The sequence below is a fragment of the Lygodium microphyllum genome, chromosome 14 (assembly GCF_053477565.2).
Source record: "Lygodium microphyllum isolate KBCC chromosome 14, Lygodium_microphyllum_v1.1.10, whole genome shotgun sequence".
In the NCBI taxonomy this organism is placed as follows: Eukaryota; Viridiplantae; Streptophyta; class Polypodiopsida; order Schizaeales; family Lygodiaceae; genus Lygodium; species Lygodium microphyllum.
Window position 1 is genome coordinate 115,767,903 of NC_141148.1, and position 72,089 is coordinate 115,839,991.

The 72,089-nt window shown below is 40.5% G+C and overlaps 1 protein-coding gene and 1 long non-coding RNA gene across 2 annotated transcripts; both read right to left on the reverse strand.

Moving 5' to 3' along the window:
* Positions 1–43,679: 43,679 nt before the first annotated feature.
* LOC148026019 (uncharacterized) lies at positions 43,680–44,639 on the reverse strand. Its single transcript, XR_015693176.1, has 3 exons — positions 44,449–44,639; positions 44,143–44,205; positions 43,680–44,046 (listed from the first exon to the last, which is right to left on the reverse strand). It is a non-coding gene; the product is annotated as an uncharacterized LOC148026019 (long non-coding RNA).
* Positions 44,640–49,440: 4,801 nt separating this feature from the next.
* On the reverse strand, positions 49,441–51,575 carry LOC148026020 (Auxin-responsive family protein). Its single transcript, XM_087693255.1, has 3 exons — positions 50,772–51,575; positions 50,412–50,660; positions 49,441–50,303 (listed from the first exon to the last, which is right to left on the reverse strand). The coding sequence occupies exons 1-3, from the start codon at positions 51,417–51,419 to the stop codon at positions 49,959–49,961; spliced, it is 1,242 nt and encodes a 413-aa protein (XP_087549381.1). The 5' UTR covers positions 51,420–51,575; the 3' UTR covers positions 49,441–49,958.
* Positions 51,576–72,089: the final 20,514 nt, after the last annotated feature.

Here is a 72,089-nt window from a genome sequence, read left to right on the forward strand (position 1 = left end):
GGTGTTAAATATGCTTCATGCCCCACCCTCATAAGGTGCCACTAATGATCCATGGTTCTCTAAGTTATAAGACCCCCATTATGAGGAGAAGCCATGTGTGAGCATGAATATTAGGTGGGTCCTATGACTTGTATGTCAGATGAGGTCTATGTGATGGGATGACAATCAAGTTGTTGCAGGTGTGAGAGTTATTAGGGGCCCCTATTTTGGGGTCCAGGGACTATAGAAGCGACCCTTGGTTGGGGGGTCTCAAGGGGGCCAGTAGCCCCCCTTGATAGGGGTCTGGGGCGGCAGCACCTTCTCCCTGATGGTAAATGGAATATTCCTTGGTCAACTAGGGAAGATTCATAATATTGTTGGACATGATGATTAGACTACTTTCCCATGCTATAAAAGGAAAACCCCTCTAAAGCCGTCCGCAATCTATCTTTCACCTAGTCAAAGTTCTTCTAGCTATCCTAAGCTCTTCGCCTATCATATGTCTAGATTGCCATCTAAGCTTCATAGTGGAAGTGTAGTGGAAGTGCACAGGTGGACAAAGCTATCTTTACATCAACTCATTTGAAATTAAAGTTGTCTCTATTCTTCTCATATTTGATGCGTATTCTTTACTCCTTGCTCAGATTATGTCCACTGTGTCACATAATTTCTACATTTCCAAGTCCACTTAGGATCTCAATGCACTCTTAAGTCAAGGGTTATATAATCCTACCTCTTGCCTATATCATCAAGAAAAAGGCAACTCATTAGAAAACATTTTGGATTAATGTTTGCAAGCAGATGTGGAAGCTCATTTTCTAATGATTGGAGCTCCTAAACTTCTTTTTCTTCTACTTTCTCTTATTCGTCCTCTTCTTGTTTGCTTGTTCTTTTATAGCCTTTTCTACTTTCTCTGTTGCTTTGCTGTCTCTTTCATGTGCAATCTCCTCAATTTTAATGTCTTGTGGCTTCTTATATGGTGGCACATTAAGAATATTGTGTGTTTATGAGTGTGTCAAATGGATTGGCTCAAGACAATCCTTAAAAATCTACATCTCATCATTCTCAAAATGATCATATCCTTATTTGTGTTGAGATCTATGCAATCACACTCCTAACATAGCCTCTTTGTACAGAGCAATAGAACAAGGGACATGCAACAACTTAGGATAAGTTGCCTTTATCCCATAGGCACAATGAGGAAAGTGGTATGATCTTGCAACTATAAAATAGTATACTTGACAATCATTTGAATGCAATGCTATTGTATTTTGTACTTACAATCTTGTCTCTCTCTACTCAAGATTGTGTTTATGGTCCAAGTTAATCTATCTTAGAACCTAATTCACTTGAGTAACAATTAGTGTGTCTAGTCTCAATAATCATGCTCCTTATCATTGACTTCCATCCTCCATAGCTAGACCTTGCTCAAGGATCTGTGTTTCTTAACATGGTATTAGAGACACTATGAGCTTGTTGGTTTAGCTTAGCTCAATGTTCCTCCATCTCCCCACAACCTTTTGGTAAACTCAGCTTCAATAGATGACTTCATCTCTCACTCCAATTATACTTTACCTTCTTTGTCTACCATAGCCAACAGTACCTACTTGTGTTGGAGCTCCTGGATCTCTCCGTACAAGCCATATCTCATTGAGCTTTATTCTAGGGTACTCTCTATTGATCCAAGTACAACTCCTTGTCACATAAATGACATTAAGCCTTTGGTAGCCCAACAAGGCACCTACCTTAGCTCACTATCCAAAATGTGTCGTCTGTTGATCGTACAACTCTTGCCATCTATACACAATGCTATTCACCCAAGTACCTTAGAGATTTTCAAGATAATGATATGGGCTCTCTCTTGATAAATTTTGAGCTCAAATAGTCCATGTGGGAGCTGCTACATAAAAAAAATGTAACGTCTTGCTGTGGACGTAGGACCCCCCCCCCCCCCCCCCCCCCCCGCCCAATTTTTTTGAGTTGAAAATTTTTTAAACTTTTCCCCCCATGTTGTCGCTAACGACAGGTGGCAAGGGGGGGGGAAGGGAAGGGACGGCGCCGACAGCAGCTGCAGTCGACGTGGAGAAGACGGAGATGATGATGATTAAGGGAGAGGTGATGTGGACGACAGAATTGTAGAAGAGGGCCATGTGGCCTACATTCCTTCCCCCCGACTCATGCTGAGTCCTCTATGCATGCAGGCAAGTGGTGGATGGGAGGAAGATGCCACCACCACCACCAGTTCACTCCGCCGCCACCCCGCCAAACCACCCCCCCCCCCCGCCCCCCCCCTTAAGCGACTAGAGGGAGGCCACCTTATTCTTCCCCCCTTGGGAGAAAGGAGGGCCTTACCACCCCTTGCCCTTGGCTACCGTGGCAGAGAGGGAGAGAGAGAGGAGAAGAAGAAGAGAAGAATAAGAAGAAGAGGGAGAGAGAGAGAGAGGAGAAGAAGAGGAGAAGGAGAAGAAGAGAAGAAGAAGAAGAGGGAGAGAGAGAGAGGAGAGGAAGAGAAGAAGAAGAAGAAGAAGAGAAGAATAAGAAGAAGAGGGAGAGAGAGAGAGGAGAAGAAGAGGAAGAGGAGAAGAAGAGAAGAAGAAGAAGAGGGAGAGAGAGAGGAGAGGAAGAGAAGAAGAAGAAGAAGAGAATAAGAGAGGGAGAGAGAGATGAGAAGAAGAAGAGAAGAATAAGAAGAAGAAGGAGAAGGAGCCTTTCCCCTCCGTAGAGGTGTCCACACACAGACCTTCTCTCCTATTGGCCGTGGACCGATACCCTGTTTCCGCATGATTATCCCTCGACTGCAACCTCATCTCGCTCCCCAATTGGCCCTTGCTAATTGAATACAAGACGCGGAAGTCGTGTGTAAAGCACATCTAAAGGAGAAGAGATCAAGGATGACACCCAAGCAAAAGCTGTCGCACCCAGATGGCAATCTCGCAATGAAAGCCGTGAGTGAGGACTTCACCGCCCATCCAACCGTGGTACAAGTCGTAAGTAGCATATTTCCAGTTTAATAAATGTTGCTTTGAGTCCTGTATGAGATGCATTAGATCCGTACGAGGATAGGACATTAAGAAGGATAAATTGCATCACAAGTACTCAACAGACTGAATTCCCCAAAATGAGCGTATCAAGAGAAGACCATTGTATTTAAATGCTATACAATGAATTCATAAATATATAAGACTCAAGCATTGTCAGTTTCCTGTCCTTGCAATAGTAGGTGCAATTTTTTGTCATTTCAAAGGTATATGTCGCAACTCGCATGTTTGATAGATTGTATGGCAAGCAACTTATTCTGGAAGAGAATCGTTTTGAAGCTTTAGACTTTGACCAAACTCTCGCTAGTAGCTCATGCCGTTCGATTGGGAATCTTGACGTTATACTTAACCAGTACAAACAATGATCATAAGGATTAGAGGCTAAGTTGCCTTGGGATCCACCCAATAACACTATATTTATTAATCCAAATTTGGGAATTGGGCTAGATACAAATAACTCCGGGCCTCAAAGGCAAGTAGAGAGCTCAAGGGGTTAGGGAAACTCGAGACAAAGGATAGGCTAATGCTTTTGAATTCACTGAGAAGAGGGTTAGGTTATTGATCAATATAAGTGCTCAATAGAATTTACATTCTCAATTAGTTGTATAAGACCTTGGCATGTGTCTTAGCCAAAGTGTTAAGTAGATTTGGCATGAAATCGCTTAGACCCCAAGGGGGAGAGTGAGTATGCGATGGAAGGTTATCACAACTGTTCTTGCAATGTTGGAAAAGGTTATCATTATTTTTATTGAATTGATCTAACATCGTCTTAAAAATGCTTTTGCATTAAATTGATTGTGGGATGTGAATTGGATGATTATTCCAAGTGCTTGTGTTTGATGGTAAATGCATGGTAGGGGTCTGTAATAACAAGTTTCCATGGGAATAAATGAATGTCCTTCTTGGAAGATGATATTAGGCTGATTGCCTTGATTGTGCTTGGTTCTTAACTAGATTAATTAAAGAAGGACACTTTGCGCGGGTGGATCATCTCTAAGGTCACATCGTGTCTCAACCAGAGAGGGCACTGCTCGATTCACAGGCCGAAGGTTGAGTGGTAAAAAGGCCAACCACGGAAAGTGTGTCTCACTCCTAGGTCGCTTGGGGTCAGTGGAGTTCTGGACACCCCTTGTCGAGTCCGGAAAAGAGCTATAGACTGCTGTGAGCCCAACATCTGGAGGCATTGGAAGATCCTATTCTAGATACTGGATAGAAATTTTGGTGCCATGTGATTTGGACCGGGTACTTCTGTTGGACATAAGGGATACATAATTCTCCTGTATGGGCAAGAGACAAAGATTAACTTGAGATAACTTAAGGAACTTGTTTAAACTTGTTCGTCAAGGGACTGCTTGTTTTGTTTTCATGTCTGTGCTGTAAATTACGCAAACAAAACCCTGTTCCCTAAAAGGATTAATTAATGAAACTAATTTTAAATGTCACACATAAATGTGGTATGACCTAATTAGAAAACTAAGGCTATCAAGGGAAGCGGGTGGGCAAAATCCCTAACGATGGGTCCATCCTACGGTAGGGTGGTCCTAGAGAATTGGGAGGCTTCTACAAATATTTATCGCCGTTTGACTTTAGGTATTGTTAAGTCAGAACCTTATTCATGCCATTTTAGGGGACCGGAATGGGACTATGCCCTACGGGCAAAGAGGTTGAGCGGTGCATCCCTCTTGTTTTCCATTCTCTTTGAACCAAGTGCGGTATGGATCTGCTTCGGATTGGGTATCTCTGCATAAAGTAGGATGTCCAAAACCCGACGCTAGAATGTTGTTAGGAGACCTTGGCCCTAGGAATCCAGATTTCAGGTCGATCCTAGCAGGTTCGATCGTGAACATTCCGTTGCGAGAGGCGAACTTGGGAAACCCTAGGTGACCAACCCCGGGACATTCCTTGGGAGTGCTAGGCGGAAACACTTATATTCGTTTCTTGATGGACTGCTAAAACGTGCTCAGGCATGTTACAAAAAAACCAATCAGGCCCAAAAAACCCTAAAGGGCAGCTATAGCCATTTTTATCCAAGCTCATGTTTCACTCCATTTTCTCACTCCTCTTAGCTCACTCAAGTGTCTGCCACTTTGATCCACTATACCATTGAAGTTCTAGAAATATTTCCATATCAAATCAGTAAGGACGGGAAGATTCAACAAATCAATAAGGATGAGAAGATTCAACAATTAAAGTTCAACATTAAGCTCAACAAGCATAGTATCTTTTGATACTCATTAGTGCTTCTTAGCACTTGTATCTCTTGACACATCCAAGAAACTCATTTGTTGTTCTAATATGAGATTTTTAATATTGATTTACTACTGCTTCTATCATCCAGTGTGGGGAAAGATTCACCGTCATGCTGCTTCAAAGGAACGGGCTTCCACACTTGGCAGACAAGGTTCAGGTTGATCTTGATGAAGAAGGGCCTTTGGTCAATAACAAGTGGCCAAGAGAAGAGACCTAGAGATGCTGCTTTTGCAGTAATATGACAAAAGAGTGATGACAAAGCCCAAGAAATCATCAAGCTTAAGCTTGATGATAGTTATATCCACCATGTAGACACATGTGATACATCTCATGCCACTTGGGAACAATTGGACACACTATTTGGTGCCCAATCTAAATCCTCAAAATATGGATTCTTGATTGAGTTTTTCAGGTTGAATAAAGGCTAATACATCCCTTGCAACTCACCTTAATTATATGAAAAGTTTGCTAACTCAACTTATAGGGATTAACTTAAAAATGAAAGAAGACATATGCATTGGAGTCTTGTTCAAGAGTCTTACTCTAGAATTTGGTAATGTCTCCACTACACTAATTAATATGCCAAATCCCAATTGGTAGACATCAAAGCATCCCTCCTAGAAGAAGACAAAAAGCTCAAAGGTAAAGAAGAAGCAAGCACTTCAAAGGAAGAAAAGACTCTCAAGAAAGACATTGTCTATGACTTTTGCAAAAGAATGGGACACATTGAAAATTTTTGTCATACCAAGAGAAGATCATAAAAGGCATACCTAGCAACTACCAAAGAAGAAGAAGACCACATGAAGAATAAGAATGAGAGCAAATTTTATGACTCGAGGAAATTCCAAAAAAGTGCAAAATGACATTAATTTAAGGTGAAAATTAAAGTTCGAAGGAAGTGGCGAATGTGGATATGACAATTTTAAGTAGCTATGGAAGATGGAAATTCAAATCACTTCTGATGTGACCGACTTTGCAGTGGTTATGAAATTTTTAATAAAATTTTAAGGTGCTAGATCGAAGCAAAATGAGGTTCAGGCAGTTCGAGACTTCAGGACAGACACACAGAATTTTTTAGAATCAGAATTGGTCATTGGGGGGGACACGAGAGAAGCTGGAGACTAGAGGGATCAAATTGACTTAGAAGATTAGAAAGGGCATGACCCTTGGGCTTCCTTAGGGCCCCCAAAAATTGATGAGTAGGAGGGGGGGGGGGGGGGGGGGTTAGTTTTTAAACGAGCACAAGTAGACACAGAGGCGCCATGACAATTTTCTGATGTGGGGGGTTTATGGGGTTGTGATCACACCAGTCTCTTTGTCAAAAATTTCCCCCACAATCGCTCATCTCTGATCAAGAAATGGTGGATTGTAGAGAGAGAATCAAAATTATTCTTTTTCTCTCCTCCCTCTCTGTCCTCTTGAAGGTGGTTCATGTGATAATTCTTGGAAGAGATTGGAATGAAGATCAGTTTTCTGGCTTAAATCATCGAATCGATATCAAATCATGCTGATGCTAAGAAATGATGACCAACGTGGTTTGAATATCAATGGCGGGTCTAATGGTTTCCTGAAAATTCAAATCTTAATTCCCAAAACCCGAGAAATGGCGGCAAACCTCTTTTTAATGGAAAATATAATCTTTTTTGACAATTTGTAATGTAAATATTGTTCGTTTGCGATTAAAATTTGTTTGATGCTTGGTTGCAATATGTTTGAGGGCTGTGTATCATAAAATTTAGAATTTGTGTCCATAATCATGAGTTATTAATTTTTGAAAACCCAAAAAGCATATTTTAAAAGGAAAAATATTGTTCGTTTGCGATGAAAATTTATTTGATGCTTGGTTGCAATATGTTTGAGGGCTGTGTATCATAAAATTTAGAATTTGTGTATATAATCATGAGCTATTAATTTTTGAAAACCCAAAAGCATATTTTTAAAGGAAAAATGATGGTTTTCATTATTTTGGGTAATCGAATCTTTATTCATGTGGGATAAAATTAAATGTCAAGATGGATTAGAGTGTGAGTTAATTTTTTGACTAAAGAAAAACAAGAAAAATAGAAAAAAAAGTTTTATGTATGAAAAAATTACATAAAATTATGAATATGTTCATGAATGTATGGTGGGGCTAGGGCATGAGGTTTGAATTTATCCCCATTCTTTATGTCATAGTACATACTTATCACTTTTCATATACAAAAAACACATTAAAAATACTATTTACACCAACCAATGAATGCAAAATCATAAACGGTAGGGAAAATGGTAGTGGAAAGATGAATATCATGTGGAATGTTGATTCTATGCATTTCTTGACATATAGGATTCATCCATTTTAAGTCGAAGAAAGGCAGTAGCATGAATTACTTCGGTGTTGCCTAAGCAATGACGCACCGTGTTAGGGTGAAATCATGAAAAGATTAATTTGTGCACATCCATATTGTTTGATCTAGAAGTTTACTTGTTTGTGCACTTAAATGCATTCACTTTGCATTTGCATTTCTATACGCAGTATCATAAGAATTATCTCCTTGATACATATAGCACCTATTTTTGAGTGATTGATCTACGTTGCGTGTGAGGTTCCCTAAGCCATAGGTTTAGATAATCATTTCCCTTGGGACCTGATTTGGTAAGCATTAAATTATCTCCTGGAACAAACATTAAAAGAGAGGACTATGTTTCGTATGTGCTTTATGTTGAAATGACATATCATGGCGCTAATCCATGGGGTGTAGGATAGCCATAGTGGGGCCATAGCAATAAGTTGGGGGGGAGGGGGGGGGTGCTCCCTTCGTTTGTGCTACGAGGTGCTAGACATCATTATGTTTGGGTACTCCAATTGCTTGGAGTTGGGAAGGGAAACATGTTGGATTGCGATCTAGAAATTATATCTACAAATGTATTCTTTGGTATGATCAGTTTGTAGCATCTATACACTCCTAGCCGCGAGGCCATGGGGTTGTTTAGGTGAGTTTAGGAGGCACTAGTAGAGCCTAAGAGCTAGTATTGGGTCCATTTTTTGTCTCAATAGTTACTGGGAGCCGCTAAAGTGGTAATTTTTCAGTCTTGATTGACTAGGGGACTAGTTAGTCAATTTATGCCAAAGAGCATCGAGATTGACCCATTATTTCCCCGTAAACACCATCAAACTAAGATCTAAAAACTAGAAATAGTTGAACGGGCTAGATTGTGGTGGGCTGAAATCTTTAGGAGGTATTCCCCTCAATCTATCAGCCTAATATCCCTACGAGGGAGCGATCTTAGTGACCCTAGTAGCACAAACATTCCATTAGGAGGAGGAGGAGGAGGAGGAGGAAGGTCTAGTGCTCCTTCTCCCAGTAAGGTAGTCCACTTCAAGTGGAGTTGTGGTCGTACCATTACAAAATCCTTTAAAAAATCCTATCATCATTATGGTGTACCCTATTGCAATTCCTATAGAAACGCCCGATTCGCTAGCTTTAGGTTACCCTCTACCCATCTTTATGTTGAAAAACTCAGATCTAGAGTTTTGCTAGCTATGGCGGACGCAAGTTATAAACATAAAACATGATTGAGGTAAATAATTGTAACTCAAGTGAATTAGGTTCGAAGATAGATTAACTTGGACTCATAAACACAATCTTGAGTGACAGAAAATGATAGTACTATATATATTGAAATGAGTGTCAAGTACATGCTTATATAGCTTTTTGGATAGTACCACTATACCTCACTGTGCTTATGGGATTGTGTCATCTCTTCCTAGAGCATACATCATATGTCTATCTTCCAACCTCTTTAGGGCATACATCCAACCTCTATGGGCAAGCATCATTTGCTATTCTCAACACCCCCCCCTCAAATGATGAGTCTCTACCATTGCGGGATTTTGCCCCCCCTACATGGTGACATGGCTCGGGAGACTAGCTCTTTGGTAGCCTAGTCATGTAAAGGCTTGAAACTTTACATCTTTGGTAAGGGCTTTTATATCCACTATGTGAAACAAGATCCACTACGAGAAATAAAGATCCACAATGGGAAAACATGATCCACTTATGGGAATTTTTTTGTTGTCAGCAACAGAAATTTCTTTATTTGCTTATTTGGCATCCTTTGGTAATGTCCTCGATCTTCTTGGTATTTTCTTCATGCTCTTCATCTTTGACTTGTTCTTCATTATCTTGTGCTCTAGTCTTCTTTGTAAGGTTCTTTTTCTCAGTGATTTTGAGATGGATACAAATAGGTACATTGCTATGACTTGAAATGACTTGTTGAATCATTGCATAAATCTTGAGATGCATATATTTGGGGATTCCATGTGGTTTTGAAAGATAGATACATTTCTCTTTGGATAGCTTTGGGACTTGCTAGAATACATGGATTGGTATCACATTAGCATTGCATTTTCTATCCAGGTTGGACACTTCTGCATAAAAAATCTCCCTTTTAAAGGCATGAGAAGGTCTCACCATTGAGAAAATGCTTAAGGCAGTCTCTAGTCCCTTATAATGAGATTGAGGCTTACAAGGGGTTTGATAAAGAACTGGTTTGTAGTGTGTGAAAAGAGCTTGATTGAGTTAGAGATTTTTTTCAAACTAAATTTTAGACTTTAGAAAAAAAAACAAAGCAAGGATAATGTCGAGTTGCATAGGTGGTGAATATATTTGAGATGGGCTCTGGGAATTTGGGCCATTGATGAGAAGAGGGAGCACGAGCTCAATGAAAGGTTGCAATCTTTGAGGACATTGACTATAATACCCAGGCCCTACTACAGTTCAGAGGGGAGATGACTTCTGCAGCAAGGATCTGGAAGAAAAGTCAAAGCTGGGTGGTGTTTGCGATGTCAACACAGCCCCTATACTGCTAAGCCCGCAGGGAGCCGCCATAGCCACCTTCACAAGGCACTCCATCGGAGCTTCTCCCATCACTCAAAAAACCACTAGACATAGAGAAGCATATGAGACGTTTGGATCCATTATATTTTGGTGTGGGTATGAGATTCAGGTGTTACAATGCTCAATTGGGACGACGATGAGTGTTAAGGACTAAGAGATAAGATGACACTTACGAAGGGTAGACAGGCATACCACGATGGCGATACCATTAACATCACTATCAAGCAACAATCAACTCAAACTTCTTCTTCTTCTTAAGACAATCAGGCCTCAAGGGAATTGATGCCTAATGCATTAGGATGGATCAATCAATTGGAGAACTTTCAATGCAAATATTGGTTTAGTGGAATGTGCAAATCTTGCATGGAAGCAGTGTTGGAAGGAGGCCCACAAGGAGAAGAGACGAGGCTGCTTGTCTACCCTATTTCTCTCTCCTTTCAAATGATAGATTAAGAAAAATGGACCTAAGGTGGATTTTAAGTGAAGAGAAGGATATGAGATGAAGAATAAGCCTAAGGTATGGATATGGAAGAGGGCCTTAAGGTAGGTTCAACTCTTACTATCCATTCATAATAAAAATGCACTAAAGAAGGACTCTACTCTAATGAAGCTAGTTATAGCTCACCATGGATCTAATACCATGTTGAGAAACATGGATCTAGATCTATGCTAGCTATGGTGGATGGAGATTATAAACATAAAACATGATTGAGGTAAAGAATTGTAACTCAAGTGAATTAGGTTCCAAGATAGATTAACTTGCACTCATAAACACAATCTTGAGTGACACAGAATGATAGTACTATATATATTGAAATGAGTGTCAAGTACATGCTTATATAGCTTTTTGGATAGTACCATTTTACCTCACCATGCTTATGGGATTCTGTCATCTCTTCCTAAGCATACATCATATGTTTATCTTCCAGCCTCTTCAAGGCATACATCTAGCCTCTATGGGCAATCATCATTTGTTATTCTCAACACTTTAATGGGTTATCGGTGGAGGATGGAGAGCTACACATTGGTGAGTTCCAAAAACTCATGTTCAATTTGTCAAATTCAAGATGAGGACATATTATGATGCTTTTTAACATGACCCTAAAAGGGAGGACTGCAATGTGGTATCATGGCTTAGAAGTGGGTATCATAACCATGATCGATCTATTCTTTGCAGTCTTTTGAAGATAATTTGCCTTGAAAGAGGTGGTCAGTTTTTGCTATATGTGCTAAATGTGACATGCCAAGAGCCCCATGAAAATGTCAGAGTATATGCCAAGAAGATGAACGAGGTCTTTTGCAAATTGCAAGCCTCTATTCCTATCCCACTTGCTTCCTAATTGTAATATTTCTTGCATGGATTGGACGCAGTTGAGTAGTGTCCCTCTAGCAAATATAGATATTGCCATAACCTAAGAAGAGGAAGTAGAATCCCACTTACAAGCAGCCTATGCATTGAGAGAATTTAAATTTGAGCCTCAATCTTGGAAATAATTTGGGATTAGTTAGTGGAGATCAAGCAGCCTATGCATTGAGAGAATTTAAATTTGAGCCTCAGTCTTGGAAATAATTTGGGATTAGTTAGTGGAGATCAAGGTGCGATCAGTACCTCTGTGACGAACTCGAATGGTAGAGGAAGCATGATGCAAAATATGCATTTGTTACTACATTAAACATATATGATCACTAAGAAATACCACCAGATTGTTGGTGGATGTTTATTTCTTAAAGCGTCAACAAAATTTGATGGGTACTAGAAAGCCCAATGATGGGGGCCCATCACGATTCAGTTGTAAGTGGTGTGGTGGGCAATATTTCCCTTGGAATTGTCCTAATGTCAAATACGATATATGTGAGAAGTCTGGTACCTATTGGAGTATGGATCTAACTCATGATTATTTGATTTAAATTTGAAGGCATTCATCACAAAAAATAAGAGGAGTAGCAGCCATTACATGGGCCCTAAGGGGCCTTCTTCTTGTGAAGCTCAAGGGCTGCTTATCCATCAAACTAAGGGCCTGATTGTTGCTAGATAAGCAAGGGGTTTAGTTTGCACAAATAGAGAAGAAGAAAGAAAGGAAGTTTGTTAGTTAGAGCTTGAAGCTCTGAGGAGTGGTTTCCTGATAGTTATGGACATGCTACCTACAATCAATGCCATTAAGGCACGTTTGAGGCCTAGCATATTTCATGTTATCCAAGGATGGCGTATGATCCACAATTTCCTTCTCTCTTAATCTTCTTAAAGGTTTATTTAAAACCTTAGCTCTAAATTAACCACTTTCACACCCTCTTAGGGATAGCTTACTACACATAAGCAAGGGGTTTAGTTTGCACAGATAGAGAAGAAGAAGGACAGGAAGTTTGTTAGCTGGAGCTTGAAGCTCTGAGTGGCTGCCTAATAATTGAGGACGTGCTGCCCACAATCAACATCATCAATGAATGTTTGAGGAATGGCATATTTCACGTCATCCAAAAGTGGCTTGTGATCCACAATTTCCTTCTCTCCTTAGCTCTAAATTGACCACTTTCACGCCCTCTTTTCTATAAAATTTTTATCACTAAGTCTTGTTCACACTACTAGGGAAACTACTTTCTTTTGTAAGGCTGTGTTCACACTACCAAATTCAAATATGGTTCATCTTAAATCATTTCATATTGTTACATTAAATAGGCTAAAGGGTTAGTTGTATGAAAATTTCCATTGCTCAAAAACCTGATTATAATCTCATCTAGACTAGAAATGGGAACTCCAACAGTCACAATGTGTGACCGGGCCTTCCTTTATTCAAACTGTCACTAAAAGAATAAAGAATAAAGTGACGGTGATGGGCGCCCGCCACCTATAGTGTGTAGTAGCGGTGACTGTCAGTATAGTAATACACGGACGGCTAGGCAGAGGCACCTTTACCCCCAACAACCTTCCACTTAAAGGCGAATCTACCCCAGCGACGAGTGAAAAGAAAAAGAAAAAAGACAATACAACATGTACACATGTACAACAGGATGAGGAAAGACATCATCTCATCCCACACCCATCAACCTCCTGAGGAAGGCAAAGCGCTCTATAGAGAGGCTTTTCGTGAGCACATCTGCAAGATTCTGGTTAGTCGAGATCTTGACAAGATCAACAGACTTGTCCTCAACAACCCCACGTATGAAGTGATACCTCACCTCAATGTGTTTCATCTTTGCATGGAAGACCGGATTCTTGGCTAACTAAATAGCACTCATAGAATCCAAATGCAATGTAGGGATAGCATCAATACCAAGGTCAACAACTAAACGACCCAACCAAATGGCCTCCTTGCAAGCCTCAGTGGCTGCAACATACTCAGCCTCTGTAGTAGAAAGGGCCGTACATTTTTGTACCTTGGACTTCGAAGAAACAACACCTCCAGCATAAGTGAATACATAGCTGAAAGTGGATTTCCTACTATCTGCATGTCCTGCATAATCAGAGTCAGTGTACCCCACAACTCCTATATCTTGGTTACCATAGCATATGCACATAACTGCAGTGCCCTTTAGGTACCTCATGATACCCTTCACGGCATCCCAATGCTTCTTGTTAGGTGTAGCCATATAGCGTGCCAAAACACCAACTACAAAGGCAATATTTGGAGAGTGGCTATCATGGTATACATAAGACTGCCCTCTGCAGATGCATAGGGAATCTTGGCCATCTCGGCCCTCTGCTCATCTATCTATGGACAATCAGCCTGTGATACCTTCACATAAGAAGGCAATGGACAGCCAATAGGCTTTATGTCCTGCATGCGAAAGCGCTCAAGGACTTTATGAATGTACTCCCTCTGTGATAAGTAGAGGAATCCCTGATGACTGTCGCGTCTAACTCGCATACCAAGTATGCAAGCGGCCTGTCCCAGATCTTTCATCTCAAAGCTCTTCTTGAGCTGAGCCTTAAGAGCATCTAGCTCATCATGAGCTTTCCTTGCTATCAGCATATCATCCACATAGAGTACCAAAATCAATAAAGAACCATCATGGGCTTTCTTTGTGTAAAGACACGGATCCATAGCACTCTGGCTGTAGCCCTGTGACTGCATAAAGGCATCAAACTCATGATACCACTCCCTAGGTGCCTGTTTCAAGCCATAAAGACTTTTCTTCAATTTGCACACTAGGTGCTCCTTGCAAGGTTCTGCAAAGCCCTTAGGCTGCTCCATATAAATCTCATCATGCAATTCCCCATGTAAGAAAGCTGTCTTGACATCCATCTGGTATAAATCCAAGTCAAGCTGAGCAACCAAAGCCAAGACTAAGCACATGGTGGTCATCTTAACCACAGGAGAAAAGATCTCGTCAAAGTCCACACCATGCTCCTGCTTAAAACCCTTTGCTACCAATCTAGCCTTGTATGCCGGCTTGGGGTGTCCAAGGGTACATTTTAGCTTGTACACCCACTTGCATGGCAAAGCCTTCTTGCCTATAGGCAAGGAAACCAAATCCCAAGTGTCATTCTTATGCAGGGAGTCTATCTCAAACTGCATAGCCCTCTCCCAGGAGTGATTGTCACCCTGTGCATAGCCTCATCATAAGTGAAAGGCTCTCCTACATCTGTAACCAAGACATAATGCATCGAGGGCTGAAATCTATCTGGTGGACGTCTGTCTCTAGTAGACCGTCTCACGGTAGGCTTTGCTGCCTGCCCAGCTGCTTGTCCAACGCCCTGACCATGAGCATCTGCAGTAGCTATAGGTTGTCCAACTGGCTGTGTGGGAGCTCTCGGCTCCTCCTAAAATATGACCTTGCGGATCTCAACAACTCTCTCAGGCTGTCTATGCATCTTGTCTTCATGGAAGACTACATCATGACTACGGATGACTTTCCGCGCCTGCGGATCCCAGAGACGATAACCCATCTTGCCTGCATCCCCATAACCAAGGAAAATGCATTTGACACTCTTGGGATCCAGCTTACTCCTCTTATCCCTGGGCACATGGCAAAATGCCTCACATCCAAAGACACGGAGATGAGCATAAGAGGGAGGTTTTCTAGTCCATACCTCCTCTGCAACCTGGAAATCCAAACCACTAGAGGGTGATCTGTTTATGACATGCACAGCTGTACTAACTGCCTCAACCCAAAAGCTCTGGGGTAGGCCTGCATGGCTAAGCATACTGCGTACACACTCCTGGATGGTTCTATTCATCCGCTCAGCCAAACCATTCTGGGGTGGGTGTAGGGGGTGGTCAACTGACGCTTAATACCCCTCTCATCACATAACTGCTCAAAGGCACGTGAGACATACTCACCCCCATTATCTATCCTTAGGGATTTTAGCCTATACCTAGACTGGTTCTCAACCAATGCAAGCCATCTCTGAAATATAGCCAAGTCATCGGATTTCAGCTTAATTGCATAAGCCCAAACTTTTTGTGAAAAGTCATCTATGAACGTAATAAAATACTTTGCACCACCCATAGACTGACAAGGCATGGGCCCACAGACATCTGAATGTACCAATGCCAAGGGCTCACTCATGCCTGGCCTACCAGACTTCTTATGCGTAGACCTAGTCTATCTGCCATAAAGATAATGCTCACATGAATCAAAACATGCATAATCAAGGGGCGGTAAGTACTGCAAACTAGAGAGCATTTTCATTCCCTTCAAAGACATATGGCCCAAACAGGCATGCCAAAGAGATACATGTGGGATAGAACCCACAGACAAAACACGATCAAGGGAAGAAGCTGATACAATCAAGGGGTAGAGATTGCTAGCCTTGGCACCTCTCGCAATCACAAGTCTGCCACGAGTGATCTTTCATGCAGAGTCTCCAAAACATACATGATATCCTGCATCATCAAGCTGTCCAGCTGACATGAGACTACGTGTCAAAGCAGGTACATGACGTACATCTTGCATAACGAAACTGTTGCCAGAAGGAAACTGCAGCCTAACATCACCAATGCCCACAATATCAAGAGAGCTATCATCACCCAAGCGCACAGAACCTGAAATAGTACGGTATGAATGAAACCACTCTCGGCAAGGTGTCACATGAAAGGACGCACCTGAGTCCAAGAGCCAACACTCTGCGTACATAGAGTGTATCTCTGTCATCTGCGAGGCACTAGAAGAAGCTGCTAGGATATAATCATCATCATCAACATCCTCAGGCTGCATAACATTGATCTCTTCAATTTTAACACTGGACTTTCCAGGTACTAAGCTGCGATCAGAAGACTTATCCTACACTTTGTCTTTCCCCTTATCTTTGCGCCTTTCATTGCGCAATTCATGGCATTGTGGCCTAATATGGCCCTTTTTTCCACAATGGTGACAAGTAACATTTTCATTCTTGCCACGGGATTTGCTACGTGACTTTCCACAAGACTTGGACCGAGATTTCTGACAATCCCATCCATGGCCACTACCACTATCATGCTTTTCATATCCATCATTCCTGCCTCTAACTGTCATAACATGAGACACATGAGAGGCATCCAAATTCTTACGGTTAACCTCTACAGAAGAGCACTCTCAACATCAGATAATTTCAAGGTAGCAGTAGAGGCACATAATGCAGTGCGGAATACATCCCATGACTCGTTAAGAGTACCAAGCAAGAAAAGAGGAGTGACATCCTTTGCAAAAGTGATGCCATGCGAAGTCAAGTTCTTGAGTATAGCATGGAACTGGCTCAAGTGAGAAGACATAGTCACATTCTCCTTCATGCGCAGATCTATAAGCTGCTTCAACCAGTACATCTGACTTGCTGGAATTTTCTTGTCATAGAGATTTTTGATCTTTTCCCACAACTGCAATGCACTCTATTCTTTCTCAAAGACATTATAGTGAACCTGTTTTGTGAGAGACAATACAATAGTGGACTTGTGTAACTCATCAAGCTCAAGCCATTCCTCATCTGGCATAGTTGCAGGTGGATGCCCGCTTAACCTCAAAGGTTTGATCTGCGATTTCTGCACCAACACCTGCCAAATATGGCTTTTCCAATAAGAGTAATTCATACCATCAAGCTTAGTGATGTTGAAAATAGCATGATCAGTGGACGAACTCGCCATAATGCAGGCTGGAAGACTGTAGACAGTTCAAAACTGCTTGTTGTTTACAGCAGAAAATGATAAAAAAATCACCAAAATCGAGGAAAAATGGCAAAGAAAGTGGAATCAAAGCTGCTGCCCACCAAGTACTAGTGAAAATACATAATTTTAGAGTGTTTCAACATGAAAAATCCATGTCAGTCCATACATATATGTTTGCTGTAATAAATTTTAAATTTCAGTAAAAGAGAGCTAACAGTGCCAAAATTGGATCCCAAGGCAATCAGATACTACCAAGACCAAAGCTGGCATCATGCGGGCATAGCATAAGCATATGACAATCGATAAGCATGAATCCAACACCCAAGTATGTCATACAAACATCTGCCAGTGAGTAGGTACACCCCCCAGGCAACGGGGCAAAGTGTTCCTGCTACTACCAAAACTTGATACAAGTAGGTGTCAGTTCACAAAGATATGGATCCAAAACTGAGACTTAGCTCATAAGCATACAGTGAACCAAGACATATGATGTATCATCCTAAAAGGTAAGAAGTCCCAAAGTCTCAAGTGTCTGTAACTGCTCAATAGCATGTAACGGCTCAATGCATAAAAGTACCACCTGTTCAATGTTTGATAAGCATTCAAGAATGCTCCCACTGCCACAAAAGCCATATGGATGAGCTCAAGAGCTCAAGCCAAGGCAAGACATAGTGCCAATGACATAAGTCCAAGACAATACATCAATAGTACATCCCGAACATGTAGGCGGTAGAGCATCCGTATGTAGCATCCATAAGCATGTAAGACATCAAGTACATCCCAAGATACAACTATGGCAAGCCAATAAACAGTTCAAGTAGGCTCCAAGAATCCAAGGTCAAGCCAAGACCAAGCTCCAGTAGCAATAGGCTCTAAACAATGTAACTAGCATGTAGTAATGGCATAGACTAAGCATGTCAAGACCGGTCAGACATAAGCAATATACATGCCATAAGTACATCCAAGATGGAGCATCCAAATACTTTGCAAAGTGAGCTCAAGCTCAACCAATGATCCCGAATCAAAACCAAGCTCTATGTCGAGCCCCAAGTGTCAATACATTACCATATATGCCCGAAACATAGCCCGAAAAGCATAGGCATAAGCATACATGAGTAAAATGATTTCAGCCCAACTGTGTACATCAGTGACTTACTATTCAAATTGAGAATTTCAGTATCAAAATCCGCTCCAAATGGTTGCCAAACAATAGGCATACATTCCCCTAACATCCAAGCATCAAACGAGACCAACTGGGCATCAAATGACAATGCCAAACAAGCTATAGCATCAAATGTCAGTGTAACACTGTCATAAAGTGCCTGTGGACTATTATGACAGTCCCAAATCAATGTTAAATTAGTCCAAATGCTATGCCAACACATCAACCATCAAAACCAAGCATCAAAGCATGTTCATATGCCCAAAATGGAGCCTTTCCAAGTGCCAATGGAGGGGAAGAGCTGTTGTTGTGACTGTCAATGCTGAAGACACATATGGGAGGGTTGCATGATTCCGCCAACTGTAAACACATATGGGAGGGCTGCGTGATTCTGCCAACTGTAAATGTTGGTCTTGGGGCTGCAAAAAATGGTGGCCAAGCTTCGGAGGCGGTTAAAGCCAAGGAAGGCCTCAAACAAGCTCCAGCAAGTCTTGTTCAAAGGCAAGTGAGATATGAAGCAAGGGAGCTTCAATGGTGGCTACCCCAATCTTGTTTACAGCCTATGAGACCTGAGAACTGAAGTAAACCCTGAAGAAAATGATCAAATACCTTTGATGTAATGCCCTAAAAGTGCCCAACAATGCCGGGAAGGTGCTCGGGAAGCCGGGGAGTGACGGGAGCTCGAAGGAGTCGGATATGACTGCCGGGAAGGAGACCCAATGCAAGTAGGGAGTTGATGGGATGTTGAGAATGCCACGAACCAAGCTCAAGAGTCAGAAAGCAAAGCTCTGATACCAGTTGAAAGGGAGCGATGGATCGAAGGTTGGACTTGAGAGCTATGGCGGGAGAGCAAGAGCAAGAAAGGGAGAGACTAGAAATGGGAATTTCAACAGTCACAATGTGTGACCGGGCCTTCCTTTATTCAAACTATCACTAAAAGAATAGAGAATAAAGTGACGGTGATGGGCACCCGCCACCTGTAGTGTGCAGTGGCGGTGACTATTAGTGTAGTAATATACGGGCAGCTAGGCAAAGACGCCTTTACCCCCAACAGTTAGACACTACCATGTGAGTCACCAATAAGACCTCTTCACTTCAAAAATATCAAAAATAGAAGAGATGGAAAAATTTAATAGCAACAGTTTGCACGCTTGGAAAATGAAAACCATTTATCATCTAATGAGAAAAAACCTTTGGGAGATTCTCAAAGATCGTAAAGATCCTAATGATCCAACGTGAAAGAGTAAAAATAATAAAGCCCTTGTGATAATAGCTAGGGGTCCATCATATGATGCCCTACATCACATTTTAGGGATTAAAAATGCAAAAGAGGTGTGGGACGAGCTAGATAAGATATTCATCTCTCTAGCAAAAAGCTCTAAAATTAATTTGTTAATGGAAATTTTCAAGCTTGGTCTAAACCAATATGATTACCTAACATCATTGATAAATAAATTTAAAAGCTTAAAAGTACAACTACCTTCAATAGAGAAAGATTTTGAAGAAGATAAAGTCATTGCTGTGATACTAAATAGTGTGGATAAATCTACCAAAGGTTATGAGCAAGTGGTAGTAACACTAAGAAATATACCCTATAGAAAACTCAAAGTAGTTGAAGCTACCTTATATGAGCAAGAAGGCATACTTTGTTGGGGATAAAGGCACCTCTGCCTAGCCGCCCATGTATTACTACACTTTACTACACTGACAGTACTCGCCACTATACACGGAAGGTGGCAGGTGCTTGTTACAATCACTTATTCTTTATTCTTTTAGTGACAGTTTGAATAAAGGAAGACCCGACCACGCATTGTGGTTGTTGGAGTTCCCACTTTGAGTTTCTCTCTCTCTTGCTCTTGCTCTCCATCTGCCATAGCTCTCACTGCCAAGCGTCTTCCTCCTGGGTTCTACTTCCCTTTCAACTAGTATCAGAGAAAAGGCATTGGAGCTTTCTCGGCATTCTCTTCAACCCAAATTTGAAGAGCTTCAACTCAAGCTTCAATGGCAGCCATGGCACCTTCATTTGCAGGTATGTTTTGATCTCCCTCCTCCTCCTTGATCTTCCTGGCCTTCATTTGGTACCTTACATGGCTGTATTGGAGCCCCCTAATCATTGCCAAGTGCTCAATAACATTGTTCAAGACTCCCCAGCCCCCAGAAGCAGCCAATGCAAAATGTGGCGCATTTTTAGGGGTCTAGGCTAATCCACTTCTGGCATTTCCAGCTCCTTCCCCGGCTTCTCGACATTGTTTACAAGCTTTCTGATCATCTTTGGATTCCCCAACATTGGTTCTTGGCTCTAGCAATCGATACGAATGCTTCCATCTTTAGCCATTGTTGTATACATAGTCCCAAGATTGTCAAAAACAGGGCAGCACTTGACATTTGATGTTTGATGCTTCTTGGCATTGCCCGTTTGATGCCTATTGATGCCCGATGATGCTCGGATGTTATGGGATGCTATGTCTATGCTTTGGGACTGATTTAGAGTAGATTTGGGCACTGATTGAGCTTCATTTGACACTGAATATGCTATTGTAGTACAGTGGTATGAAGCTCATTTGCTTGGTGTATGCATTGGTTCTTGGATATGGGGTGCTTACCAGCAATTTGAATGATCATACCGATGTATTTGGAGATTGTCAAATGTTTTTTTTTTTGGTTCCAGAATGCTTTTGAGCTTGGATTAGGCTCCGCCTTGGTCATCATTCACTGGCATTTGGATTGAGTTGGTATGCTTTGGACTAGTTTATGACTATTGTCACTGCTTGACATTTAGGCCTGTTCCATTTATGCTTTGGTCAGATATGGCTGCCACTTGGTTTGCCCATGCATGACAGCCACTTGGAGCTTTGTCTTTGGATATATCTGAGCATTTTGGACCTACTGGGCATTACATTTGGTTTGTCAGTTACATGCTGTTTGAATGCTTTCAGGCTTATGCTTTACGGGTCTAAGATAGCTTGGGATTAATGCTCCGGATGTACCCTACTGGGATTTGGAATGTCTGATGCTATGTACTCGATGTATTTGAGTGTTGCTTGCACTATTTTCATCTGACTTTACTTACAGTGGGAGCCTCTTGGCATATTTGGATGTACACAGAGTTTTACTTACACTTGAGCTTGAGCTTGTGGGACAGTTACATGCATTTGCTCTCTTGAGAGCTTTATGTTTGCAATTAGTCTGTAGTGGGTTGATTTGATATGCCTATTGGGGCAAGCACCTATCTCTATAACAGGTTTGTCAGTTTTGTATGCATCTTGGATGGTTATGCATTGAGCTTCTTGCTCTATCAGTTGTGCTTGTGCTTGGTCTCTTCTCTTACCCCGAGACCAATTACATGCATGACTTCTAGACCTATGAGATGTATCTTTCCTGACAGGTTATTGGTTTGACAGTTCTTGGTACCTTCTTGCCCCTTAACACTCACTGTTGGATGTATCTTGCTACCTGGCAGTTGCAATGACATATGTATCAGTGGTTGCTTCACTTTGGGATAGTTTTACATACTGGCATAATTTATTCCAGCAAGCTAAAATCTACAGATTTTGAGCACTTGTATGAGGGTAATGCTTATTGTTTGATGTTATCTTGGTCATATTTGGTGGACAGGTGGTTCTCTTGGTGATATCCACTCTTTCAACCAATTTTAGCAGTGGTTTTAGTGCATTTTTTGCTAATTACAGCAACATGCAATTTTGCATTTTTGCTTTGATTTGGGACAGTATGGCTGGTTATCTAAAAGACACGGCTCTTTTTAACATTGCCAAGTTGGATCGTACGAACTATGGGTATTGAAAGTCCCAAATATGGCAGATTTTGGTGCAGAAGCTTCTGATTAAACCATTGCGTTTCAAGGGTGCTAAACCCGACGATATGGATGCTAATGTTTGGATGGAAGTTGATGAGCTATGCAAGTCTAGCATTAGAAGATGACAATCAAAGTGCATGGGACTTATGGGAGAAGATTCAGGAGCTTTATGCATAGCAGAGTCATGTGTCACAGATGTATTGGCTGAAGCAGTTAATGGACCTTCTCATGAAGGAGGGGACATCCCTATCATCTCATTTCAGCCACTTTCATGCTATCATGAAGAATTTGTTGTCACAGGGTATTGAGTTTAAAGACAACTTGCACCCGTTGTTTTTGCTTGGCACCTTGCCTGAATCATGGGATGTCTTCTGTACTGCCATATGTACAAACAAGCTTGATGGGCTGAAAATCAAAGATGTTGAGAGTGCCTTATGACTAAGGAAATCAACAGGAAAAACAATGATGCTTCCCACTCTTCACATGCATTGACCGTTAGAGGTTGCAGACATGGCAAGCATGATAATGATCATAAGGGCAAGGACTCTCAGAAGTCTAGGTCAAAGTCACGTGGCCGCAGTAAGTCCCGTGGACGGAATTCTGATCTTACCTGTCATTATTGTGGGAAAGCAGGACATATTAGGCCACAATGCCATAAGATGCGTGATGATAAGCGCAAGAAAAGGGAAAAGAGAAAGTGCAAGAAAAGTCTTATGAGCTTAGTATTGTATCTGCAAAGTCCAGTGTGAAGATAGAAGAGGTTAATGTCATGTAGGCCACTAATTTAGATGAGGATTACATACTTGCAGCTTCTTCATGCGATGCCTTACAGGCTTCTGAGACACATTCTATGTATGTGTAGCTGCTGGCTTTTGGATTCGGGTGTGTCATTTCATGTGACACCCTGTAGAGATTGGTTTCATACATATCGTACCATCTTTGGTTTTGTGCGTCTTGGTGATGACAGGTCTCTTGACATTATGGGCATTGGAGATGTTAGGCAGCAGTTTCCTTCTGGCAGTTCTTTTGTTTTGCATGATGTATGCCATGTACCTGCATTGACTCACAGCCTTATGTCAGTTGGACATCTTGATAATGCATGGTATTTTGTGTCTTTTGGAGACTCTGCATGGAAGATTACTCGTGGTAGGCTTGTGCTTGCAAGAGGTGCCAAGTCTGGTAGCCTCTATCCCTTACTTATATCTAGAGCTACCTTGAATCATGTTTTGTCTATGGGTTCTATCCCCCATGTATCCCTTTGGCATGCTCGTTTGGGGTATATGTCCCTTAAAGGAATGAAAATGCTCTGTGCTTTGCAGTATCTTCCACCTTTTGACTCTTTACATTTTGATTCTTGTGATCATTGTTTGTATCGCAGGCAGACTAGGAATACGCATAAAAAGTCTGGTAAGAAACGTATGGGTGAGCCCTTGGCTCTTATGCACTTAGATGTATGTGGGCCTCAGTTCACTAGGTGGGGCAAAGTATTTTGTTACTTTCATACATGATTACTCATGTAAGGTTTGAGCTTATCCCATAAAGAGAAAATCCAATGTCTTAGACACATTTCAGCGTTGGCTTGCATTAGCAGAGAACCAGTCTGTGAATAGACTGAAATGCCTAAGGTCAGATAAGGGGGGTGAGTATGTATCATGTGCTTTTGAGCAGTTTTATGATGAGCGGGATATTAAGCATCAGTTGACCGCCCCTTATACCCCTCCCTAGAATGGTATGGTTGAACGCATGAATAGGACCATTCAGGAAAGGGTTCGTAGCATGCTTAGCCAGGCTGGCTTACCACAACACCTTTGGGCTGAGGCAATTACTATTGCAGTGCATCTCATTAACAAGTCACCTAGTAGTGGCATTGACTTTCAGGTTGCAAAGGAGGTATGGGTAGGCAAGCCCCCCCTCTTATGATCATTTGTGTGCCTTTGGATGTGAGACATTCTACCATGTGCCCAAGGATAAACGCAATAAGCTAGATCCTAAAAGTGTCAAATGCATTTTCATTGGCTATGGAGATGCAGGAGAGATGGGTTACCGTCTATGGGATCCGCAAGCGCGGAAAATGATCCGCAGCCATGATGTCATGTTTCATGAGGACAAAATGCATATGCAGCCTGAGAAAGTGGTTGAGGTATGCAGAGTTATCTTTCAGGAGGAGCCACCTGCTCCCATACAACCCGCTCCACGACCAACTAGACAGTGTGCAACATTACCTAATGCTCATGGCCCAGATGTTAGACATACTGATATTAGACAAGATGTTGGTCAGGCAGCAGTAGAGCCTGGTTTGAGGCATTCTACTAGAGATAGATGACCTCCTAATCATTTTGCGCCCTCTATGGATTATGTACTCATTACAGATGCAGGAGAGCCTCTCACTTATGATGAGGCTATGCACAGGGGTGATTATCACTCTTGGGAGAGGGCTATGCAGTCTAAGCTTGACTCATTGCATAAGAATCGGACTTGGGATTTGGTTTCCTTGCCTCAGGTAAGAAGGCTTTGCCATGCAAGTGGGTGTACAAGCTGAAAAGTACCCCTGGACATCCCAAGTTGGCATACAAGGCTTGATTGGTTGCTAAGGGCTTTAAGCAAAAGCATGGTGTTGACTTTGATGAAGTCTTTTCTCCTGTGATCAAGATGACCACCCTACGATTAGTCTTGGCTTTGGTTGCATAGCTTGAACTGGACTTGTACTAGATGGATGTCAAGACGGCTTTTTTACATGGGGACTTGCATGATGAGATTTACATGGAGCAGCCTAAGGGCTTTGCAGAACCTGGCAAGGAACACCTAGTGTGCAAGCTAAAGAAGAGTCTATATGGCTTGAAGCAGGCACCTAGGAAATGGTACCATAAGTTTGATGCATTCATGTAGTCACAGGGCTATAGCCGCAGTGCTATGGATTCGTGCGTGTACACGAAGAAAGCCCATGATGGTTCTTTACTGATTTTGGTACTCTATGTGGATGACACGCTTTTAGCAGGGACAATTCAGGAGGAGCTAGATGCTCTCAAGGCTCAGCTCAAGAAGAGCTTTGAGATGAAAGATCTGGGACAAGCCTCTCATATACTTGGTATGCACATTATGCGCGCGATAAATTTCAGGGACTACTCTATCTGTCACAGAGAGAGTATATTCATAAAGTCCTTGAGCGCTTCCATATGCAGGATGTTAAGCCTATTGGCTGTCCATTACCTTCTCATGTGAAGGTTTCACGGGCCGATTGTCCACAGACAGATGAGCAGAGGGCCGAGATGGCCAAGATTTTCTATGCATCAGTCATGGGCAATCTTATGCATGCCATGATAGCCACTCGTCTAGATATTGCTTTTATAGTTGGGGTTGTGGCACAATATATGGCTACACATAGAAAGAAACATTGGGATGCCGTGAAGGGTATCATGAGGTACTTAAAGGGCACAACAGATATGTGCCTTTGCTATGGCACCCAGGATACAGGAGTTGTGGGGTACACTGACTCTGATTATGTAGGACATGTAGATAGTAGGAAGTTCACTTCTCGCTATGTGTTCACTTATGCTGGAGGGGCTATCTCTTGGATGTCTAGGGCGTAGAAGTGTACGACTCTTTGTACTACAGAGGCCAAGTATATTGCAACCACAGAGGCTTGCAAGGAGGCTATTTGGTTAGGTCGTTTGATTGTAGACCTTTGTATGACAGATGCTATGCCTACACTGCATTCGGATTCTATGAGTGCCATTCAATTGGCCAAGAATTTGGTCTTCCATGCGAAGACGAAATATATTGAGGTGAGATATCACTTCATTCGCGAGGTCATTGAGGATAGGTCTGTTAACCTTGTCAAGATTCCGACTGAGTAGAATCCTACATACTTGCTCACGAAGAGCCTCACTACAGAGCGCTTTGACTTCCTTAAGAAATTGATGGGTGTTGGATGAGATGACGTATTTTTCCTCATCTTGTTGTACATGTGTACATGTTATACTGTCTTTTCTTTTCTTTTCTCTCTCACTAGGGCAGATTCACCTTTAAGTGGGAGGTTGTTGGGGGTAAAGGTGCCTCCGCCTAGCCGCCCGTGTATTACTACACTTAACTACACTAACAGTACCCGCCATTGCACATTGCAGGTGGCAGGTGCCCGTCACAGTCACTTATTCTTTATTCTTTTAGTGACAGTTTGAATAAAGGAAGGCTCAACCACACATTGTGGTTGTTGGAGTTCCCACTTTGAGTTTCTCTCTCTCTCTCTTGCTCTTGCTCTCCATCCGCCATAGCTCTCACTGCCAAGCTCCTTCCTCTTGGGTTCTACTTCCCTTTCAAACTTAAGGAGAAAGCTCAAAACTCTACATCAAGTCTTGTAGTGATTGCACTTTACGGAAAAGGATCTTCTTCAAGAATTGTTTGTAGGATTTGTGGGAGAAATGGACACAAAGAGCAAGACTATTGGAACAAAGGAAAACCAAGGCGAAAAGCTACAACCAGTTTGGGCACATTGAGAAAGAATGTTGGGGTCATAAGGCAAATTTTGTAAAGGAAGCAAACTTTGAAGAATCTACTAAAACTCTATTCTAAAGTTCGTACACTTTGTTTGAGTTAGAGACCTTCTTGCACGATTTTTTTTTTTTTTTGGGAGGGGGGGAGAGCAACCTACATCATTAGGTGCAGTTATCTAGAGGGTAGCTTAGCACCAAGTGGGGATGTTAAAATATATGTGTGGTCTAGAGGCACATGTGATTGAGTCCCATAAGCAAAGAGTGAGGTGTATGTCCCAAGGTAGAAAGTTATAAAACAATGTACTTGCAACCATAAAATCAATCAAGTCTCTTTCATGTTATGATGGTCTCATTCCTATTCTTCTTCTTTCCTCCATAACCTCTTCTTCTCTATTTGCTCAACCATGTTTTGTAACAAATAGCACATAGAATATGGTTAGTATACTTTCAGTCTCAATGATCATGAGAATCTTACGCCTAGGAGGGAATACGTACCTCCTCCATAAGGAAGAATTGGTGTATTTGTAAGCATAAGCTTAAGTTATCCAATATCATTCCATGTGTCACAAGCTAGAACATTGTATTTTGCTTCTTCACGTCATTAATGAGGGCATCAATGACATGCTCTCCTTTTGAAATCCTTTTGCAACAAGTTTGACTTTGAGATATGCATATCTATAAGCTCTTTGTCATGAGATCAATATTGGTGGCCTCAACTTTTCAACTTGAAATGTTGTGGCCTACAATTCAACCTAATCGTGGTTGCTTGGTGTTAAAATTAGTCCTAGTGAATAGGTTTTTTTATTAGAGTGCCTACAATCAACATTAGTGGGATGGGTCTTGAGAATTGAAGGCTAACAGCTTCCAAAAGGGTCAATGGTAGTACTAAGTGTTACATGTCTATGCAATTTGGTAATTAAAGCCTCCATTATGGGTCATTTGATACCTTTACAATCATTCTATAGTGTATCCTTTTGAGGAATCCTCCTTAAGGTTTGTGATACTTGGTAATTCCATAGACTCTAATCCAAAATTTTGCCACTCTCATATGTGGTAAACCTTGCACCTAAATCTATAGCAATAGCAATCTCACAATTTGTTATCACCTCTTCTAGTGCTTTTCTTACCTCAAATTTTGAAGCTTCTATCTATGTCAGGGACATAAAAAGATTCTTATGATAGTCAAACTATATCTAATTTAGCTTAGACCACTACCAATAAGGACTATCTAGCACTCTTCAAAGATGAAAAGATTAGCTAGCTCAGCTTTGTCCTCAAATCATGGATGCCATTGTGCAAGTATTCCTTGAAACTCGAGCTTACCCCATAGGGAGTTTAAAATCCCCGTGATTTAAGTTGTCCCAATAAGTAAAAAGAAAGTTCACTTTCTTTTTGTATGCTAGGGACTTGGTCAAAAGCCACTGCTTGAGATGTTGTTAGCTTGGACTTGTAGGGTTGTCAACCTACCTAGCATGATTTCATTTATCACATGACTACCATCAAATTTAGCGGCATCTCTTACATCTTGGATATCCCCTCAAAATCCTCCTATGGTCAGCATGTCCAATAGTCCTTGGTTTATTTCTTGTGTGGTTAGCTCTATTATTTTATTTACGAGCTTAAGAATTTGAAACTCTAATTGAAGGCTTAGGTATTGGGGTGACTAGTGTGTGTAAGCTTTGAAATTTTTGGCCTACCATTAGAGAAAATTCAGGGTCACATTTGGGCCTTTTAAGCAATTCCACCATAGCATAGAGAGAGGTAATTCAAAAAGATAAAAATGTCATAACACTTAATTTTTCAAAATTTTATCCTTTTTCTTGATATAGATAAATTAGCTCAGAGCTTGTAAGCTTTCGGTTAGCCCTAATTAAGAGTCTAAAGGTCAGCACACCTGGAATAAGGTGCCCAATGCTCGAAATTTGATGATTCATATGTACATCGACTAGGATTAATGACATATTCTCTTTTAATCAAAGGATGGGCCAAAAGCTATGTGAAGGCTCAAGTTTTTCTTGTTACAATACATTTTGAAACATTTTCATTTGATGTATTCCCATTTTTTGGAAGCAACTTTACAAACATTACACATAGAGATGAATAGGGCCAAAGTGAGCACGAGTTGTTATCCAAGAAAAACAAGCCTCATCTCATGTCTTCGACATCCAAAGAAATATATAGATCACAAGGAAGTAAGAATATAGATCTATGGAGCATTAGGAAATTCTATTCAAAACATCCTTTGTATAACTCTATGCCTCCATTCAGAAATATGACATCCTTAGTTAGCTTTGTAGGAGATGGTTATAATGGCCCATCAAAATATACACAACATTTGGATGCAACTATCAATAGAAACTGATTTTCTAGAGAGGAGAATATTGAGGCGTTTTGAAAGGGAACCAATACAATCGATGATATGGATGCAACATATTGAGGCGTTTTTGAAAGGGAACCAATACAATCGATGATATGCATGCCATATTGGATGAGATAGGTATATCCAACAAAGGATATGCATTTATCTCTTCAATCAAAGAAAGAGGACTCTAGGCTTCACAAATCTATATTTCCAAATCCATCATCGCTCATCAAAATAATATGAAAGCAAGTGAACGAAAAAGTTCTACAAGCCCTAGGAGTTCCATTTCATATTGAAGATACCTATTATGGAGCAATAAGAGAGGTGGTCTATAATAAATACAATAACATATTTTACAACTTGGAGGCCTCGTAATCATGCTCTATTCAATTATTTAAAGTGATTCTAGATGAATGTCTCAAAATTTTGCTCAAGCTTCATGAGTGCCAACTGATGAAAATTATAAAGGATAAAAAGATGGAACGGGTTATAACATCACCTTAATGAGCAAGGCACTTGATCTAACAATTTCAAAGAAAAATCCAAAATGGTTTGGTGTCCATATATTTTCTCTAGGATCCTTTGAGGTCACCAATATCTTTATATTGGAAGTTTACTCGTGCTTATAGTTTGGTTGTATCAAATAAGAGTGTTACATGCTCATAATATGTGTGCATGCCATGTTATATCTCAGAAATTTGAAACCTTGCATTGGATTTTTCGTAAACCAAATTAGTAGTGAGTAAAGAAACATGAGAATTTAGAAGTGGAAAGATTTAGACATTACAAAGTAGAGTGGCATCTGGCAAGTGATCTCAAGATCCTAAAATGCATGTGTAGTGTTTGAGAGAGGGCCAATTCAAAGAGCCCATGTATGTATTACATTTTTAGTAGAAAGGAACTTAACAATAAGAATTGGAAAAATGTGCCCAGTAGCCATATAAAATATCCAAAGTTTAGATCAATTTTAGATGTTCCATTGTTAAGAATCCATATGTATATAATGCATGGTATGTGTAGAATTATTGAGAAACTACTTTTCTTGTATGTATATTTCACCTATACAATATAACCTAGATTTACCTAGGTCAAGACAATTATAGCACTTGAGAAACCCATCAATAACAAAACTATGGATAAAGTTGAGGTGCAACTTAAAGCTAAAGCACAATTCAAGAAAGGTATAGTAGCCCCACAACCCAAAGTAGTAGTGTGGGGTCCTGCGTCAATTTGAGGTTGTGGTAATATCACATCACAATGGTTAAGTTAACAATGATAATGAAATTGGGATAAATTAAGATTATTATTTTTTAAATGTTATTTTTAAATCCTTGAATTAATGAATTTGGTCTACACACATTGAAGGGGCATAAAAGAGAAACTTGAAAGTCTTTAAAAAGCATGCTAAAAATAGGATTTTATCAATATCGATATAGAGAATAAATCAAGATGAAAACCAAGAGACCTTGAAACCAACTCTAGAGTCACTCTAATTTTGATGAATGAAAAATGAGGATAAAAGGTAAGAATAGATTCATGCATAGTATATTGTCATCGTCTTCTGTGAAATCTAGCATTTCTTCATGGTCTTCATCTTCAGTCGCTCCCAAGTAGTTGATGTGAACAGTTGGATTTTTGGATTGAAAATTCATCGCTAGATGTCCAGGTTGATGGCACTTATAGCAGACTATGGATTTAGCTTTGGAAACATTATTGGTAATAGTGGAAAGTTTAGGAATGTTGGGATTTGGCTGGAAAGATGGCTTAGGATTTGTGTTTGTAGGTAAAGCAGGGGGTCGTGTCCAAGATTTACAGAATGAAGATGGAATAAAGCGGTTTTGACTGAATCTTCAAAAGTTAGAATTGAATTGTTTTGTGACGAAGTTATTGTTATTTGGGAATTGTTGTGGTCACTTCTCTCGTCCTTGAATTTTGTCTTCAGCATCATGGGCCAAGGAAATCTCATCCTTGAGAGTCGTTGGCTTGAACATGTTCACTTCTACATAGAAGTGATCAAGCAAACCAAACATAAATTTGCGCTTATGGGTCGCCTCAGGTACATCTTCGAGCATTCGAAGTTGCAATAAGGCATTCCAGAAACACTCGGTATATTGTGAAATAGGCTCATGATCTCTTTGTTGCAGAAGATCCCTCTGTTAGATTACTTTTTCGTGGAATTGAGGTGGAAGAAAATTCTGCAAAAATCTCCCAGGTAGTAGAACAATCAATGCTTTTGCGGACAACAGTCCACCATAGTGATGCTCTATCTACTAAATGATTAGTGACACACTTGAGTTTGTTTTTTTCGACATACTGTTCTTCATGAAAATAATCATCAGACTAATTGATAAAAGCAAGAACAGTCTTTCCATAGTGTAACCCATTAAAAGTAAGGAATTTGAAATTTCTTTTACTTATCTTGGCTTCTTTCAACATAGATTGTGCTTCAAGTGTCGCATCGATCGTGCATCGTATAACATCTTCAAGTTGCGATCCATCTTGATCAGCAGTAGATTGTTGAAGAGTGGCCAATTGAGCTTCCAAAGTTTGATGTGCTCTTTGTTCCTCTTGAAGCTGTATCATAATTAGGTCCAATTTTTGCTCCATCGTTGGTTCCGGTAAATCACCTTCGGTCATAAAATCTTCCATATTTTGATCAGTCATCCTACAAAATTTCAAACAACCTCACACACTCGAATTCTTGTTAGTGAGATGAGCGTAGCTCAAAGCCGGGTTTACAAGGCTTGCTCTCTTTTTTTCTAAAATGGCTTTTAGCGATCTTTCTTCTTTGTGGATACAAAAGTTGTTGAAATCCTTCTTCAACGAATACTTTGCCTGTGAAGACTGCGTATAGCAATCTACTCACTGGAAATTATCTCTGTCAATCCACGGGTGTGAACAGAGGCTTGCAGGAAGGTTAAAAACGAGTTCAGGTTTGATTTGTTGAGGAACTCCTTGTGAATAACCGCTAGAGAGAAAATTTGACTTTAAGATTTAGAAAGCTTAAAGTTTTAAGCTTTATTAAAAATCTTGATAATTGGAATGTATAGGATCAGGATGATATGAAGGCATCCACGGATTTGACGCCGTCAAGAAGATGTTGACGCTGCCATTGAATTCTTTTAAAAAATAAGCTTTGTTATAAAGCTTGTTAAGCTTTTAAGCTTGAATTTACTTATCTTTCTTCTCTGCTTTGAGAATAAAAATGTGTTGATAAAGAAGTTTCTTCGGTGGTCCTCTGCCAACAGCAAACACTAGTCCTTCGCGATCCAATAGTGCAACAGGGGATTCTTCACTGCCAGGATCACACTAATATTAATGGATTGTCACGAGACTGACTATAGAGCCTATTTGCTCCAGGAGCTTCGCCTTCATGCGAGATGGTAAGCGATTGGAATCCCTTGATCTTAGCTTCGCTTTGATACCACTAGTCCGCAAATCGGATGCTATGTGCATACGTAGCGAGCGTTAGAAGGTCCCCAAGAACAAAGAAGTCTACTTTAAGCTTAAAAATCAAGAGAATAGACTTGCACAACATGAGACAAAAAGACCAATTGGGTACAATCTCCCCCCATGCCTTGTTTGACTGCTCCACAAAGCATGTATTTATTAATTTATTCATCTCAAAGCTCAAAAATAGCCCAATTTTACAATTAGCATGCTTTAGCTTTTGTGTTTGCTTTTGTCCAAATAAAGAATAAAGTGGTTGGGCAGCCCAAAAGTTGAGCAGTGCCCAAATACAATGTCCAATAATGAATATTTAAAGTGTGCACCCATGCACATACAAAATAATAGATATATATCAAGCACTTCAATAAATAAGCGCGCCTAAATAAATATTAGTGCCACATCTTTAATGATAAGATGTGTGTCCATAAAAAATGATAATTTCTTCTAAATAAGTTGAATACATGCTATCGCCCAGTGCTTCCCAACGCCACCGCCACTTGCTCTACACATACTGAAGCATTCATAATTGTTAGAAAATAATAAAATTAAGCCGAAAAAAGTGAATACCTAGTAGTCTTCAGCTACAAAATAAATAAATAGGTTGGAACTCTGTCCTAACCTTAATTTAATGCGAGTGTGCACTCTAAACTCATAAACGTCCATTAATTTAAATACATATTTTGTAGAATCACCCGCTATGGAATCACCCACTTGCACATTAAATTAACATGATGTCCATAAAGGACAGGCATCCCCATCAACTTTTTGCACAAAGAATCCACCTTGTATACAAGCTCCGGCAATAAATATAGTTTTACGGAATCCACCGCAAAACCTCACGGAATCCACCTTGGTCTCACGAAATCCACCATGGAATATGCCTCATAGCATCAGTAAAACAGAGCCATGTGGCTTCCAAAATACTAGTCAATTAACTCCTATTTTGACATTGCACCATAGGAACCTAAAACCACACTCAAGGAGGTTGCCCCAAAGCCGTGTTCAAAAGCCAAAGAAGTAAAAGTCTACACTTCCCAAATATGTATCTACCAAACTAAAAACTAAGCCAAAGAAATAGAAAATGAAGAGCTTGCAAAAACTAAAGATTAATACACATCCCCAAGCAAGTTCCATTTCCAAACTAACAACTAAGGCAAAGAAACAAAAAAGGGAGAGCTTGCCAAAACTAAAGATGAATGTATATCCCCAAGCAAGCTCCATCCCAACCAAAAGGGAAGCTAGGCTTGTAGCTTTTGAAGAGACAAGAAGAAAGGAAAGAAAGGTGCAATGAGTCAAGGAACAGCCAACCAAGGGCAACATATACTTCCAATGATGGAGAACTTAAATGAAATAGCAAAAAAAGATTTTGACCAACGAGGGAAGAGTTTGAAGCTTCTCAAGAAATACATAATATCCAAGTACTTTTTGACTTTAGCATTCTGTGATGCCTTCAATGAGTATTTTCACTCTAAATTGTAAACCTTCTCAAGTCAAGACTGGGCTTAATAGAAAATTACAGAAACTAGATTGAGTAAGAAGCCTACCTCTAGTTTTGCAAAGATAATAGAGCTTGGCATGCCAAGCTATTTCAAAAATCATGGCAATGCTATGTCAACCAACCTCACTATAGGCAACTAGGCCATCCCCTACTATCATGCCTATGAATCTAGGCAAGCCAATCCTATCTATTACCCCATACCCTCAAAGAATCAAACCTATCTTTGATCCCCTCTAACAAAACGAGTATAATTTTCAGTAGATCCCTAACATGTATTCTCTCCATCTTGCCCTCACATTTCATACTCTAATTTACAAATTGCCCCAATCCTACCTTTATTACCACTATTAACTATCTCTCTCTTCTCAACTTGCTTTTCATATGAAGAATACATATCCACCTTATATCCATTCCCTTCTTTGGCATCAACATGGAGATTGACATGTATATTTCGATCCAAATATCTTATTTCCTAGTTTGCCATTTCATACTCTAATTTACAAATTGCCCCAATCCTACCTTTATTACCACTATTAACTATCTCTCTCTTCTCAACTTGCTTTTCATATGAAGAATACATATCCACCTTATATCCATTCCCTTCTTTGGCATCAACATGGAGATTGTATTTGTAGCAATGGTGAGACTCCATCTCCATGTAGTTCTAATCCAACTTACTAACAAAAACTATTTTGTTTGTAACTTTTGGGTTGCTATCACCTCCTCACCACCCTTTAGTCTCTTCTATCTGAACCCATTTTGATCACCCAAACCCTACCACCACCTCCATCTTTACCACATGACTCTCCTTCTTAACACTCTCCATCTCATGAAACACCCCCTAAGTCTCAAAATCATCTAGATTAGGCATGCATAGTACTACACCTAGGGATTCTCAAAATTAGACATGCACAATAATACACCTAGGGATTCTCAATTTAGAAGCATTGGATGGCTTCAATTGATCAACTCCATCTTAACCCCCTAAACCCTTTTCCTTCAGACACCATCTAGGGCACCATCAAGAGAAGGATACCCTAAGCTTACATATAGAAGACTTGACCCTATTGAACCATTGAACCACAAACTCTCTTACCACAAAGTGGGTCCTCAAGTGTGGAATACACATAGGAAATCTTGAATCACTTAGGTTAGAGATCCATCTCCCAATCACACCTTTACCCATCACTAGCACTATAGGCACACCCCCATAGGCAGTTATATCTTGCAAGGTTGAAGCAAGAACCATCGATAACATCAATCTTCCCAAAAGGTCCCTCACACACCACCACGAGTTCCACTAGATCATCACAAGTTAATGAGGGGGACTAATGTTAAGGGTTAGTACAATCTAAAGTCAAAGTCAAAGGTTCGAGGAAAAATCAAATGTGCACATATGAAAGCTAAAAAGCAAACCATGTGTCACCTAGGAGTTAAACATGTCCAATTGTTAGGAATACCAACTAGCTAAAAGTAGCACTATGGAGATTAAAATTTTCTTTAGAAAACAATTGGTGTCAAAGGGCTAAATATAGCCCCATCACATTAAAGCTCAAGCTTTAAAAAATACCAAAATGAATTTTCGAGTTATTTTAGGCTTCAGTGTTGCTAAATCATGTTGATGTAAAATCCTATACTCTATAAGACTTAGAGATATCTTTGAATATGCCATATTATACAAAGATATTAGATTGTATAATGCAAGCATGGATCTCATTGTTGTGCAAATCATAAAAATCAATGAGTAAACACTATCATCTAGCATATTACTTTCATTTTTGAAAACTTTTCTCAAAGATCATGGATAAATGTTTGAAGCCTAACACCATGGTGCAACATGAATAAAAATCCCATAGGCTACCCATGAAGCCATATAATCATTCTAATTATGTAGCCTCCTTTAGATAAAGTGGGCACATGCACTTGCTAGAGAAAGCCTAGTGAAGCTCACTCTTGTGTATGCAAACTTAGAGCTCTTTTCTCTCATATCTTCTTTACTCCATCGTCCATTGCCATGTGTGTGTGCGTGTGCATGTGCGTGTGCGTGTGCGTCCATTGCCATGCCCTCTTCTTCATTATGGAGAATAGAAAAAGAAGCTATGGATCAATTGGAGCTTTGGGAGTAAGTAGAAGGATTGTTGGATTGATGAGGTGTTTCACACATTAATCAAACCCATCCTAGACTACGCACTCCGCACCTAGGATGTGCATGTCAAGATTGTGGGAGAGAAGGAAAGAGTCTCACTTGTAGCTTTCTTGCTTGCACAATGGGGGAATACACACACAGGTGGAGGTTGAAAACACTTTTCCTCTTCTTAGTTGTGTAAGCCAAAAAGAACTCTAGTACATAGAAATAGAAGAACCCTATATATGGGTCTCAAACCAAACTCAACTAACTAAGGTGGCATACTAACTGAGCCACGAACTAGAGTAGATAAGGATAGCTATCATCTAGCTATTATTCATGGGCGGTATACCAACCGCATCTATAGCTAACAAGTCGGTGACATAAATGTACAACGGTCACCCTGGTATATCACGAGTGGAGCTCAATATCTCAACACTCCCCCTCGAGCTCAATCCCAATTCTTGCACACCAAGCAGGTCTCTGAACTTGCACAGCTTCTCTGTGCCTAATGCCTTCGTGAATATGTCAGCTACGTGATCCTCTGTGCTGACATAAACTAGATCAATAAGACCTAGTAAAACCCTCTCCCGCACATAGTGATAATGCACATCAATGTGCTTTGTTCTAGCATGATAGACTGGGTTATTTTGCCAAGTGTATACTGCTCATGTTGTCACAATAAATGACAACTGGCCCATTTGTAGGCTGATGCATATCATAAAGTAGCTTATGCAACCAAGCTACCTCACGTGCAGCCATTATTGCACCCCTGTACTTAGCCTCTATGCTCGACAAGGCAAGTGTAGGCTGTTTCTTGCTGCTCCAAGTGACTACAGCACTCCCAAAAGAGAACACATATCCACTGGTAGATCGTCTATCAGAAATACTACCAGCCCAATCAGCATCAGTATATCCATGCAACTGTATCTGAACCCCAGTCTCATAAAATAGTCCATACTGCAATGTGGACTTCACATACCTGAGTATGCATCTAGCCACATCCAAATGTAGTTTCCTTGGAGCCTGCATAAACTGACTTACCAATCCAACATCATAGCTCAAATCTGGCCTGGTAATAGTCATATAAATCAAACTTCCTACTATGCATCTGTACATAGTAGGGTCTTCAAGAAGCTCACCTGCATCTGCACTCAGCTTCACATTCTGCTCCAAAGGAACTGAAATAGGCTTACAGCCTGTCATCCCATGTTTGGATAGCATGTCCAATCCATACTGCCTCTGCAAGAGCCGTATCCCACTTAATGATCTAATCACCTCAATGCCCAAGAAATAACGCAGCTCTCCCAAATCCTTCATCTCAAACTTCTGCTTCAATAGCATTTTCACATGAAGGATATCTTCATCACTATCACCTGTCATAATCAAATCATCAACATAAATGACAAGTAGCATAATACCTTTCTCTGTTTTTCTCACATAAAGTGAGAAATCTGCCTTGGAAATCTGAAAGCCAATAGTGACAAGATACTGTCCTATCTTGTCAGACCATGCTCTAGGTGCTTGCTTCAAGCCATACAAGGCTTTCTTCAACCTGCAAACAAACTCAAGATGAACAGCATGCACATAACCTGGTGGATGCTCCATATATACCTCTTCTTGCAAATCACCACGCAAGAAGGCATTCTTTACATCCATCTGATGTAAAGACCATTCCTTTGATGCAGCCATAGCAATGACTGCTCTTACGGTTGCCATCCTTGCAACCGGACTAAATGTTTCTTCATAATCAATGCCATATGTTTGTGCATACCCCTTGACTACTAATCTTGCCTTGTATATGTTCACATAACCATTTGCATTGTGCTTCACCTTATAAACCCACTTACAACCAATTGCATTCTTATCTTTAGGCAAAGGTACCAATTCCCATGTAGCATTTGCTTCCAAGGCATCCATTTCTTCATCCATTGCTTTCTCCCATTTTTCTTTTCCCATGGCTTGCTCAAAAGAAGTGGGTTCTGGTTCCTGTATCACTTTGACCATATAGACATAGTGAATGGCTGTAAATCCATCATATTTCAGCCTATCCACAAGATACCTAGATCTGGTAAACCTGCGCAAAGTAGGTTCACTCCCAGGTGCTCTCAAAATATCCTTGGTCTTCCTTACTCCAAGTGTAATAATAGAAGGAATACCCAACTCATCATCAATGCTCTGTTTTAAGCCGCTGGATTCACCATCCACATAAGAATGACCTGCATTCACATCAAACATGGGCTGATCTACCTTCTCTTTTCCTTTTCGTGATACCTACATACCACTATCTGCATTGCTTTGAGAAGATTCTCCTGATCTCAATCTGCCTGTCCATGGCGAAGAATGTGAACCACTGCTAGAGGACGCTCCAGGTTCACTAATATCTTGTGACTGCTACTGTGAATTCTGTGCAGCATTACCATTTTGTGCATCTACATTATCAATCACATTTACTGGTTTATACCAGCTACTCATCTCATCAAAAACAACATCTTTGCTCACTGTAAACTTACTAGTAGAAGGGTTACATCATCTATACCATTTTTGCTCTGCAGAGAGTAACCAATAAAGATGCGCTTCTCAGCTTTTGGATCCAACTTTGATCTCAACTTATCTGGCACATGAACATAGGCAATGCAACCAAAAATTTTCAAATGAGAAATATTTGATTTCCTACTAGTATACCTCTCCTCTGGAGTCATGCCATGTATTGCTGCAATGGGAGTCCTGTTTATTATGTAGACTGCTGTAGCAACTGCCTCAACCCAGTAAAAATCTGGCAGGTCCTTTTCATTGAGCATGGCACGAGATACCTCTTCAATATACCTGTTTTTTCTTTCTGCAATTCCATTTTTCTTTGGGATATGACTACATGAATATTGCTGCTTTATGCCATGCTCCTGCAAGAACCTTGCAAACTCATTTGAAAGGTACTCTCCCCCTCCATCTGACCTAAAGAATTTTATTTGTAGGCCTGTTTCTTTTTCAATCATAGCTTTAAGAGTTTTGAAATGCCCAAAAACTTCACTTTTCTTTTTCATAAAATACACCCAAACTTTTCTGCTATAGTCATCAATAAATGTGACAAAATAATGACAGCCTCCAAGAGATGCAGCTTTAGTAGTCCACACATTAGAGTGGATTAATTCCAATGGCTTCTTACTCTCTTGAACATGTTTAGAAAATGGTTTCCTTGCCTGTTTTCCAAACTAACAGGCTTCACATACCTTATGCATCTCTGCAACCTTGAATTTAGGCAATCTTGTAACAATATTTTGGGCTTGCATTGATTTAAGTCGCTGTACATTAACATGACCAATGCGTTTATGCCAGATATCAATATCTGCAACCACACCGGTCCCATGTGCAAACATTGCTGCACTCAATTCAGGCGTGTCTGCATCCAACGTAAACATTCTGCCCTTCTTCTTTCCTTTTGCTATCAAGCGATCTTTATTTTTCATATCCTCAACAAACCATCCATGAGAATTAAATCTGACTTGCAAGCCCTGCTCAACCATTTGACCAACAGAAACCAGGTTCTTGGTGATATTCGGGACATGAAATACATCCGACAGGTATTTCTTTTTCCCATCCTGCATAGACAAAGGAATTTTTCCATTCTGCACAATAGGATGTGCAGTATCATCACCAGTCTCCACAAATCCTGGTTTTTTCATTTTTCTTACATCCTGTATCCATTCTGCATGACCTGTCATGTGGTTGGATGCACTTGAGTCAACATACCATACATCGTTGCTTTCTTCTGCACTTGTCACAGAATTGGTCATGTGCTGCACCATAAACAAATGCTCATTTCTGTCATCACCTTGTCTACTAGAAGATGCATAATTTCCTTGTTGCAATTTTCCATTCATGATGTCATTCTGTTTTTTATAGCAATCTTTAGCCATATGACCCATTTTATCACAGTAGTAGCATTCAACATTGTTGTTTGCATTTTGGCCTCTTTGCCATCCACCACGACCTCTTTGGCTCCCCCTGCCTCTATAATTACCACGTCCTTCTCCATAGGACTGGTTTTCTTGAGTTTGTTGCATATTCTAATTTCTACCACGGCCTCTAGATCGGCCTCCTCTACCTCTGTCTCTACCTCTTCTAGCATTTGAGTAGAAGACAGCTTCTTTTGAAGTTCCTCCTGAAGAAGATGCACCACCATTTCTCTGCTCCTCAGAAATTAGAAGAGCATCCTCAAAATCAGGAAATCTTTCACGGACGGAAATCGATGTTCGGAACTGTGCATAATCCTTTCCTAGACCATTTAAGGTCACAGAAACTAAATCATCATCTTCCACTGGCGACCCAATGGAAGCAAGTGCATCTGCAATCTTCTTCACCTTCATGTGGTAGTCATTGATGCTCATACTTTCTCTTTGCACATTGTGTAACTCTTGCTTGAGCTGCATTTTCCTGGCTTGCGTATTTGTGCTATACATTTTTGACAAAGTATCCCATGCCTCCTTTGGCGTACTTGCATCTTGAATATGCACAATCATAGAGTCTGAAATACTGATAAACAGCCAGTACATAACTTTTCTGGCTCTCTCATGCCATCCTTTAAATGCCTGCATTTGCTGTTGATTGGGAACATCAGGAAGAACTGGTTCTTCTTCATTTCGTGCAACGAATTCCCAATATCCTTTTCCCATAAGGAAATTCGTCATTCTAAACTTCCATGCTTGGAAGTTGTTCTTGTCAAGCTTTTTAGTGACAATCTGTGAAAGAGAATCAGACACCATTACAGAACATTGCAAAAAATTCTGTCACTACAAAAAACACAGCTTCAGCTTCACAAGGGCAAATTTGCAAAATTGACGAAAGTGGTATTTGACCACACAGTCACTTCCTAGTGACGATTTTGCATCAACAGGCAACAAGGATGATTCTGTAACTCCCAATGTCTCTGCGCATAGGCATACGATGCAATTTCTACAGTAACTTTTCACCGACCTATAGAACAGTGGTCGCACAGCATAAAACAGGGCCTTTTCCTGAGTGCGTGCGGAAAACTTTCGCCTCTAAAACAGGCCCCGAAATGGCCTCAAATAAAAAAAACAGAGCAACCAAGGGCTAAAGCCCAGTCCCGCAGCATATACTGCCCTCTTGCTATACCGCGAAGGGCATCTCAATCTGAGACAATGCACTCTTGCACTTTCCGGCTGTGCTACCTGTGCAGAGACTTGCTCCCAAAATAGAAAAATGAAAGCAACACTGGTCCTCTTACCAGAACACCGCGAACTTGATTTGCTTTCTTGAGCTCCTTACCACGAACAAGGCTTTGATACCATGTCAAGATTGTGGGAGAGAAGGAAGGAGTCTCACTTGTAGCTTTTTTGCTTGCACAATGGGGGAATACACACACAGATGGAGGTTGAAAACAGTTTTCCTCTTCTTAGTTGTGTAAGCCAAAAAGAACTCTAGTACATAGAAATAGAAGAACCCTATATATGGGTCTCAAACCAAACTCAACTAACTAAGGTGGCATACTAACTGAGCCACGAACTAGAGTAGATAAGGATAGCTGTCATCTAGCTATTATTCATGGGCGGTGTACCAACCGCATCTACAGCTAACAAGTCGGTGACATAAATGCACAATGGTCACCCTGGCATATCACGAGTGGAGCTCGATATCTCAACAGTGCAAAGTGTAGCTTTACAATGATGGGGTGTGCTTTGTGACCTAAGTTGCACTTAGCATGGCAAGAGTGTTGTTGGCTAGATATACTCCACACATAGTCATCATATTTTGTTGTTGTGACCCACACACTAAAAGACACTTTTTACACTAGAAGTTACACTTTGTGGAGAACTCCTATGCATGTGCCTTAATGTTTTAGGATAAATTTACAGTTAAGATATAACGTATGTGTATTACATGAATGATACATATATTTATAATGTTCAGGTATGGGGGTACCAAGTGGCATGCACTCACACCCAAACCCCCCCCCCCCCCCCCCCCAAAAAAAAAAAGAGGAAACTTTTTTGGTTCTTTTTTGTTGTTTCTCGTATTAATGTTAATATTAATATGTATTAATGTTTATTATTATTAATATCTTAAGAAATTATTTATTTACTTATTTATTAAATCGATTATATTAATATATTGTTATAATAATTTACATTAATAAAATGTATTATTGATATAGTTAATATAATTTAAGAGACTCCTAAACATGGCGATACTTTTGATGGATGTTATTCTGGCGATTTGAGAGAGAGAGAGAGAGAGAGAGAGAGAGAGAGAGAGAGAGAGAGAGAGAGAGAGAGAGAGAGAGAGAGAGAGAGAGAGAGAGAGAGAGAGAGAGAGAGAGAGAGAGAGAGAGATGTCATATTTGCATTTGTGATTTTCTCAATTATCCCTTATCATGGGTGAGTCCATGTGCCTCATCCTCTCACCTTTGTATATGGTTTTCAAACTACTTAAGTGCATATTTAGTGTTCTCCATCTAGAGACTCGGAGCATTCATCCCTATCAACTTGAAAGAATACAAACCTATCATATTCTATACATATTTTATATATTGATCTTGCCCATAAATAATGTGTAACTTGGCTAACCAAGTAGATTAATCAAATGATATGGCAAAGAATGTCACATTCTAAACATATTTAATATATTGATCTTGCAAATAGAAGATGTGCAATTCTCCTAAATTTCTTAATGGAGAACTCTAATTTGCATGTGCACCATAAACTTAAACTAATCATATAAATATTGCCTCAATATGTCATCATATAGCCAAAACTTGCTATCAACTTGGGTTTTGATTTTCATGGCACTACTACAAAACATGACCATCCAAGCTGTCGTGCTAGCAATAGTTGTTGCTATTGCATAGTATTGTCGAACCTTTTTCCTCTTCTTTCAAGATCACAAAGGAAAACTCGACCTACAATATCAAGTCACTTAAAAATATAAATATTTTTCATTATTGGCATTCCAAGAACAAATATAGCAATCCTTTTGAGCGGTAGACAGAACATTGCCAACTTGATGTTCCAAAATATGACACGAACGACATGTGTTTCAAATATACCATTTATGTCCATATGAACGATCGACGATAAAAGATGTCATGACTGGGATCCCTGAATAGCCTTAGCAATAGCAAAGGTAATTTGGTGGTGCTACTGCAACCAGCTGTATTTTATGTTCTCTCTTATGTTATGTTTTCTCTTTTGAGTTATAGGTGGTGTGTATATTGTTACTTCTCTATGACACATGTATCTCACTTCTTTTTCTTAAATCAAGGCAAGCTTAAACTTCTATGAAGATTGAATAAATCAATAGTCACCCCAACGTCGACTACATGTGATCAATAACAAAAATGAGCTACTTTTGTTTTAAGAAAATGAGATAAACTAAAATCACAAGGGTAGCAAAGTTCAGCAAAGCAACTCTTCTTCAGGAGAATAGCATAACAATATCATTAACTATACCATCAACAAACATAAGTCACCATAGTTTAAGAAAATTATGTATCAACAATCATGCGGGTTGCAAATCTCAGAAACATTCACAGAAGGGACGCAAATTAGTCGAGAAAGGGATTTGAAGATACGTATGGTTATGAATATAGAAGAGCCACACCGAGGATCGATGAGACCATGCTTTACAAACAGCAGCAATTGGCCATGCCAAATGTGCTTCGATGGTCTGATCATTCATGAACGCAAGGCGCGCTCTTCTTCTACATGGACTTCATATTTATTGTGTGTGTACATGATCGTCTTAGCCAATAAGACAGCAGACGGGGGTGATCCATGGGCATCCATGGGCAGCCAGCCTTCGATGGAAGGCTTCAGGATGAGATCCACAGGTCGGTACATTAACACCCGCGCCGCTTGCAGCCAGCAGTCTCGAACTGGCCTGTGACGAAGACGAAGGGTTCACTGGTAAAGCTGGGGGCAGAAACAAAAGCCAGAGATATTATAAGCTGAGTCCAAGCTAAATTTACGCAAAGATGAGAGAGAGAGAGAGAGAGAGGGATTGCTTACCCAGTCATCGTCGCCACAGATGAGCCGCTTTGGCCCAGGACGAGGCTCTCCGATCGCTTGCAGCTGCAAATCATAATTAATTCATCTCATCAATCATTGATTACAGCACGGGCTCATCCGTCAAAGCAGGATTAACATCGACGTCTTTAATCAGAAATCATGGTTAAGCTGAAGGCTCTGCAACAGTTCAAATCAGACGCCAAACAAACCATGGCTGATTCCAAGTTACACAAACACGATCTTAATCAGAATCGTAATTAAGCACACGAAATCGATAACCCCTGCTTGATCTATGTAATGACTTACCCGGTGCACTTGCAGTCATCGCCACAAGAGCAGTTGGCGCCGCAGCTGCACTTGCCGCCGCAACAAGACATGATTGCTCAGGCACGAGCTGAGAGAGAGAGAGAGAGAGAGAGAGAGAGACTGTGTGTGTGTGTGTATGGCGCTATGAAAACGAAGAACACGACGAGAGAGAGAGAGAGAGAGAGAGAGAGAGAGAGAGAGAGAAAGAGAGACGTGCGCACTGGAACTTCCAATGCCGGAGATGATTACTCACAGTAAGAGTGCGTCATCCCTAAATCATTTGCCATCGCCTCCTCTCCTCACTGCGACCCGCTGTCCGCGCGCGTAAGAGCCCAATGCCAGGTCCTTCTCCGTGGTGGACTCCTCTTCTCAACACATGCCACTTCTCATGCATGCAGGAGCTCAATATTAGCAAGAGGAGGAGGAGGAGGAGGAGGGAAGAGCCACTGTTACAGCTAAATTCTTTCGCCTCATACATATCCAGCAACGTCTACCTATACCGTTTGTCTTATTTATATAGCCTATGGCTCCTCGAGTCCACCAGGTAGGCTAGTGTACCTCTACTTGTAGCTCTACCTCACACAGATCTTGAAGAAGTCGTCAGTGGTAGCTTGGCAAGTTCCCAAATTATGACTCACTTGTAGACTTACACAACACAACATATAGAGTCTCACCAAGGAATATAAAGTACACATCATATTAGAGAATAATAAAAAATTCTATAAATTTGCTCTATCCACCCATGCGCTTCCATTGCAAAGCTTAGATTGTAATGTAGATAGAATCTATGTGAAGAGTTCAAGGTTAGCTAAAATAACTTTGGTTGGGCAAAAGGTAAATGATTGTAGTCCATAAGGGGATCTCCTTTTTATAACATGTTAAGGCAATCAGCTAACCAACATGCCACATTCTTCACCTTCACTAGTTAGTCAAGGAATATTCCCTTATCATTAGATTAGGGGCGTTACCCCTCAACCCCCATCGAGGGGGGCATTGACCCCTTAGGACCCAAAATATGGGTCTTAAAACTTGTTGTAGTGTGCGTCAAGTTCTACCAAGCTAACTACTTTATCTAACCCAAATGTTAGACCAACAAATGTTACCTTTTTGGCATCCCATCACATAAACCTCATCTAATATACAATTTAGAATATAACCAATATCTAGGCTCACACATGGCTTCTCCTTATAATGGGTACCCTATAACTTTGAGCACCATAGATCATTGGCAATACCTTATAAGGGTGGGCTATTGAGCATACCTAGCACCCGTGAGCCTACGACTATAACAAGCATCCCCATTCCTAGTTACATTAGGGCACTGGAATTAATGGAAGGATACTAGTGTGAATTTAGGTGGGTTGATTCCCCTAGACAATTTGATTCCTCAATGTAATCCACTTTTGCATGTGCATGAGCTCAAAAGTTAAGTCCTTTTTCACTAGTAGCCTCCGCTCCTTTACATGTCCCATTTCCACAATGCCCTTGCAAAGAGAGAGAGAGAGACGCACACACACATAGAGAAAGACTCTTGTCCTTCTCCATGGGTGGCCACCTTGCCAATGCAAACACTTTCGCATGACTCCCACATTGAGAGAGTGTGTGCGTGTGTGTGCAAGATTACCATTTGTACAAGAGTACTAATATCTTTTATCAAAATTTATATTTTGCCAATATAGCCACTCTTGTAAATGTTACATTTAAAAAAATGAAAGCTTCTCAAGTTCAGAAAAGCTTTTGGTGCTTCAAGAAAAGAGCTTTGGCAAACACTTTCAATAATATATAGAATTACTTGGCAAAATCGATGGAAAGAACTAGTATTTTTTTATGAATGTATATAGTATGGAAACCTACATGAGTGCCACCACCTGTACCACAATGGATGTTGTCGCCATTAGTGTTGGCTTCCTAGACTCTCTTCTACCTACAAGCTAACCTAAATGTCAATTACAATGATTAACTAATTGTTGAGCCTTGCTAGCTTGGAGGCCACCTTTTCTTTATGATGGTGGTGACAAAGTCCACATATTTCTTCTTAAATAAAATTGGCTTGCCCTATGATGAGCAATATACTTTTTTGGGCAATCAAGCTTTTTGTTTTCACCACCTATATAATCAGCAAGCTATTAGTCAAGACAATTTGAATGTTTCCATTATTATAATATAAGATTGCATACTCAAGAAAATTTATCTTCCTAGAGTTACCAACTATAGTTTTGGGTTTGATAAACCGTGTTAGAATCGTTACCAACTACAGTTTTGGGTTTGATGAACTGTATACTATTGAAATCAGACTATAAGCCAAAATTTGATAACTCAATTGCACAACAATTAAAATTGCATAAAGAGAAGAATAGAAAGAAACGCAAAAAAATAATGTAAGATACCAATTGGGTGCAATCTCCCCCATGCTTAGAGAGGACTCTCCTCAATGCATGTATGGGTTGATATTATTGATCTTATGCCCAAATTAAGATATTATATCCATTTTTTATACTTTGCTCATCATGAACGGCTCCTCTTTTTCTAAAATCTATATAATATATAAAATTCTAATCATTAACTTTGGGCTCAAATAAATAATCATACTCAACCTTATGACTAAAAGTATACAAGCATATAAAAATGTATTGAGCATTAAGCACTCAAATAATAGATCCCAAAGAATGTAAAAATACTTGTTTTTGCCCTCCATGTACCAATTTCTTAACGTGTGATTTCCTTCAACTCTCCAATCTAATCATCTACTCACCAAAATCACAAAACGGATTAATTCTCTAATCGTCCATGTGGCACAGTGCGTCTGGTGCTACACATTCACACATGCAACAAGTCACAATTGTGTGGCAATGAATCATAAATATAAATCCACATAAAACATAATAATCAAAGTACTAGTTTACTGAATTATATCAAGAATCATAACATCATGACACTCGAACTTCAAAGCTATATGTCAACCATGATGCTCAGAGTTATGTCACAATGTCATGGATTCCCAAGGTAGTTGCAAGCTTGTATGGGCATGCTGAACAATTTGACACCTCCATAGGGAAGAGATTATTGATTAGACAATTTGGTGACACTAGTGGTAAATGATGAAGCAATGTATTATAACTATCATCAAAGTTGATAAATTAAAAGTCCCATATATTGTTGGGGCCTTCATATAGACTTTCGCAATATTCATCAATGATAATACATAGGCATGGGTTTTCTAAGGGCCAGTTTGGATTTCTCAATAGGCTATGATATATTACACATGGCATGATATAATCGCAACACGAGGCAATCTCTTAATTTCTTACAAGGGTAATTGTGTATTAGGGCCCAAATTTTCCAATGGTCCTATAGGTCAAAAAAATATTAGCAACGATGTGAAAATTCAACCCCTTCAACAAGTTGAATGTGTTTGCTTTTGAGTGTTGCTCTAGAAAGTTGCACAAAATCTCCAAGGGGGCTCATCTCTAAAATTTACCACTTTTGTCATTATGTAAAAGCTCATTACTATCTCTTTTGGTCTTGTAAGTGTGGTGTGCTCCCTCATTGGGCAACAAAGGTAGAATATCTCCAACCTTTGTTGATTTTTGGGGTGTCTTAATCTTTGGGCTTCTTAGAGTTTAAAAACCTAGTAGAGTATTTATTGTTTACTTAGGGTTATGGTTGAAATTGACGATCATTTTTGTGAGAATAGCTATACAAGTAGTTGAAATCTTCTAGTCTATGAAGACCAATGAGGCTATTGTTGTTTTGACTAAGCTACAAAGCTATCTTAGAGTCCAATGTCCCTTCGGTATAAATATTACCATTTCTAGTTTAGTGTGTTGTGCATGAGAAGAAAGTATGCTTACTATCTGATTCTTACTTCAAGGCTGAAAATGGAGAGCATGTCCTAACCTTAAAGATTCTTGGACTTTCTTTTGCAATTAAATTTCCAAAAATACTCCCAATTTGGGATAGGGTAAAGGGCAAGTAGTTGGCCAGGGATTGGTAATAGAAAGTTATGTCAACTCTAGCGAGGGCTAATAATGAAACAAACATAGATCTATTGCAATGAAGGTTGCTTGGGCTGGTGGTTTGGAATAGGTAACGTGGCAACCTTCTAGAACACTAACACCAATTCGAATGCGTGTTTTGCCATTGAAGCTTCCGCGCTTTATACATCATCTTTGTATGTCTTCCATAAGAAGACTAAGACTAAGATTGTTACATATTTAGAAAATGTGCCAGGTTGATGCTCTGCATGCTCTAGTCATACGCGTAGAAAACTATTCTGCTAATGGGCTTTCACTAGATGATCATCGCCGAAGGGAGGAAGCACCAGATTTCCACACCTATCATCAAGAAATGTGTGCACCGTCCCCTATAGACATTAGAATCACTCAACAAACTGATGGATTCTGCTGAAGCGCAGGGATTTGGATACGGTACCGTTTCACTTGACGAGCTTCACTAAAAACACGGAATTGGAATCTGAATGCATCAGCTTTTGAAGAGTCGGATGTGTGCGCGTGAGTACGCACGTATGTTTGATATGGTACCTTGTTGAATAATTGTGCACATCTACATCTACATAAAAGTAATATTATGATGCGAGGACGTGTGTACATGCTATACATGTGACATCGATTAGGGCTTCAGTTCAAGGGTCATTGAAATTGAAATTTGACATTTATGTAGGCTCCGTCTTTGTTTTGCACCGATGGTCGTGTCCTGACGACTGAGACATCCAGATTCCACTTGGGGGTTTGTGAATTTTCTACCAGATGGCAGATACACAATCGAGGGCAGGGCAGATGCTCACCGGTCTCATGTACCATCGTACCCTGCTTTGGACGCTTGAGCCCGTACATGAGAAAACGTGACAGGACGGGAGTCGGGATCTGCAGATATTTGCAACATTAAGCCGATGGTAGCATTTCTTCGCACAGACATTTAAATGTGTGCCACAAAAAAAAGTCTCTGGCACGCGAGAGACGTGTAACCTTTAAATAAAGATATTGAGCTTATACTAAATTAGTAGAGTAATAATTTAACAATAGGGAGAAAACCCTTTCTCGAGCTAGACTAAAAAGCGGGGACACCTAACCACAGGAAAAAGGAGCGGGGGTGGGGGTGGCATTGAATATGATGATGAATAGCAATACAATTTACAAATGCTCAGGAAAAAAATATTTGCGGCATCCATCCACTAACGTGTAGGCCATGCTCTCCCAGCCAAGAAGTAAGTATATAATGGCCTATAGGTGGTTTCTTTCTTTTTGTACAGAAAAGAAGAGGCCAGGAAGTGAGCGCCAACGGGGGAGGAATGTTGACGGGACGAAAGGGCGCGGGGGGTGGGGCCCCCACGTCCACACATAAAAGAGTATCCTGCCTGCGGTCCCCCTAGTCAAAATTTTTTCATTAATAACAGTATCAGAAATTTGATCTAGAATTTCGGGAAAGGGCCATATCTTTTAAAATAAAAAAGGACTGGAGAAATTCGGTGGTGAAAGGATATAGGGACGGCTTTACACGGCGCCGTTGCCCAGGCCGTGGGCCCCGCCGACAGAGGCCCCGAAGGGCTTGGCGGAGGCGGAGGGGGAGGGGGAGGGGGAGGAGCGGCCGCGGCCGCGACGGCGGGAGATGTAGTGCAGCCACGTGGCGCCCTCCAGGAGGGCCGCCAGCACTGCCAGGCCCACCAGGACGCCCACGTAGGCGCGGCGCCAGGAGCCGCCCGGCTGCAGGATGTCGAAGCCGACGAAGATGTTGATGATGCCGAGCGTCAGGATGGTCACGCCGAGCATGTAGTGATACCAATTCCAACCTTTGCGATACTTGTGGTCCTTATTGGGCCGCAGCAAGATGGCCGTCACCTAAAAAATTGGGGATAAATATAAATATTATCGGATCTAATTAGAGAAGAGATTTTTTTCAGGTAGAGAGGGAGAAAAAAATGACACACTGTAAGATTAGATTCTTACTTGCAAGGTTGCTATGGCGAACAGGGCTATGCCTATGGACCTGTGCTTATCGTGTGTCACGCCGACGGAGAGGTTGCCCAGATGGATGCCAGTCGCCCAGCCGGCCACGCCGACGGCGTAGCCCGCCATCTGGACGAACACGTGGAAGTAGAACCAAGCCGGGTCTGTGAAGGGCTTGAGATACCGCGCCCCCATGACTCCGATGGGCAGCATGATGCCCCATCCGACAGTATTAAGCACAGCGTGCCTCTGCAACAAAACCCAGGTTAATTCATCAAAGTATAAATAAGCCGACTAACGCTTTCAGCGAGGCCGGTAAATTAAGCACTGATAGTGCGGAGATGTGAATGTAAGACTCACGTTCTTGAGCACGATGTTGGGAAGCTGCGCGCCGCCCGAGGACGCGCCCGTGGACATGTCGATGGCCTTGAGGCCCGAGAGGTCGGCCGTGGTAAGGGCGTGGATGCCGGGGACGAAGTCGGCGACGGTGGAGCCCCTGTTCCAGACGTGGTTCAGGACGGTGCTCTGGTTCGCGGCCAGCTGGAGGACCACCAGCATGGTGATGCTGGTGCCCTGGATCTGGATCTGCTTGTCCAAGACGTGCAGGGAGATAGGCGTGCAGCGCAGCGGGGTGCCCCCCTTGGTGGCGGCCGTGACGTCGTAGGTGAGCAGCGTGCTGCCATTGGAGGCCTGGAAGCCGATGAAGGTCTGGGCGCCCACCATGGCGGGCGCCGCGCCTAGATTTACCCCCCAGCCGACCCAGCCGCCTGTGGCCGGGGCGGTGCCCGCGAAGAGCACCTCCAGCGTCCGATTGGTCGGCTCGTACGTCCAGGCCATCGTGGCGCCCTGCACCGACAGATCGCTGCACTGCGAGAACACGCGGTTCGAATTGTTGAAGGAGACAGACGTGGAGCACCCCTGCGCCCGCGACGAGTCCACGCACAGGCCCAGGAGGACCGCTGCCATCAGCGGCAGCCACAACAGCGAGCGGAAGGAGACGAAAGCCATCGCTCCCCTCTCTCCCTCTCTCTCTCTCTGAGTCTGTTACCTTCTTTACTTATTGCTGCTCCAGCCTTTGTAACCAAATACAAACACACGCTTTTGCCACACGCTCTCTCACCCCCTCTCTCGCGCTCGGCCCTTTAACCAACTCGGTTGCCCGTTCGGACTATTATAGCCTCCACAACACAAACACAAAACAAAACAGAACACCAATAAGCCTAGTGATCGGCCCGGTCAGCAGCCTTTCATTCCAACTCTGACGCATGAACACGCTTACGCTCCGTTCACACGTCTTCCAGGAATACGCTTGGCTAATCCCCCAATCCCTTCCTAGGCGCTAGGTCGCACCAAGCGGGAGGAGCGGTATTACCCAGTAAGAGGACTGGAGTGAGGCTACCCCTTTACTACCCCTATAAGCATGACCCAAAAACACAATTCTAGTAGAATTCTAGCAGTGCTAACCAATCCCATTGGCCAACCAAAAAGATGCACGTCACTACAAACCAATCATCTTCTTATAGGCAAAGACATTTAATATGAGTGGCTATTAGTTCAGAATTAATAACATGTAATATTGTTCTTTCCTCTGCCTTGGTGCAACCATCAAATTATTAGGGATATCCTTCCCATGAGTTGCATTTCTACTACCCCCACCACTAGCCCTAAGGTGACACGACTTTAGGACTCAATGGAAAATTTGTTCTAGGCTTCCATTGAAGTGAATGGCAAATCTTGTTTTTACATGGATATAGTGCACTATTTTGTGTACTATTTTCTTATTACACATTTATATTGCACTATTTGTGTGTATCAATCAAACCTCAAATACCTACAAATCGATCGTGCTACATGAAAAGACACAACTCCCAAATGAATTTCATGCCTCCCAATGGCTTAACTACAAAGATGAGGATAACAAAAACACACGTCATAAACTATAGAAATACAAGTGCAAGTTGCAATATAGTCCCTCATCCCACCCCACCCACCCCATGGCAAAGGCACAACTCCCAAATGAATTTAAAGCCTTCCAATGCCTTGACTACAAAGATGGGGATGGCAAAAACACACGTCACAAACATATTATAGAAATACAAGTGCAAGTTGCAATATAGCCCCCCATCCCACCCCATGACAAACACAACTCCCAAATGAATTTCAAGCCTCTCAATGCCTTGACTACAAAGATGGGGATGACAAAAACACGCCACAAACATATTATAGAAATACAAGTGCAAGTTGCAATATAGCCCCCCATTCCATCCCACCCACCCCAGGAAAACCCTCCGTCTTGGTTTTTCAATAAACTAGAGCTACTAACTTTCCAACCACAAACTATCTCATGAGCCTCTATCATCATGAAATTTGAATAAAAACACTAACTCTCTTGTGCTACTAATACTACACCCACCACTCACTTTTTTAGACCATATCAGTGCATTAGGAGCTACCAAGATATTGATGAGGGTTGTCAAGATATCAACCCCTTTACCTAGGTCCAAAACCCATTATTTTCAAAGTTATATAGGTGGCAAAAACACACCAAAAATATAATCCAAATCATCAATTCCTCAAAGTTGAAATTAATTGTATCAAAACTATAAGAAAAACTTGCATGAAACTTGAACCAATCTAAACAAAACTTTTCTTCAACATACACATTTGTTTTTGCTTGCTACAACCTATTGCATTTGCTACCACTTCTATGGCAAGGGTTTGCCACTCTCAAGTTCTCACGATTTTGCCAAAAATTAAGCCCTCAATTTTGTGTGTGTGGCATGCGCATGTGTGTGTGCCCATGTAACCATGCAAGTAAGGGGTGTGCACATGTCACATGTGCAGGTAGGGTGTGTGCATGCATGCTCTCATGTTGGCATACAGACAAGGTATGTGGGTGTGTCCATGCATGCATGCACATGCCAATTTGCATGTGTGCATGTGTGTGCGCATGCACACATGGACACACATTTGCATGTGTGGCATGCATGCATGTGTATGTTTGAGCATAGAGCATTAAACAAAACAATTGAAAGACTAAATGATCCAAATAACAATACTCAAGTAGAATCATATGATTATGAGTTACAAGATTTTGTTGCATTTTGTCTACATAACAATGATCAAATTGCAATTGATATTAAGGAACATATCCATAGCAATGAAATCAATATGAGTAATTTTTAAAAGGAGGAAGGATCAAGCCTCATATCTTGCAAGTCTCTATAGCAGCATATGTTTTAGGCTCAAGCTCTCCCTCCCCCTGTTCACATGCCATGGATGGTGGAAAGCTCAACCCTCCCATAGTTAAAATTATGGATGAGTAATGTAATTTGTATGTGAAATTGATTATTGGTGGCTACACATTAGATAGATATGACATAAACACTATCAATGCCGTATAGCATAGTTGATGAGTGTGCCGCGATAATCGCTAGCTATGGGATGAGTGTAAGGGTGTTTGAATGCAACAAGCCCTAGACAAGCAATCTAGTTCCATTATGAATGGGTAGTCATGATCCCAATTTGGATCAAGATCCAAGTGAGGTCTCAAAGTTACCACTTTTTGTAGCTTTATCCTATTACTTGAAGTTAGCTCTGGTGATATAAGTCTGATGCATGTAGCTACCAATACATATAGGGGATACATTAACACACAACCCCCTACATAGGGGGTATTAATAAATACAAAGAATAAAAAATATACATATAAATCCTTTAATGAAAATAGAATTTTTTGCATTAGGGGTGCTAAAAATATGTCAAACACATATACAAGGGATTTGTTCGATAGAGGCTTGAACGCATGTAGTTGGGGAAGTTTCTCACTAATAACTCCCAAGAGAGAAATAGACTCATGATTGATTTCTAAGGTTGTAACCACATTCCCCCCATTTGAAGGAACTCATTCTTGGAGCATCAAATACATGGAGTTTGTTGGATGTCCTTTCATAACAATGTGATAATAATGCAACAAAACTTTGGCAATGACAACTGATAATTTGGATGACATATACTTCTATAAGTTGTAGAGCTTGTTGCAATATTTTCATAGCAATAGAAAAACCTAGAATCGAGCAAAGCAACAAAATTTATGAGTTTTTGTTACTAAAGTTGACTTTGAACATTTTTCTCCACAAATTGCTAATCAGTCTAGGAGTTCATAGAATCTTAGGAGAACTCAAAAGGTGATTTAAAGCTTGAGAAAGACCTAGGATTGCAGTTTGTTGCTAAAAGTTAGCAATTTGTAGCAAGCAAGCAATAAACTAGTAGATTTTTTGTCTAATTGGCAAATGCTACTTTAAGCCAAATTAGGTTGTGACCAACCTATAGTTCTTTTTAAGTGTGAAGAGTGCAAATATGGGCTATTGATAGAAGTCATCAATCATGAACAAGCAATAATTACCCATCAAGGCCAAGTTGAAAAGCATTCAAGTACTTAGAGTCAATCTCATGGATTGTCAACAATATATGGTTCACATGTATTACATAGATACTTACTCTCTAGGGTATATTGGATGTATTTAGACTTGGAAGGTTCCAATTGGAACTTTACAAATCATAGACTCTCACTAAGTGGATGGTGTGATGCTTGGCAATTATGTCTACTAAGGGACTAACAATGCCATGGAGCTAGAGTTATCAACCTCAACGATGGCTACTTAAGTATCTTGCTTTTGTTAAAGAAGTTGAAGGATGTGAAAAATTATCTAATTTGAAGGATCAAACTATACCATTTCCTAAAGTGATAAATAGTATGCAATTAAAGGTTGACTTTTGTGAATTATCCTGGTGGCCATAAGAGATGCCTATGTTGTTTCATGGCTAATTTTTGGAGGGGAAGCACCCCTCCTTATGGATGCTTGGGCAAGTGTGTGAATCATGAAAAAGCAAAAGGTTGGTGTTTGTACCTTTTGCTTTGTGGCATTTCATAAGAATTTAAAGGAACATTGTATATATAGGATGTGAAACTATATCCTTTGTAAAAGTAACACTCTACAAAATGTTTACCCGACTATATTGACCCATTAGTTGCACAATGGGCAATTTTGTATTTATATATGCCTAATAAGTAGAGGTAGATTCTCCATTTATGATATTATCTTTGCCATAAGAACATAAATTTCAAAAGGCAAACAAAAAAATACCATGCTTCACAACACAATCTAGCATCACTTTAGTCAGGTGTAACTAAGTTTATTATTTTGGGATCCAAATATTTTCTTTTGAATCATGTTCTTTGCTTCCAATTTGTGGGATTCCAATTTCCCTTGAATCCTGAAGGGATTAGCTATTGCGTTCAATGATAGATACAACATGAGGTAAATGCTTACAAGGTCACTAAAGAAAACTATATTCTAAGTATTAGAGGCAATTGATATTTGAAGAATGAGTTTATTGGGAAGAATAACCAGTTGGAAATACTTAATTGCTGATTATTGTGTATGAGCAATCATACTTTAGCAAATTTTAGGGGATTAATATTTAGCCTTTAAGAAGGCGTGATGTTTCCCTTATGAGTTGAGAATTCTAGATCGATTCTCATACATGTGTCTCACCTTGTAGAATCATACTTACCAAAGGATTGGAGATGTTGACTTTCGAGTCTTTTAAATGCAATTTCTTGATTGAACTACTATCATGGGAGATACAAGAAGTATGCAACTTACTTTTAGACATGGAGAAGCATACCATCACTCTAGGTGTTTTGAACTTGGTGGAGAAAAGAAGATAGATGTATGTGTACATGCTCTTTTCATTTGAAGACCTCATGAAGAAGAGAGAATTGAAGTTTTTGAATGATCGATGTAGAGGAAATGGCTAGTACATTTACCCATCTAACAAGAGAGTGTTAAGTGTCCCTCAAACTTATTGTGTTTGGATAAGTAGTGGCTCGTCAACTTGAGCTACTAACAAGAGCACACCATTAACAAACAATGCCATTAGAAAGAATGAATAGATATAGCACACCATAGAATAGGACTGAAAAAGAACATCGTAGACACAAACCGAGAATGTATTACTCAAATTTAGCATACAGAGTATAATGAGCATCAAGATGCAATCAAACACGATTATTCAAGGTTTGAGATCTAAAAAGGCACAAGACCTTTGGATTGTTTGCTTGAACCCCATAATGGTATTCGATACTTCCAGTGGTTAACATGTGGCATACATGATGGAAGTTGATAAACTTGTGACTAGTGAACCCAAAGCTAGGCTTAGTAGCATGTTGCAAAAAATGCACTAGAGAGCTTAGATGTAGTACCAAGGTCTAGTAGTCTACTAAATACGACTAGCCAATAGTCCTTAAAATGATAAACAGACTTGTCAAAAACACTAAAATTTTGAGAAATCATGGCATTTTAGTAAAGCTTTGAGCTTCTTCCATGTTTGACCATCTAGAGTTCAAGACTTTGCTCTAGTGTCAACCATCCTAGGGAGGAACACCCACCCTACAAGAAGTTAAGAAGAAATTAGTCCCCAACATATCCAACCCTATAAGAAGTCACCCATATGGAAAGGAACATCTACTCTGCAAGAAGTCAAGAAGGAATTAGTCCTCAACATCTCCAACATCTCCCTCCAAAGTAATGATATTAGGTACATGGATAGGGACAAGTGTAGCCATTGAAATCATAGTAGGGAGATGGGGATAAAGTTAAAGTGATAAGAACTTGTCAAGGCAAACACAAATATCAAAGACCAAGTTGATTTGGATCTAGAAGAGAAAAGGTAAAAAAAAGGCACATGATTGAAATGGTACTCTCGCATGAACTCTAAGGCCATACCCAGTGAAATGATTTGATTGAGATGTGCAATGGAAGAAAGATGGCACAATGTATGGATGTTGAACCCTTTGATCATACAACAACAAATTATTAACTCAAATTTGAAAGGAACACGAACTGCAAGAGAGAAGAAATTTTGAGGGTATAATCTTTCCCTATGCATGGGTGAGCACCTCCTCCATGTACGTATTTATAATATTCAATTAAGCTTTTGTGCTCAAAATACATTGAAAGCATCCTTTTCGAGTTATTACTTTTTTTCCCCTTGCAAGACTTTTTTTTTTGTAAATAAATCAAACATGCTCTATTCTAAATAGCTTTACAACCAAAAATATATATATTCTCTTCTCTAATAAATGCATCAAAATAAATCTATTGCTTGCATATACAAATACAAAGTCCTTGTGCTTATGAGCGCCTACAAAATATAATATTTTCATGTTGTGTAGTGTATAATTTCTAATCATCTTTCCATGTTATGGAGCATATAATTTGCACACATAAAAAACTGTACTCCAAAATAGTAATGCGGCTTAAGTCCATCTAATTATCTACTCACCACAACACAAAACACATCCATCTATCTATGAAGTATAATGCAACCAATATCACATGCATATGTTTGGGGATAAGTCACAGATTATGCAACAAATAGACAAAAATCAACAATAATCAAAATCATCTAAATTTCACAAATCCCATGATATAATTTCCACAACAATGGAGAATCAATCATTCTTCTTCTTCTTCTTCTTCATATTCATTCTTCTCTATCTTCCATTGCTAATAGCATACACACAAAGTATCTCACAAAGTGATAGATGTTTATTAACTCTAAAGTCTCTTTATAGACAACCTCTCTTTTATTTAGTGCGTGCATAGGATATAGGCTTATCCTATGTTATATTTCTCAACACTCCCTCTCAAGCTCAGAATGAGCTTATAGGTATAATATCCCAAGTGTACTTCTAAAGTACTTAAACTTATCTTTACCTAATGCTTTGACAAAGATGTCCACAACTTGGTCATTGGTTTTAACATGTACTAAGTCTATCTCTCCATCCATAGCTTTCTCTCTAAGATGAAATGATAGGGCACTTCAATATGCTTCATCCTTGCATGGTAGTCTAGGTTCTTTGCCAACATGATGTTGCTAATGTTATTACAATACATGATAACTCCACCATTTATCTCAATCTCCATATCACATAGAAGTAGACTCAGTCATGTCTGATTACATGCTACCAATGCCATACCTCTATACTCTCCTTCCATTCTCACAACTAAGGTTTAGTGAATATGAATCATGGTATAGACCTAAAGTCACAATTGAGATGGATGCTTATGAGAGCAGTGATTATGATGGTAATGGAAGGAAAATTGGAGCAAATAATAATCAAAGAAATCTGCATATTGAGGACATATTTGGACCTTCAAACCACCGTGAAGAAAGCACTAAGAGTTATAGCCCATGGAGGGGCACATTGAGGAGTGCACAAAAAGGGCACAAGTTGCACAACAAAGGAAGACCATGGGTGAGAGTTCAAAGGATAAGTTTATATATATAAGTTTGGGATACGTCATGTTAGAACTCCAGGAATAAAGAGTGTGGGAAAGTATGTCCTACCACTGCAAGAACAACTGAGACACCGTTTAGTGTACCTTTGTTGAGAATATAGAAAAGAGCAAGGCATCTAGCTAATAGGTCGATATATAGTGCCTTTATGAAGATGCATTATGCATACATGGTACCTTATGTGCAACATCTAGAGACTACTTGCTTTGAAGAAGTAGTTGGAAGCAAAGATTGGAAGGAAGTCATGGATGAGGAAATGGATGCATTGACTAAGAATAAGACTTGGGATCTAGTTAAGTTTCCTTATGGCAAGAAAGCAATCAGCTACAAGTGTGTTTATAAAGTTGAGTGCAAGTTAGATGGTTTATTGGAAAGATATAAAGTAAGATTGGTTGCAAAGGGTTATGCATAGACACATGGATTGGACTATGAGGAGACATTTTTCCAATGACAAAGATGACTATAGTGAGATTGGTGATTACCTTAGCTTCAATTTATGGTAGGAAATTAAATTGAAATGGATGTCAAGGATACTTTCTTGAATGGTACATTGGAAGAGAAAGTATATATTGAATAGTCAAAAGGGTATGTACACCTTAAGTATTCGCATTATCTATGTAAGCTAAGGAAGTCAATGCATGGATTAAGCAAGGACCTAGAGCTTGGTGTGAGCGGATCAACAAATTTCTATGTAGCATGGGAATTTGGCAAAGCAGGGTTGATTATTCACTCTATATTAGACACATAGAGGATGGAATGGGAGTTGTATGTAGACCTCTCTAGTGACAAGTTCATAGCATTTATAACCCTTTTTCTCATATAAATAACCAAGGAAAGTACATTTGACAATGTTCAATTTCATTTTTCTCCTCAAATCATCAAGGACATGAACATAGCATACATAACTAAACACCCTAAAATATGCAACTATAGGTGTTCTTCCATACATCTTTTCATATGGTGACATCTGATGAGTCGATGCTATATGGATTATGTTCATAATATGAACCATAATATATATTGCTTCAGTCTTATAAGTCAAAGGCATGTGCATTTGGTTTATCATAGCTCTTGCAACTTCTCCAATAATCATGTTCTTTGTTTTTGCAACACCATTTTGTTGTAGTGTATATTCGCATGTAACTTGTCTCTTAATTTGATGATCTCTCAAATAAGCATAGAACTCATTTGACATATATTCATCTCCATTATCCAATCTCAAGCACTTTATGTAATTGCCAAACTGCTTTTCTGCCATAGCTTTGAACTTCTAAAACTTCTGAAAAGCTTCGCTTTTATGTTGCTAAGAAATAAACCCATGTTATCTTGCTAAAATAATCAATAAAAATGATGTAAAATCTACATCTCCCACTCAAAGAAACATTTTGACATGGACCCCAAATATCCAAATGTACCATTTCCAAAGGATATGTGTTAACTCTCCCCCTCTTGGAAAATGGGAGTCTAGATTGCTTAACAAATTAACATGCCTCACATGATCATAGTTGACATAGAAAAACTTCGAAAGCCCATGAACAACCTATTTGGACTACATTTATTTAAGCTTTTGTAAGTTAACATGCCTCATTCATCTATGCCATAACTCAACATCTTTGTCTTGTGCATGTCTAGTCTCCACATACATAGAACTTTGTATGACAGGAGTTTCTACATCCAAAGCAACCAAGTTACCTTTCTTTTAACCATTTCTAAACTCCTCAATGAAACAACCATAATTATTAAACCTTATTTGCAGTCCTTGATCAGCTAACTAAAGCCAAATTTTTAGTGATGGTAGACACATACAAGGCATTTTCAAGCTTATTCTTTGTCCCATCTTTAATCACCAAAGAAACACTACCAATGAGAGTTATCTTATACAATGTGAGTTATCTCTAATCACCAAAGGAACATTGCCAATGTGAGTTATCTTATGCAATGTATCATCTCTTATAGCCACATAGTCTTTAGTCTGCATTCATTGCTTTCTATTAAACCATTCTACATGATGTGTCATATGTTTGTAGCTATTGAATCCAAAAACCAATCATCCTCTCTAGGGGGATGTGTCATGCTGCTAGTACTTGCTCCATAGCAAAAAGATGATCTCCAGGTGATGAACCACCTCTAGAACTATAGCCAACACTACTATATCCACTTGCATAGTACCCAAACCACGTCCTTCCTCGATCCTTACATATGTATTTTGCTTATGATAGCACCCGCTCTCAAAGTGACTAAACTACTCACATAATGACATGCACAATCTCATTGTGGACTAGAAGAAGGATCTCCCTCTGCCTCTAGGCATAAAGTCTCCACATGATTAAAAGCGTTATAACCACATACAAAGCTATCTCCACAACTATATGAAGTTCCTCTAGCTCTAGATAAGCTACCACGGTCTCTTTGATGATAGAATACACTATTATGATTGATATTTTCCCCACTGCTAGATACATTAAGATGGCCTCTTTGATGATAGAATACACTACCATAACTAGCATTTTTTCCACTACTAGGTGCATTAAGACCCAATTTAATTTCTTTCATAAAGTAACAAAGTAACCAACTCCTCAAAGTCAGGCATAGATTTGCCTCTCACAAAAATAGAAGTCTCAAGGGACATATGCAATTCCAAGTCCATCCAAGGTAATAGATACCAAGTCATCATCATCCACATGTGCATTTATCAAAGCAAGGTCCTCCACAATTCACTTTATCTCTACAACATAATCACTAATGCTTCGATTCCCATGCCATGCATGATGCAATCTTTGCTTTAGTTGTATCTTCCTTGCCTTTGTACAAGTGCCGAATATTTTCTCAATGATCTCCCAAGCATCTTTACATGTATTAGCCTTTTTGATATGTGAGATCAATGTCTCTGAATGCATATAGATATCCAATGCAAAGCCTTATAATTTTTACCTCTCTAATCTTTATAGGCCTTCTTTTTTTATCCATGGGCCCTTCAAGAAGTTCAAGGCATGTATCTTCACCTATAATGAGGTCCCATAGACCTCTCTGCACATCAAAAAATTCACCATGCGATATGACCATATATTGCACTTATCCTGGTCAAATTTGAGTAATTTGTGCCATTTTTGACATTATGGAATCTCTAATTGTAGAAAAACCAACAACATGCAATGTACCAAATCACTATTTAAACATGTGAACAAGTTTGAGCATTAACCGCTCAATATCTCAAACAAAAAAGCATTAAATTCCCAAGAAAATACACATAAATTGAGTTCCAATAATATGGCTATCATACATGTATCCGATTGCTATCACATACATCCATATATCATATCTATACATCAGTTGTCTAGTAAGAAACATTGAAAATGGGACTCAAACAATACTCGTACGACCCAAAAAGCATCATAGTATGGGTCTAAATCGATCATTTTTCTTGCTATTCTTCTATAACTTTTTATGCCAATGATGAAGCCTCAGACAAGCTCAAACCACAATAATTTTCTTGGAAATTTTCTAATATTTTTTATCCTTTAGATCTGCACCCTAAACTTGCATAAAAATGACATTTTTGTCCTTGAAAAAAGCTAATTCAAGCTTCCTGGAGTGTGAACATAATATGTGTGAACCAATTCGGTTCAAGTCTTCTTCTAGTGGGGAGACAACTTCCAAAATAACTAGTTACAAAAGGTCCAATATGAACACACATCATCAAGCTAGTTCAAGGTATTGCCAGGTTGAATTGGGTTAACTTCATAGGGGGAGGGGGTATTTTGAATTAAGGTTTATAATAACCTTTAAAAGACTCTAATTGGGGTGGCTTGTGCCATCAATGGTAGTCCCCCAGGTTCTTGCCTCTTACGTGCTCTCACAATGTCGAACGTGGCAATACATTCCCTCGTCTTACTCAATTGGATTTGAGAGCTTAAGCTCTATCGCACCATGAGAAATCACAAAAAACAAAAAAATATTTCTTTGTTTTGTCTTTGACATAGCAGGGCCCATGCTTCCATGGATAAGTAGACCTTGTGCTTCAGCAAGTTGCACCTATGCTTCCCTCTTGCAAGCAAGCCCCTTGGATAAGCAGGCCCCAAGCTTAAGCCACCCCTAAGCTTTCAGCATCCGATACATAAGACAATCTGAAACCAAAATTGATCAAGGCCTTGCTATCACACATCAATCTTCATCATTCCATGGCTTTCAAAAAGCATTCAAAGTGAGCTTAGTAGCTCTTCGAATCCTTGTACCTACATTGGGTGGATTAGATGAGGATTTGTACTTGATTTAATGCCAAATATCAAGCTTTAAATTTGATGTAGGCCTCAATTCTTGTGATTCTCAATCCAATTTTTGACTCCCACACTCCCGTTCTGATACCAACTAAAAGGATTTGATTTATATGTGCATCAGAAGGGAGATGGCATGAGATATGGTGGCCGAATGAGGACAAAGTGTATGTAAAACCTTATGTCTCATATGTCGAAGAGGGTAACCCCATCTTGATGGATTTAAGACCAGTGATGGTGATGGTGTTAATGCAGGGGAAGAGGTAGACGTCTAGGAGGACAGAACCAAGAACCCATTGCATGCTTGACTTGTGGTCACCCAGGGAATATCTCATATCAATGCCCCCAAAATGGAGCAAGCCAGTCAAGACAAGACTGACCTGAGATGTCTAGAGTGCAGGATCACACACTTGTACGCTGAGTGCCCTAGGTGAAAAAACTCCACTAGTTCAGCAATCGTGCCAATCGTACCATTGGGACTTTTTGGAGTTGAGACACTTGATGGTGAGGGCACATTGATTTTGTTGAATGTCATGACCCAAGCACAAACTAAACAGAATGGTATTTCATTACCCGGACTTAGCAACCTTGACGGAGCTTCAATAGGGAAGAAGAGCAATGGGAGAAAGAGAAAGAGGACTGAGGTGAAGGTTACTCTCAAGATAGATAGTACCACCACGTTATCCAAGGGGAAGCAAGTCACAGATGCAGAAGTGGAAACATTTGCTCCTAAGATAGCAGAAAAGGGGAGTGCTAAGATTGGGGAGTATCCCGACTCGATGCACCAATTGGAAGTAGTAGATAAGGTCAAGGAGTGGGTGAAAGAAGCCCAAGAGCACCTAAATGATGAACCCATCATTGAAGATGAGATCAATGAGCTCTCTAGCGTGAGCACACCAATCTTGACTAAGCAGGTAAGATTGAGAGACTCATCCACACCCCATGTAGCGCTACTTAGACAAAGCCTAGATACTATAGGTAGACAAACCACCCAAAATCACTTGCAAAAGAGCATAGAGCATGATGAAAAGCAAGCGCTTGTCAATGTGCTCATGACATTGATATTAGCCCCTATGACTTTACCTTTGGAGAGCTGCTTAGGTAGAACCCAACACTATGGCAAGTGTTGAAGCAGTGGGTAGAAGGACCTAATGAGCTTGGATCGGTCGACTTGCCTGACCACGACACAACAATGCATATATTAAGCTTAACCCTAAACTTAGTGCCTAAGTCCTTGCACGTAAACACTTTTTGGGAAGGCAATAAATGCACACATTCTTATCTATCATAGCATTAGGAAGACGCCACAAGAAAGGGAATCGTAGATAGGGGATCAAGAGTCAATGTACTCAACCATACAATCCCGCAGGCCTCGGGTAACCCACTTGTGGAGATTGCAAGGTTTAATGTCATGCCAGCTAACATGATGAAGGTTAGATCATTTGGATTACTAAAACATTGGCCCTTGAAGATAGCAGGAGTTCAGTTCTCAGTGAACTTCATAGTCATGAAGGGAGTGGGCTATGACATCCTATTAGACTGAACCTGGATGCAAAATGCATGAGTGATAAAAGATTGGGGTGATGGTCTAATATTCTTAGGCAATAGATTGGAAGCTATAAGAGTCGAGATGGAAACCTAGAAGACCATGCCAGTCGACCTAGATGCCATCTATGCCATCTTGAAAGGAGACTCATAAGTCAAAATTCCTACAAGAGCCACTAACAAAGTATATGCCTTGCCTCGAGGATAAGGGGGATTGGATGCATGTGCTAGCCACCATCGATTTGCTGTTCTAAGATTATGAAGAGAATTATAAGCAGGATACAAGGATAGCCAATGAGTTCCACAAAGCCACACCATGTTAGCTGGCAAAGAGTAGGACCACACCATCAATACCGCTCTACATGATGGCCAGGAGCTCTAGCAGTCGACCAACACCTGTCCCTTTCCACGTTCCATCTAATAAATTCAAACTCCAGGGGATTCTTGAACACTTGACGAGAGAGCTAGCTAGTAACCTAGTTGCCAATCTCAAACCCCTCAAGGACCTCATGGAGGAGCCAAAGTGGCAGTGAACCAAAGTGCATGACTTGAACCTATTATACAATTGGGTACTAATCAAGAATGAAAAGAAGATTGAGAGTGGAAGCCTAGGAAATGATGAGTAGTCAGAATATGAAAATTTGGACAACGAGGATGAAGACTACTACTCTACAAATGAGGAAAATGAGGAAGAGGCTGAGGCAATAGAGTACGATACAGTTGGCCAAGTGATCGAATGAAAACAAGTAGACTCCAAGCCATGGAAAGCCAAAGTCTTTAGGATACAAAGAGGAGTCATCAGGACAGAATACGACCATACTTGGTTGGACCACCAAGGTGTAATAGACTATGAGCAAGCCGGATTAGTTCAACCTAGTACCACACCACTCTTTAGAATTGAATCGACCTTAGAGCTGTGAACCACCAAGGGAAACTCCCTCTTCTAGTGAAGGTTGTGAGTTTAACTCTGAGTCAGAAGTGAGCTTCGAAAGTGATCCGGAAATACCCCGACCACCTAAGACCAAACGCACCAAAGGAGACCTACCAGTCCACCTAAGGCACAGGTGGTTGAAGGAGGAAAAGAGGAGGCAGTTAAAGGGGTTAGAAGCTAAAGGGCAAAGAAAGCTCTAGGATCTACTGAAGCACTTCTTCACAAAGTTCAAAAAGGGTTACAAGGTAGTAATCTTGCTAGGATCTAAGAGGCAAGGACATGCAAAAAAACTAATAGAAGGACCTACTAAGGTCAAGGTAGTTAACTTGGTGGGGAAAGGGGAATAGCCTTACTAGAGGACCTAACTAAGAAAGAGGAGGCTGGTCTCATCACTCTCCTGTGAGAGTACATGGATGTGTTTGCTTGGTCCTTAGATGAATTAAAAGGAGTAGATCCGAGGGTTGTGACTCATAACATCCCTATGACTCCCAATGCAACACTAGTTAAGTAGCAACTAGCACATGCCATTAAGAAGGAGATAGATAAGCTGTTGAAGGTTGGATTCATCTACGAAATCAAGCACATGGACTGCGTGTCACCTATAGTAATTTTCCTAAAGAAGAATGGAAAGATTCGAGTATGTGTGAATTATAAAAAGGTTAATGTTGTGACTAAGAGATAGACAACTATCCACTACCCTACATGGAGCACATGCTCAAAAGAGTCATGGGGAAAGAAGCCTACAGTTTCCTAGACGGCTTCTCAGGCTACAACCAAGTGTAGGTGCACCCTAACGATAGACATAAAATTGAATGGGGGTGTATTTGTCTACATAGTTATGTCATTTGGGGTGATGAATGCACCAACTACCTTTCAATGCCTTATGTGTGCCATCTTCAAAGACATGCTTAAGTGAGAATTGGAGGTATTCATTGATGATCTATGTGTCCACTCCAGTTGGAGGGAATACCTAGACAAACTTTGCACAGTCTTTGAGCAATGTAGGCTATATAATCTCTCCTTGAACCCCCTAAAGTATCAGTTTTGGGTAAAACATGGATCTATCATGGCACATAGTGTCTAAGAATTGCATTGCTGTAGACTTCTCCAAAGTTAAAGTTGTTGTCAATTTACCACCACCCATGAACTATAAGGGATTTTAGTGCTTCGTAGGACACTATGGATACTATCAACGATTTGTTCTAAACTATGCATTAATCGCTAGAACCCTTTACAAATGGCTAATTGTATTTGAGTGGACCAAGGAATTCCAACGCGCCTACGAGGAACTAAAGAAGGCTCTTATGACCGCACTGATCCTACAAGCCTAAGATTAGAATATAACATTCCATGTGCACATTGATGCATCAAAGTTCATCGTGGGAGCTATTTTTTGCCAACTTGGTGAACATAATCTCTATTATCCTATGAGCTTTACTAGCAGACAACTCATACAAAGATGAATTACTCCACAATGGAAATGAAAGGCCTAGCTATGGTTTTCATTGTAAAGAAGTTCTGTCATTATCTTTTAGCTACATCCTTTACCTTCTTTGTTGACCATCAAGCTTTGTTTTATTAGGTGAATAAACCTTGTGCGAGGACGCATAGCTAGATGGTTACTTTTGCTTCTAGAATTTGACTTCTCCATGGTTGTATGCAAGGGTAAGGAGCATTGCATGGTAGACCATATATCAGGCATACCCATAGGAGAAGCTATTGAATAGGGCATCATAGATGACTTACCTGATGCACACATTTTCGGAATGTCCAGTGAAGGAGACTTGCTTAGGGCCGATCTAACATCGTTTTGGGTAGATGACATAGTCCAAATCCTAAAGCATGGATTGCTTGAAAGACGTATAGAGAAGGCTAGGCTAAAGCACCTTATCCTCAAGATTCAGCCCTATTAGTTAATAGCTGGCCAGCTCTATAGGCTAGGACAGGATGGTTAATTGTGAATATGCATGTGTGAGCATGAGATGCATGATGTACTTGTTGAAGCATATGGTGGAATTGCTGGAGGACACTTTAGTGGAGACACTATAGCATGCAAGGTGTTGCAATCTCAACTATGGTGGCCCACCCTATTCTGCAATGTAGCTAAGTTCGTGAAGCATTGCGATGAGTGCCAAAGGATCGAAATCCCCATCCATAAGCACAAGATAGAGTTGACCCTAGTAATAGCACGTCAACCCTTTGAAAAATGGAAAATTGACTTCATTGGGCGAATCAACCTCACAGTGCAGTACTCTAGGTGTACATAATTGTAGTGACAGTCTATCTCATGAAATGGGCAGAAGCTTGGGCCACCAGGAAGAATGACTCTAGGACCATGACTAAGTTCCTTTGGGAACAGGTGATCTCACGATTTGGCTACTCCATCGAACTAGTTAGTGATTAAAGCACACACTTCATTAATGATGTGATTTCCCATTTACTATCCACCTTCTTGATCATCCATAGGAAATCCTCACCATACTATCCTTAAGCTGATGGTTAGATGGAATCCACAAATAAGATCCTAGTAGAGGTCCTGACTAAGGTAGTCTCCACCTCGCATGCACTGACTAGGATAATAAGCTCATGGAAGCACTATGGGCCTATAGGACAACTTATAAGACAGTTGTAGGGTGAACACCATTCAAAGTGACCTATGGGACTGAAGCAATTTTGCCACCAGTGGAGTTCTTCATTACAAGCTCGAGAGTGGCAGTCCAAGAGAGATGGGATGGAAAGGAAGCATGGACGGAATACCTGGTAGAGTTAGAACACCTATTTGAGACTCGACTCCTAGTGACCCAAGCACTGATCTACGAGGAGGTAAGACGCAAGAGCTAGTTTGACAAACATGTCAAACAACGTGACTTCGAGTAGGGCGACCTAGTGCTATTGTACTCTGTAAAGGGCCATAAGCAAAAGATAAAGTTTAGAGGATTGGGACCTGTCAAAGTTTGCAACATTAGTCGAATCAACAATGTAGAGCTTAAGACTCTAGAGGGAGAGGGCATAGGCTTCTTTAATGGAAGTTGTCTCAAGAAGTACTACCCTCCAATGCATCTGTTGTGCACGAGCCTCCAATGCCAGAACCACTTGTGAATGTAAAAGTTGCCACCATCATTGACGAGGGAACCGACTTTAATATTCTTACACATGACCATTGGACCCTCATTGGTTAGCCCCAGTTGTTGCAGCCTACTAATGCTAAATTCATCCCCTTTGGGGGGTAGTCTTACTCACTATTGGGAAAGTGCAAAGTAGCGGTCTCTATCAAGACTAAAAGTCTACCAATGATCTTCTATTGTTGCCTAACACTAAGGCTATTGGTAAAGAAATGTTGCTAGGACGTGCATTCAAGAAACAAGCACATTGCAATGTTGATTATGACTCTTACTATATTCACCTTCCATTGGCAATGTTCGAATAGTGATGGCTTTCAGTAAGGACACTGTGGCTCCATCTAAGCTCACAGTGCCACTAGTAGAGGAACTTAGTGCCAAGCCTAAGGAAGGGAGTCATGACTTGTCCCACCCCACCAAAGCAAACCATTCGCAACCCCCAACAACTAAGACCACCGAGCAACAACTCAAATGGGTACCCAAATGACAATTTTCGTTGTCTAGGAGCTAACCCGCACAAACTCATAATCCTAGAATCTCACACCCTAGAGCTAGAGACAAAGTTGGCACTACATAAGTAGACGAATTGCCAAGCTGCAATGGGTCCCCAAATGCCTATTATTGTACGCTCAAGGCTACTACACACGAAGGCAACAAATGGATTTGGTTACCCAAGGTCACGAGTGGCACACATGTCCCTTAGACACTACCTTCTAGCCCATCTCCACAAGACAGTAAGCTAGCTAGAAATGAGAAACCAATTGACCTAAAAAGTACCAAACCCATAGGACTACAATAGGTCTATCGACCAAAATTGTAGCCCTCTACACCAAAACTGACTCAACCTGACACTTCTAGTGTCCCAACTATTCCACAAGTAGAAAATAGCACACTATAATTGAGTTGCAAGACCAACCCATTGCACAAGTGGCTGACAGACACCCTACTGACCAGTTCATGAAGCAGGTATTAGTTGTTACTAAGTTATCCAGTCCATTCAAATGCCAACCTGTTGTAGGCCTTACACCCTCCTATGAGTGGAAATCTATCCTTACTTTGATTTCACACCTATCCATGAATGTAGGGGATGACCTGGTCACTTGCATTAGATCCTTGGACGCCATCTTCACCATGTTTGCTAAAAGCTATGAACGGTTGGATTTAGGCTTCCTAGACAAGCCATTAGCAATGGATGTGCACTCCTTGCCATGCACCTAGGAAGAATAAGAACTCATGTTTGTCAAGATTCCCATGATAGCCAAGGAATTGATCGCCAAAGAGCAAGCTCTCAAACAAAGAGCAAAGTCTCTACAACAAACCAGGAGCTAGAAGAGCTGAAAAAGCTAGCCGACTCTAACCCTTCCTTCCTACGAAAATGATATGCTCTTCGTCTCAAATGGTAACAAGCGGGCTGCCAAATTATGACCAATGCTGAGTAGAGACGTGTAATCAAAACCTCTGAGTACGACCCAACCTATGTGGCTCCTGCCTCGTTCAGTGTCTTGGCCATCACTTGCAATCGACCTGTTATGGCCCACCCCTATTTGGACCAAAGCCTAATCGAGGAAGAACAGAACATCGCTAGTAGGATGAACTCTAGTGACTTCCTAACTGATGTCCTCACCTACATTACACATGTAGGCATTAGACTGTATAACATGGGGATTGTCACACCCACTTAGAGTATAACCCACAATTCTATGATTTGCTCATGAAGAAATAAAGCCCAGCCAGTCTCGGTGCTTAATGCCCTTAACCCTTCATCCTCCAATCCTAGGAAGGATCTTCATCATTCTCAGGGGAGAGGAGGTAAGGTGGACAAGAAAACATGACTTGAACCTCAAACTAAATTTCAAAAGCAAAAAAGGATGGTTAGAGTAAACTTCTACTTAAGGAAAAATTTCATGAAATTCTTGTTGGAATGTGTGGACTACTTGAAGCAAAAATTTTCATTTTATAGTTGCCATTCCATAACATACATTTGTAATCCTCTTATCTTTTTGCAAAAAGTCATTTCAAGTGAGCTAATAGTGAGGTGTTGTATCATGACAGGAATTTGAGATGGCACGGCACCATGACAAAGGCAACAAGCTTCCATTCTTGAAAGAGGAGCTGACCAAATATGGCCTGCTTCTGAAACGAGAGCCTTTAACTAGCTCAAATAGGGAAGCATTCAAAACCTAGAAGACATGGTGATAGAGGAGCAGGTTGTGAAATAGATCATCGACCAATGCAACCTCATCAAGTATCTCAAGAAGGTCAGCTAAACCATTGATTATAACAAGTGCATGGAGTTCTTACAATCCTTTGACGCCAATAGAAACCATGGCAAAGGAATGGTGAGGCACAGAGAGGAGACCCAAAGAAAAGTAGAAGTCAAATTGAGTTGTGAATTGGTGGAAAGGGCTCTAGGACTTGTCAGCAAGCTTGAGGGCCAAGTGTACACAAATGATAGGATCAATTTAGTCGACATCCCCAACCCCGATATCACAATGCATGCAAAAATGGTCCATGCATTGTTCTCTAGTTAGAGGTACAATAATTTGATAAGTAGGATCAAAGTACCACTGCTTGAGAGCCTTGCAAGCTAGATCCTCGAAATAAATCAATTGGAATAGGCATGTGTGTAAGACCATACATAGGGTTCAGGGGCGTGCTAACTGCCATAATCCAAGAAGCTGTGGGAGATATAGAGAGAGAAGAAGTGGTGGAAGAAACACCTGAGCACTCACTAGCCCATTGGGTCACCAATGCATGCACCTATTAAGGTGAGCACCCTAGTTTCATTCTCTACCAAAACTTGGGGGATGAAGAAATTGCAAGAGTACAGAAGGAAGAAGCAAAGCGAGCTAGAAAGAAGAAGGAAGCTCACCTCCAAGCTCAGCAAGACAACATGAGGGTTCAAGCAAAAGAAATGTTAGTGAGTGAGGTGAGGAGGGCTCTGTCCCATCGAGCTAGGGAGAAAAGGGAAAGACTATGTTGAGAATTCTAGGCAAAAAGAGGGGGACTACCAAAGGGGACAAACACTTAGAAGCCACACAAAAAGAATCATGGGAGCTACAAGAGGAATGAAAGAAGAAGCAGGAGAAAGAGAATGAATGCTTGCAAAAGATTGAAGAAGAACGAAGGAGGAAGCAAAAAGAGGAGGAAAGGCTAAGAAGAGAAGATGATGACCAGATGGCTCTCGCCCTTAAATGGTCAGTGCAAACCCCCCAATCAGAAGAGTTGGCAAGGATGAGCCTAAAAAATACACTAGGCACCAATGCCACTACAATAGAAGTAGCTCAATGACCAATAATGGTAGGCAAGGGGAAGGCTCCATTATACCCACCACCGCTTGTCATGGATTCCACACCTACCATCACACAGGAAACTACATAAGCCACAATGAACCAAATTAATGTGATGGCTTGGGTACAATACCTAGTCATCACAAAGTGTAGCA

Bases quoted from the DNA above. Each gene is read 5' to 3' on its own strand.
- LOC148026020 (XM_087693255.1), bottom strand. From the start codon at position 51,419: ATGGCTTTCGTCTCCTTCCGCTCGCTGTTGTGGCTGCCGCTGATGGCA. The intron at 50,661-50,771 runs GTGAGTCTTACA...GTTTTGTTGCAG, and splicing joins CCAACATCGTGCTCAAGAAC to AGGCACGCTGTGCTTAATAC. The intron at 50,304-50,411 runs GTAAGAATCTAA...CCAATTTTTTAG, and splicing joins TCGCCATAGCAACCTTGCAA to GTGACGGCCATCTTGCTGCG.